This window comes from Cygnus atratus, chromosome 1, assembly GCF_013377495.2.
Source record: "Cygnus atratus isolate AKBS03 ecotype Queensland, Australia chromosome 1, CAtr_DNAZoo_HiC_assembly, whole genome shotgun sequence".
Classification (NCBI taxonomy): Eukaryota; Metazoa; Chordata; class Aves; order Anseriformes; family Anatidae; genus Cygnus; species Cygnus atratus.
In genome coordinates, this window is record NC_066362.1 from 205,495,917 (window position 1) to 205,556,627 (window position 60,711).

Consider the following 60,711-nt stretch of genomic DNA (forward strand, 5'->3'; position numbering starts at 1 on the left):
CATCACCCAATGATTATGGCAGGGAAGATTTTCCCCTGGTGCCTTCCAGGGCCTCATGGAAATGGGGTTTTGTGCATTGATTCCCTTCCCACAAGAAGCAAGAAAAGCATCCCACGTGCTGTGATACAGGGCTCAGCAAGGGGATGGGGGGATGCTTCCTGCAGGGCACTGCCTTCATCATGATGTGATTTTCTTGTTGGAAGGTGGGACGGTTTGTGGGTGTCCCTTTCTGTCCCACTGAAGCTGTCTGCTCCCACGTGAGCACTGGGCAGCTCTGGGGTCCACAGGGAACTACATGCAAACCCTGCCCTTCCTAGCCATGAGCTGGCTGCTCACAGCATCTGTGGCAAGTCCTGGGGGGCCTGTGTGGGACCTGATGCAGAACCGGTAAAAAATCCAGTAAGCTGCCATCATGAAAGCTTTTTCAATGGGAAAGAAAGAGAGCAGGCTTTATTTCCCTCAGCCCTCACAATACTGCTACTAAAGAGATGAGACTGACACCTTATCTCCTCTGAGGCAGCTAAGTGCATGGAGGCAAATATCTCAGAAGAATTGTTTCAAAGATCTCAGGGCACGGACAAGCCTTTGTGAGTGAGGCAGGAGCTCAGGAAGCACTCATCTATGTAAAAAAGCCCACACTGGATCCAGTTTGTGGGCTGGCTCTACTGTGTTTCTCTGATTATGGCCAACAGAGGATGCCCAGGGCAAAAAATAAATAAATAAAATAAAAACAAGGTGTTGATTCACTGGTACTTCTCCCTAATACCCCACCAAACTCTAATAACGCAGCTCAAGAACTTCTGGAGCCAAAGGCGGGTGGCTTTTTTTTTAATATATATTTTGTAGCTTTTGAAAGCCTTCTCATTGATGAATTTGTCCAGCTGCTTTTTAACCCATGAATTCTTTTAGGATACACAACATTTTTTGTTAAGGAGTGTGACAGATGTCGGGTTGGGTGAACTCTTGTTTGCTTTCAGCCTGGTCTCTGCTAGTTCTGTCTGATGCTCCCTTCTATTTGTATTACACAGGAAAACAAGAAAACTTGGGGAAATCCTTCCTTTCTCTGAACCCTCCCTAACCAACCTACATCATTTTTGGAACGGAGGGATGAGAACAGCACTCCGTAGTCCAGTGGACTCATAACGCCAGTTCACTTTCCATTCCTCTCCTCTACCATCTGATTTGCCTTTTTTGTTGTTGTTGTTGTTGTTTTTCTTTTTGTTATTACTAGAAGTGAGATAAGTCAACAGAGGAGTGAAATGTGCTCTCTGGCCAACAACAAGTACCCTGGGCAACATACAACGGCTTGGTCCCATGAGATCAGGCTTGATCCCAAATCTAGCTCAGCCCAGCCCAGGCAGGGCTCAGAGCAGATTTTCCCTGTGCCTCCATGGCTTGGGCAGGTGAGTCCTGCTCAGCATTTGCAAAGCCCTCTGAGATGGAGGGTATTTCACAGCTGTAACCTGCAAGCCTGACAAGACTAAAGCGTAGTATTTCTAAAAGTCTTCACATTTACTGCTTGTCATTGACAGTTACCTTAATCCAGGTGCTGTAGATACCCACTGCTTTCTATTTATTCTCTTTTCCCACTCTTTACCTTGTGCCCGTCCTCTCTCCAAGCATCCTAGCTTCATCCTGCCCTTTCCACAGCCAGGAATGGCTTTGCCTCCTGGTCCACAGCTCCCATCACACAACCTGGTGTCCCATCAAGTTGGGAGAGGACAAGACTTGTGCTTATGGCAAGACCAGGACTCATGGGTCTCAGTTTTGCCAACACTCAAAACAACTCAGGCACATCCTCCTGCAAGCCTTTCTTCCTCCACACACCTTAAATTTGGAGGCCAGGCTGCCTGGGCAGCAGCAACAGCAGTGGGAACCTCCACCCAAGGCAGCCTATAAAGTCTGTAATCAACCTCAAGCATAAATTTTTACTCCGTGCACATGGAAACCGTTTTCAGGTCTTCTGCACCCTGGCCAAGCACCAGGTTAGTACAGCATTTTAAACGTGGGGTAGGGGATGGATGGCAGCTGGGAACAAGAAGTTTCCTGGCGTGGGGACCCAACAGTCCCAAACACACCATCCTGTCCCGTAGCAGGCACTCCTTTGCCAAGCAGAGCATTTCTGAGCAGAAAGCTCCCCTCCCCGCTGTCTGCACATCCTGCCAGCCCCTTGGTACGGTGACACTCGTCCCACTGAGCTTCGGGAGCAAGAAACCCCTGGCAGGTTTTTATTTATTTTATTTTTTTAAGGCGAAGATCAAAAGTCACCATTTCTCCTTCCACCCTCAGAAGGGACCAGCAGGGATGGTCTGGCAGGGAGCCGAGGCAGCAGCTGCTACCTGGCGGCGTGATTTTGGTGGAGAAAACCAAAAACGTGCCTGGAACTGCAGCTTCCTCTCCCTCTGCCCCTTTCTGCCACTCTGCAGCTCCAGGAAAGGCTTTGAAAACAACCTACGAGAGCTGACAATGCCTTCATTAATCACAGCGTAATCCTTTCCATGGCAACCCGAGGATTGCGAAGTCACAAGTTAGCGAGCACAAGAGAGAAACGCTGTGCAGCAGCCCCTGCTCCGCGCAAACTTAATAAGGGGCAAGGTGGATTGGCTGCACGGGGTGGGGTGGGGGAGAAATGGGATAGAAATAACGGTGCTGTGGTAAAGGGGTTTATCTCTTGGCCTCTTTCAGATCTCGTAAATTTTTGTGTCGGTGAGGGGATGCTGTATCTTGATGGAGATACTCCAGCTGTACCCCACAAAGCCCCAGAACAGCCTCTGGCCCTAAATGTTGGTTGTGCAGAAGCACAAAGCTCTCAGTAAAAGAGTCAGGCATGTTAAGCACCATTTGGACAAGTATTATGGCAATCAGCAGGCTCAGAGAGTGCAAAGCAACAGGTTAAAACCACTTGAGCATCAGTCAATGGGATGGAAGAGCTGTCCTGGTTCTGCCCCTGGTTTGTCCCTGCTGTTCCTGCAGGACAGAGCTGAGGAGCAGGGCAGGGGGAGCTTGCAGAGGGTCTCACGGGGAAACAGGTTTGGGCTGAAGCTTTGCCAAAAGCTCCCTCCCATACCTTCACCCCACCACTGCTGGGATCCTGCGGTCCCTCCCCTTATGGGAACACAGATAAGACCCACAGCATCCTACAGAGCTCCTGACATCCTGAAGCAAGGCACAGATTAACCCCATAAGGCTGGTCCTTGCACATCCTTCTCCCTGGACTATGAAAAGAGGCACACACAGCCTGGCGCTGTGGAAAGACCACCCCCAGCTCCTGCAGGACCCTTTAGTACTACAGGGACCACCAGGCAACCTTAAACCCACTGACCTGTTGCCCCTTAAACTCCCCCTCTGTGTTTTTTGGTACCAAACTCAGCTGGTGCAGCGCAGCCCCTGCGTGCAACACTGCACTCCCAAACCAGGCAGCAAAAATGCAAGCTGCTTTGTGGGAATCCCCGTCCCGTGCTGGCTCTCAGTCCCTGCCCAGGGATGGTCCTAATAATTTAAATACCCTGCGAAGGTGCTTAGCAGCACCCGTGTGACCCAGGGGACAAAACACAACCTGGGTGCGAGCCGTGCAATGCTGCAGCCGCGGGGAAATGCCTCTGTGTAGGGCAGCCCCAGCTGCCTGAGCAATTGAAGGGGCTGAGGATGGAAGGGGAGGGTCCTTCGTTCCCCAGCACAGGAGGGAAATAGCCCCCATCCCATGCCCTCGCTCACTGCTAGGTGACCCAAGCTCAATTAAGCAGCAGCTGGAAATTACCGAGGCGCTAATCCGTGCTGCAGGAGCTGAGCTGCCGGCCATTCCGGGCAGGTTTGGGGGTTCCCCCGCTACGCCCAGCCCCTTCCCCGGGTTAGATCCGGGTTATGGGGTGGGCCAGTTGGCAAGCAGACCCCTCTGCAGCCCACCCCATCGCACCCCACCTACCCCATCGCAACCCCACCCGCGGCATCCCCAACCTTCAGCCGGGTTTCTCCCGGCTGCGCACCTACGGGTCCCCTTCTCCTTACCTTAACGGGGCATGGCCGGGGCCGGGGGGTCGGGTTTGGGGCTGGGGGAAGGGGCTCTGGTGCCCTACACCGGGCTGCTCTGCCTGCGGTAGGGAGCGAGGGCAGCGGCCGCCCTGCCCGCTGAGCTTCTTAGCAGGGGAGGAGCCGGCTTACAGCCAGCCCCTGGTGTGTGTGCGTGTGTGTGTGTGTCTACGTGTGTGTGTGGATGTGTATGAGATCCTTCCAGCTTGGGGATAAATCGTTGATCGTGTTCCCAAGCATCCCAAACCCGCACCCCGCTGAGCCCCTGAGGGCTGCCCCCAGCCATGGTAGCCGGGGGGCTGCGAGCCCTGCGTCTTGAAGACCTCGATGTCTGGAGCCCCGCTGGATTTTAGGGCAAACGGGTGGCTGGGAACAGCTCCCAGCCCCGTGGCTGGGGGCTCAGGGGTGTGCAAACAGCATCCAGGTCCCCCAGGACGGGGCCAGGAGCTGGCAGGTGTTCTGGTTTGAATGCACCAGCCTAAATTATAAATGCAGAAATTGGGAGAAACACTTAAGGATTGGGAAACGGTGCTGAGGCTTTGCCTGCAAGCTTAACTCTGCCCCTGCCCAAGTTTGGGGTAGCGTCCTACCGTCCTCCTTCTCAGAAAGGTGGGGTTGACTTTTAATTGTGCCATGAAACATCAGCAGGCTCCCTTGCTTTGATAAGAAGCACGGTGTTTTAGCTGGGGGATGTTGCAAGCCACACCTCGGGGTGTTAACACGAGGTGTTTCTAAGCTTTGCCCACCTGAAGTGTGCTTTGGCTTTGCTTTTCCCAAGGCTTGTGTGGGCTGAAGCACAGCAAGGGCTACGTGAGCCTGGAAATTAATTGGGAAAGGGGTTGATGCCCTTGGAGATCCTTCCTCCCTCCTCAAAAATCTCTTTTTTCAGCCCAAAGTGTGCCGGATAGCACCTGAAACAGCATCTCCTCCTGGAGACAGGGATAGCTGAATTTTTGGTGATGCCACAGAAGTAAAGGATAGTGTGAGGGAGCCTCCATCCCTAAAGGTGCACCAGGAACTCTGCTGAGAACGGGGGAAAAGCCACATCACGGCCACCCCGTCCCTTCCCCAGCCCTTAGGAACTCCCTGCTGCCTCCCGGCCCTCTTGCAGGAGCCAGCTGTGACCAGACGTCGCTGACTTGAAGCCCAGCACCGATGATTTATTTATGGCCACCCACCTGGGTCCATGCCCAGTATCGCTCAAGCCCTGCTCTGGGTGTCTGTGGGGTCTGCCTGTGGGTATTGGGGTGGGAAGCCGCAGGACAGAGGGGAGAAGGGTTCCAGCCCCATCTTGTGGCCATGCTGGGATGTTCCACCTCGGAGATGCTTTTGCAGATGGAAAATAGGCCTAACATGACAGTTTTGGTAGTTTAATGTTAACAAAGAGAAATTCCTAGCAGGTCGCAATGCTGGAGGGGTGAGGAGATGCTGCAGGACCCTTGGGGAGCCTGGGATGGGTCCAGTGAACCAAGCACATTAATAAAGCTCGGCAGGGCCACCTTGCACCCATCCGAAGCTTTCTGGAAGAACTCAGAGGCAGGGATTCTGAATAAAATATACCCAATTTATTTATAGGAGGTTTACAGCTGTACAACATTGGCTTTCTGTTTGGCCTGCTCTCTGATCTTGTGCAGCGTGACACATCAGTGCCTTTGGAGGTGAAGACAAGTCATAGCCTGGTTTAACACACTCACAACACGAAAAATAAAAAGGATTTCACAGAGTGCAATGGCAGGCTACTTGCAATCAATGAAATGATTCATAAAAAAATGGAAGATAAATCAGAGATATGTCCTATGCCATCTCGGGGGGACTGGAAAGTGCTTAGCAGGCTTATCAAGAAACCTTGAATATTTCCATTTGCTTCATTCAAAGAGAAAAGGCATCGAGAATCACAATGGCATTTCAATAACTGCCCTCCTCAGTCCACTCTACAAACAAAAGAAAAAAAAAAAAGATATTTTTTGTCATTCCCTTGGAAATGAAGGGGGAAAGAAGGCTTCTAACTTAATATTTAAAAAAAAAAAAAAAAAGAAAAAAGAAAGAAAAAAAGAAAAAAGAACAGAACTATTACTAATATTAAAAACTTTTGGTCCTGATATGGCAAGATGATGATTTTTTTTTTTTTTGAAGAAGGTATTAAAAAGCTGCCTTTCTTTATGGCTTGATTCTCTGTAGAAGGAAGGAGCCTGGCCATGGATGTCGGGGCATCGCTACCCCCCCAGCAAGCTTCAGCACCGCTCCTTGGGGCTCACAGTGCGGTTTGCCATTTTTGGGGGGACCCCGGCCTAAAGGCTGAAGCGATGGGCAGCCTGATTTCCTGAGAAAACGAGGCTCAAGCAGGCACACTGGCTGTCCCCACCTGCTGCTGATGGTGCAAAGCTCCTGTGACGTTCCTGTGATGTTCTCCTCCAGATCAGTGGCTCTTCTCCCTCCTCTCCTGGGTATTTCCAGGCATCCCAGATCCTCTCCTAAAACCTAAAGCAGACTTTCTGGCCCCACAGTGCTGCTTCCACTTATTTTCGGTGATGAGTCCCATGCACAAACCCAGGACCAAATCGGAATAACCCTCGATCATGCTGCCCAAAATCCAATTCGTACCCTTAGGAGCTTGGCAGCTAACGATGAGGAAAGGAGAACAGCCTACAAACATCCATGAAGTTGTACCGGGTGCTTCAGGAGGCACCAGGATTGGAGCTGGCACCTAACTTGACTTTGGGAAACAATTTACCATGTTACAGACCTAGCAGATCTTTAGGGACTTTAAAAAATTACAGCTTTACAGCACAAACACGGGCATTTAGCAGGATAGACAGAAATCCTACTTGCTGTAGCAGTAGAGGGCTTGCGTGTTCACTTGTCCTTGCAGCCAGAGGACTCTGCTCAGGCCAGGATTTATCATGATTGCCTTCTACCTACTAAAAAAAATCCCATTTACAGGAAGCATTGCATCATGTGTGTTTCCTTCCCCTTGCATCATGTGTGTTCCCTTCCCCTTGCACGGAGGTGACTGCAAAAGATCTACATGTTAGAAAATCATGTCGAGTTCACAGAAAAACCCTTACCTCACACCATTTTGAAAAGGCACATAAAAAACCCTACACCTAAACAACAGAAGAAAAAGTGCTATGCAATGTGCCTTGATGAGATGGGGCAGACGAGGGATTTTTTCCTTCATCTGGGTTGTTTAAATGAAGCTGGATTCTGCCACCCAGTGGAACAGGGAAGATAAACCCAGGGTTCATGGCAAACAGGAGCAGAGCATGATCCTGCACACTGCAGGACCGTGCTCAGTCCCCTGAAAGCGTGTTTGGGTTGCGCTTGTGGGACTGACTTTAGCCCAGTGCAACTCATCCTCCAGGCCAGCAGATGGAAATTGAAGGTGGAAGATGGACACTGGTATGAATTAAATATTTCTAGCATTTCAGGCTGCTCTGGGAGTAGTGCTCCTCTCCTTTAGCACAAGATAAAACCCCACGGCTTTCAAAAAGAACTTGGGAAAGTGAAGCACTGAGAAACGATGCGATGGAGATCTGTATGCAGCAGTAAAGCTGATGCCCGTTGAGCAAAGCTTCTCATCCATCGGACCTGATGCTCTGGACTTTGGAGGAACTGTTCTCCTCTTACCTAAATGTTGAATGTATCCATCAAACAACCCAACCCCACTCAACCAAAAGCCAAATTCAAGCTCTAGAGACAGGGACTGCACGAAGCAATGGAGACAGCAGGCACCACGGCAGTTTGAGAGGCACACACAGGAGGTGAGACCAGACCGGCTCAAAAACCTGGCTCTGGAGATCAGCTGTCCTGCCACGGTCGTTGGCATCTTTGCATCCTTCAGAAACCCGGAAAACATCCCAAAAGCCCCAATCTATTTTTCCACTTCTGCTTTGCTGACGTGGCCTCCTCAGATAAGCGATTAAATGGCAATTCGCGGGGAGAGGACTCCCCGCGCCCTACTCTAAACCCAAGCAGACACATTGGAGATGCATTGAAGCGGCTGGTGGCACCACGGCAGCCACACGTGCACGGTGGCATGTGCGTGCCACCCCTGTGTAAACAAAGAGCACCCGGGCATCGTGCTCTGGCTGTCGGGACACGCAGAGATGCCCCGGGGTGCGTGGCGGTGATGGGGCTGCAGAGGACGCCGGCAGAAGGATCGTTGCGGTTCCCCCAAAAGGCACCATTTTGAACATTGAAAACACAAATTTGGCTCCTTTGAGTGGAATGCATGCATCGTTCATATACACTTGCAGGTGGTAGAGAGGCTGGGTGTATATATATGCGTGTGCACGTCTATATATGTATATATATACATATGTGGCAGCAGAGAAGAGTCCTTGAGGGCTCAGACATTGGTGAGCACGTTGCTGCTGAGCAGCCTCACGGCGATGGTGCCAGGCAGATCATTTGATCTCCTGTTCCCTTTGTCCTGGAGGTGCAGCGTGTGCACTGACTGCAGGTCGCTGGGGTCTCCCGTGAGTGCCACCTGGCCCAAGAACTCGTCGCTTATCAAGTTGTGGTTCCAGATCTGGAGAAACAGAACAGGTAAGGGAGGATCCTCGAGGGACACAAGCAACCTTCCCACATCAGGAAGGAGAAGGGGTTTGCTGGTACCTGAACTATGATGGGTTGTCCTGGCTTCTTGCGGTAGAAGAGGCCTTTCACATCGAATTCTGGAGACACCGTGTCCTTCTTCACTGGGGAGCGAACCTTTTGCCCTTCGCACTTTATGATCACGTAAGGGTCAGCTCCTGGTGAGAGAAAAGGGAATTTATCCTCTTTTTTTTGTATCTCCTGCCATTTCTCAGAGCGCTTTCCCAGGGACTGCATGCAGCAATTTTCCTCCACTCCCCACCAGAGGAGATGGATATCTTTTGGATATCTCCAAAGATGATGTCCATGAAGCTCTGCTGCTGGGCTTGGAGTTACCCCTGTTAGGTGACATGGTCACCCGACGGGGTGGTGACTGACTGCTGCGATGTGGCCACCTCTTCTGTGACCACATATTCTACTTAAGCCCTCCTTCCTCACTCTGAATGCTCCTTGCCTCTGGGATTAACCTTTCATGGAAGACACTGTCATGTTTATGTCTCTCTAACAGGATTTGCTGAAGGTTGGTGGAAATAAAGCCATGGAGAAGAGAGCTGAGCTCACGGACCTTGTTTCATGCAAGGAGACACCAAGAAGAACCAAAAGTGCCTGCAAAAACCCTCTTGCTCCCACTGCAGCTCATATACTCTGGAACCACGCTTGGTGTTAATTTAAGGTGAGGACTAGCTAGCTCAGCAGGGCATATGTTTTTCACCTCTGTGCACAAATCATTGGCACGTCTTAAATTCCTCCCAGATCGAATGAGACTCAAATGCCTTTCAGGATAAGGACTAATGCTGGGGTAAGAAAAATACTGGATGATTAAGGTGATGAGAGACAGCACAAAGCTGGGCCAAAATTACATGCCAAGATGTGCTAAGCTTTGAGATTCAAGAAGGATTTGGGCACTGATGGGGAACCAGTGACAGAATGGGGAGCCTCAGGATGGAAATATATTTAAAAGGTGTTTAAAATAGTGAAGATGGCTCTCGGAGTATTTGTTGTGAGCAAGAATTCAGGGTAAAGATCTAAATGACAAAAAAAGGAAAGATCATTGGTGGTAGCAAGAGACATGGGGAAGAGAAAGATTGGACATTGAGGGGCAAACAAGGGAAATGAGTGGGATCCAGAGGAGATTAATTAAACTGGTGAGTGGGAAGCCAGAAGAGATGTTAATGAAGAATGTGTACCAGGTCAGTGGGAAAGGAAGGTTATAGCAATATCCCATCTGGAACAAGACACTCGTGGGGAACAAGCAGGCACAAAGATGGGGAGATATGGACAGGAGTTACCAAGTTCAGAGACTACCAGCTCACAGCCTGAGCTTCTAGGAGAGAGGAAGAGTCCCTCATTAGACAACACTTTTCCCTTCTGAAACAAGTACAGGTTCTGGGAATTTCAGTAGAGAGTGAGTTACTGCTACGGAAATTTAGCTGCCAGATGCATTTTCTCACCATAGTCTTTAGTGGCTATGATGGAAACAGACCAGGTGAACATGTTTTCTTGTCCAAGGGAAATGTGGAAATGAGGAGAAACAAACCACCCCCTCCTGAGGGCCAGGGATATAAGAGTCACCTCTTCGATTGCCAGACCACCTCTTCACCTTTTTTCTGTTTGTAAGGTCCCGGCTCCCCCAGTAAGACACAGCTGCTTTATTTCACAGCTGTTTTTCCAAACTGACCTTGCTTTTGGGATGTCTCATAAAATCCTTGTATTCCATCATAGCTGGAGCCAAATTCCAGTCTGTAAATCACTGTTTCCAAAGCAGTGTGAAAGGACTGGGCTGGGAGTTGGGAGAGATACCATTGCACTGGAAACCACCAAACCAGCAGGCTGCTGGCGGTGGGAGCTGAGCAGCTGGAACACAGCTGGGAAAAGCCATTCCCAGGAGCATCTTGCTGAAAAAAAATGTTTTATGGCTCCAGAATCCGCTTATACCCCTGTCTGAAGGAATCATGTTTCTCTGAACAGCTCAGGAACTTTTGGCTGCAGATTTCCCTGCATTGCTACAGGCACACTGAGAGTAACCTGAGAAGAAAAAAAAACAACCTACCTAGGGTAAAATTCCCTCCCTGAACACTTTTGTAGGAAGACTTCCTTCATGGCATGTGATAAATAACGTGAAGACTACAGCAAACATTAGCCTGTACCATGGCTTGTCCGTCCTTCCTACTACCAGGCCTTTAAACACGATTCCTGACTTTTACAACTGCTTGCACTCAGGAGAAAAGCCTGGAAGATTATAGAACCACTGCCAAGGGCTTTTTTGGGAGGCTTTCCCAAGAATCCTAGCCAACAGCTTAAATAAAACAGCTCCCATATCATGTCCACTGTAAGAAGTGAGATTGATTCCCCATGGAGATTCTCCATGGACTTTAAGCCAACAGCTTAAATAAAACAGCTCCCATATCATGTCCACTGTAAGAAGTGAGATTGATTCCCCATGGATTGATTCCCATGGATTGATTCCCCATGGAGACTCTCCATGGACTTTCTCCATGGACTTTCTTTTCTCTGGCATCTGAACCGGACACTTTCATTGAAAAATGATGTGAGGATCATTTATCCCAGATGGATATTTACCCATATCATAAATCCCAGCTACCTCCCACCTGGTGAAGCCACCTGTGTCTTCTCCCCCTGAAATGACCACCTCCCAGCTGCTCCAGGACTACATGACAGGCAGAGAAAGGCCATTACCTCCTTGGGAGTCCTGGTTCCTGAGCCCAGCTGCAGCAAGGACGTGGATCTGGGACACCACCTGCGGGTAGCCGCACATCCCACTCCAGCAGGTGTGCGGTGGCTCATCCAGCATCAGCTCTCTGTTGGGGAGAAACATGTAGCCTTTGAGACATGCCCAGCCTCACCTGATGGGCAGGCCAAGGAGTTGTCTCCAGCAGGATGGAAGGACTATGAACCATCCGCTGCCAGACTCTGCTCCCTACTCTGACCTCCCTCTGATCCTGGGGTAGAGAAGCTCTCCCATGTCATGCTTAGAAGCAGAGTGGGAACTTCTCTGTAAAGAGAGCAGTAAAGATGCCCTGTCTGTTGGCCACCATTGGAAAGAAAGCCAAGCAGCAACTCTGGGTAAAGCTACGGCCAATTCCTGCCAGGGTAACCACATATAAAAAGCTCAAGGCTCTCTCCAAATTGCCAGTTCCTCCCCATCACCGCTCCTTACCGGCAATCTGAAGGCACATCTGTGAAAACCCTGAGAAGGAACTCGCCCTCGTGCCCAGGGTCAAATGTGGTGGGGATGATGACGTAGCGGCCTTCCTTCAGGTCCGTCCTCAGGAAGACGCTGCGGGAGTTGATGTAGATGGAGCTGGCCACCTTCTGCTGCAGGGTGTGCATGCGGTAGTTCCTGTTCAGCTCCACCTGGGCACAGACCACAGTGGGACAGTCAGCAGGACAGCACCGAGGGAAAACATCCCGGTGTCCAACTGGGGGGAAGACAGCAAGGGTTGATCCCACAGTGCTGGGAGGGCTGCAATTAAGAGAAACGGCAAAGTGGTGCCAAATAAGCTGGATGGAAAGTGGGCTTTGATGTGGCTCTCACAGCTCTGGTGGCTTGTAAACTCGTTCTTGTTAATTCCAGCTTGACACTGGAGGCCCATCAAGCTACATTTGAGGGTCAGTCTAGCAAATTTCAGCATTCAGAGGTGACAGACTAACCATTGCCTTTAGCATGGAGAACCTTTCTGTGCTGTCACTCCTCACTTCTAAAATCTCTCACCATCACTGGAGGGGGGCAGGCTGTGCTGAGGACACTCATGGGGGCACACAGAGTAATGATTAAACATTATACCAGTGCTCATGCAACACTGGGGTAGCACTCTGCTACTAACAAATTTACTGAGAGGATTCGGGTTGACATGCAGGATCCACTGTCTACCTTATGGATATCAAAGCCTATGGCCAAGTTCTCTCCTTTGCCTTCTTTGCGACTGGTCCTTTTTGGCTTCTGCTGGATGGAGATCAGCACTTCATCTTCCGCCTTCTTCACATCAAACACGTACTGGAATCAAAGAGAGGAAGGTGAGGAAGGACACTAAGACAGGAGCACTGGGCATGGGTGGGGGTAAGCCCATCTTTGAATTGCTCTGCAGAATCCAAGGTGTCATGATGAAGTCTTATACCAGAGCACTTCATCCCTTGCAGTCTGCCACAAGTCCTCATACGAGGCATGGAAGTAAGAATTATGTTCACAGAGACCTAAAAGAAAGGCTAATAAAGAACTGGGAGCTGAAAACAACTCTCCCACATTCTTGATGACAACTCCTGCAATGGACAAGAGCATCCTTTATCTTTATGTTAGATGAAGGACTTAAAAAAATGTGTCTCATGTTACAAAGAATCCCAGTTCAGAGCAGGACAGAAAAACTTGATTAACCACACAGCAGGGCCTTTTCTGAAAGCTCAGCTAGAAGGAAATGGCCCTACAGACTGCATCTGTCCAAGAAAATTTCACAGTGTCAAGGTCTGAAGAAAGAAAATGGGATTTGATCATTCAGGCATCCAAATAGTTGGAAAGGGTTCCTGGCCTTGTTTAACTGGCATCAGCTACCACCAATACCATGTGGCACAGTTTGCTGTTTGCTTGTGCCAAGGTGCTCTACACCAAGCCCTTGGAGGTAATTTCCCTACTAAGAGGCATAAGGTTAGAAGAGTTGGCCTGGATGCTGGTCATGCTGTGCCCAGGGGTCTCAGCCTGAGAAAGGTCACCTTAAATCTACTGGCATTGAGGTCTGACAGCTGTTTTGGCCTTCTAGGTCCCTGTAGGATCTTTCAACCCTTGGAAGCATGTGTGAAGGCTCCAGAAGGTCCTACTCTACGTGACTCACCTGGGGGTTCTGCAAAAAGGTGTTCTTGTGGTTGATACAGCCTCCACTGCGGTTCTTCAAGGGGTCTTCACTTCTGGTCCACGCCCCATGGAGCACGGCCTCTTCCCAGGTCTTATGGATGCTGAGGTAGGATGTGTTGATGAGACGGCACTTGATGATGTCTGTGAAGTATTTGCAGAAGTCTTCAAAGGTCATCCTAAGTCAGAAAGGACAGAGTTGGGTTATGCTGCTTTGTTCCCCTGAGCAGTACGTTGCAGGGAGTTTCCTGATCACCTGTTAGAGACTGTGTGTGGGTAGCCTCTGATGGCTGACACCAACAAAGAGGTGGAAACACCTTTCCCCATGCAGTAAACAGTTCTTTGGTTCATACAGAGGAATTACATGTTTTAGAGTGGTGGAAGGCAGAGCAGTTCTCTTCCTCCATGGATGGGTACACGTGGTATTGAAAAGTGTACCTGGTGAGACTGTTATGTTCAACAAGTTTCCAACTGAAACTGTTTGGAACCGGCGTGATACTGAGCAGCTTGCAATCCTAGGGTCGTGCCCATCCAAAGCTAATACCTGCGGGCTCAGTTAGGAAGCTTCACTAAAGATCCTATGGCTTGGAAGGCTGTTTGCTCTGGATGGTTGCACGGAAATGGAAATTGTGTTCAGCTTTGGGCCTCTCACTACCAGAAGGACACCGAGGCCCTGGAGCGTGTCCAGAGAAGGGCTCCGAAGCTGGTGAAGGGCCTGGGACACAAGTCCTGTGAGGAGCGGCTGAGGGAACTGGGGGGGTTTGGGCTGGAGAAGAGGAGGCTCAGGGCAGACCTTATTGCTCTCTGCAACTGCCTGAAAGGAAGGGGTGGGGAGCTGGGGGTCGGCCTCTTCTACGATTTTATGATTCTATGACTCCCATGCTTCATGGAATGGGAGGACTCTGTGAGCATAGCCCATGGCAGCAACCCCAGGAGGGACTCACCAGAACTCTCCATCGTCTTCCACCGTCATCCCCATCTTCTCTCTTTCACTTTTGCTCACTTTCTGCCACTCCTCAGAGCTGTGGGAAGAGAGCAGAATCATTACTGCGAGGGCAAGGGGCAACAGAATTCAAGGGAGTACTTGGCCTCAGAAGGATCTGAGGGGCATGAAGCATATAAAGCTCCAGCCATGCAACCGGTCCCCACACTGCTCTGGTTAGCTTGTCTCCCAGACATGGGGGGAGTGCAGGATGGCTCGGAGAAGCAGAGAATCACAGAATCATTAGGGTTGGAAAAGACCTCCAAGATCATCACCCGACTGCCAATGTCACCCACTAAACCATGGCCCTAAACTTTTACTTCCTTCCTGACCAGTGGAGCTGAATCCACCCTATTAGTAAGGATAACAAAATGGACACCAGCCACAGCCTCTGGTTACACCAACCCTTGGTTATCCATCCCATCCCATCCCATCCCATCCCATCCCATCCCATCCCATCCCATCCCATCCCATCCCATCCCATCCCCGGACAATGTAGCAGCCAGCAGTGGTAGAGGCTGACTCTGCTGGGTGTTAGTTTGGCTGGAACAAGACTTGGAGTGGAAAGGTGAGGTAAAACCATCCTTCACAAGAGTGAAAATGCCAATGATTTCACCACAACACCCATCAGAGCCTCAATGAGAAGGTCTGCCAAGCTCATCCACCCTCGTCTTGTGCTCTTCAGGGACCCCAGGACAAAAAATAGCACCACCCAACTGAAATAGTAGGTTTAGGACATTGGTTGAAGCAGCATCTCACAACTGCTTGTACAATGTTATCTTATGGGTGTAGATATAGCCAAATTGTTTCATGCCTCAGGGCCTGCTCTACTCCAGCTTTTACCAACAAAAAAGGTGCTACTGCTGCCTGTCCCACTCACGTGTCACTCCAAGGTCCGTTCCACTCTCGTTCACCCCACGGGTTCCGCATGCGGATCATATCCAGCTTCTCCGACTTGAAGAAGGAGAGCAGGCCGTGACCCAGGCGGACCTTCCTCACGTCTGTCACTGCGTACGCGTGGCCCTTCACCAGCCCACAAGCCAGGCGGGCCTCCATGTCAGCCGCCGATGTGGCCTGGGCAGGGGACACAAGGAGAAGACACCGATGCTCAGGGAGAGAGATAGTTGCCTCCGCAGAAGTATCAGATGTTGTATTAGGTACTAGATCCTTTCTTATCTTCACCCGTAGTGTGAGGTTTCTGAGCTCCCTTAATGTCAACCGATAAAGCTCATCTTACTGGTTATATTGGGACAACTGGCACCCAATGTTTGTGGAGAACTCTGCATGCAGACACCAAAATGCTTTTTTCTGGAAGTGAATCTTAAATTTAAAGCATTTAAATGGTAATTTGATAGTAAGTGTTTAAATGGTAATGGGATAAACTTGGGCTTTTGGACATAGCAATGAGGACTACATACGGTTGGATCCAGGCTTGAGTCTCTTTGTCATCTACAGTAAAGAAGTAGGATTCCTTGGCCACAATTTTTCTGATCTAACTTAATGTCTCCAACAGGGTAAGACAAACAGCACCCTAAAATGCCTATTCCCATGAGATCACAACCACACAGGCAATGTTGCTTACTTTGATGGAGCAGCTGATGAGGCCTCCCCGGTTGTGCACCTTCAACACACGCTCAAACAGGAGGTTTCGCTTGGCTTCATCGGTGATGTAGTCCCCTTCAGTCAGGTCAATTGGTTCAGAGACCCCACCAGTAAAGTCTACCAGTGCATCTGCTGTGTTGCCTCCATCAAGGGCCTCGTAACAGCCTGACAGCCTGAAAGAGGGTGAGAGGAATGGCACAACAGCACTAGCTTGGATTTTGAGAGACCTGGGACAATTCTTGAGGCAGTATGGAGAACAGACATTTGTAGGAAGTCTTTCAGTAGGTGGAGACAGCAAAAAAAAATTGATGAAAAAAATAGGATCTGTGCTGTCTGCAGTGCTTTTGAAATCCCGGGGATAGGCGTTATTTAAATCGAAGTGGAGTTGGAGGATATTTTGCTCTGAAGGTAAATCAAGACTAGTGAAGGGTTTTTCTTCCAATTTCTGTATACCTGAGATATGTCCCACTCCTCCCCAGGAAAGATGCTGTTTTGACAAGACATCTGTTCCATTAGAGGCTAAAGCAACCTCAAATTGTTAAGTTCCAGTTTTTGACTAGGCCTTATACACAGAAGGGGAAAGGGATGAGGCTGGATGTGGAGACCATGATCACAAATATGCCCTAACAGACTTTGGTCTGCTTCTGATCTAAAAACTGATGCATCCCCTTGAAGAAAGGATTATCCTCAGCTCATACAGAAGCAGGAAAAATCACATTGCCTTCCCATACCAGTGCCACCTCTGACACTTTGTTAAGTAATAAAAACAAACTCTGAAATAATCACCTACAATTCCTACTTGGCATCAGACACCTGTGGAGCCCACAGCATTTTGTCACTACAACCATTTTCCACCAGTATAAGCCAACTGATGAATGAACAGAGAGGAAAACCATAGTGTGCAGGTCCCACTTTGCTCTGCAACTGCCCAGGTACCTACTTGGCATAAGCTTTCTCCACCAAGGCGCACCAGAACTCATTCCTGGAGTTGGAGTGGCAGTAGATGAGCTGGTTGTGGAGTGTGGGCAGGCGGTCATCTATGACCACATCCAGCCACTGCCCGAAGCGCCAGAACTGGAAGTGGAAGATCCCTGCGTAGCTCTCCGGTTTCTCGGGGTTCCACTCCTGCTCCTTCCAGTCCGGGATGACCTGCGTTCAGCACGGGGAGGAGACAGAGGGGAGACGTGCACCCAGGTTATTCCCTTTTTTGTTAGGTTTAGTTCCCATACCAGACCTAATGAAGACAATATCAAAGATAAGGAAGAATGTGAGGGAGGTGGGCTTGCTTACAGCCCATCCGGGCAATATTCTGGGCCTGGCTCTTCCAAGGCAGACTAGATTTGCAGCTAAGGATCTCTCACAGCTCTGTTTCTGTTATACCTCTCCTAGGCCTTGTTCTTATCATTTTACCCTGGAAATCTGCTGCCATCTGCTGCAGACAGGCTTTTGGAACAGCAACCTTTTTTTTGTCCTTGATCTGACTAGGGATGGCTATTCTTGGGAAAGTGTTTACAATAGAATTGAACAGTTGGAAGGGACCTACAAAGATCATCAAGTCCAACCGCCTGACCACTTTAGGGCTACCCAAAAGTTAAAGCTTATTACTGAGGGCATTATCCAAATGCCTCTAGAACATTGACAGGCATGATCTCATTGATGGCTATTCTTATGACCAAATTTTTGTGAATTTTAGTGTCAGAAGGGTACCGTTAAAATCTTTCTTTGGTCCTCTTTCTTGATTCTGGTGTGATTGGACTGTCCCAAAAGCAAGTATTGTACTCAGCTACTGGGTGGTAATGAACAGGGAGCATCACTCTGTGTACATCTGCTCTACTAAAGAAAAGTGGGAGAAAGCAAGATCCCATCACTGTAGGGTCCTCATTCATCCCTGGTAAGAGCTGCCATAGTCATCCAAGCAAGCACAGGGAGATCATAGAATTATTAAGACTGGAAAAGACCTCCAAGATCATCTGGTCCAACCGTCCCCCTACCACCAATGTCACCCACCAAACCATGTCCCTAAGCACCACGTCCAACCTTGCCTTGAACACCCCCAGGGACGGTGACTCCACCACCTCCCTGGGCAACCCGTCCCAATGCCTGACCGCTCTTTCTGAGAAGAAATGTCTCCTCATTTCCAACCTGAACCTCCCCTGGCACAACTTGAGGCCATTCCCTCTGGTCCTATCACTGGTTACCTGTGAGAAGAGGCCGGCCCCCAGCTCCCCACCCCTTCCTTTCAGGCGGTTGCAGAGAGCAATAAGGTCTGCCCTGAGCCTCCCCTTCTCCAGCCCAAACCCCCCCAGTTCCCTCAGCCGCTCCTCACAGGACTTGTGTCCCAGGCCCCTCACCAGCTTCATAGCCCTTCTCTGGACACGTTCCAGGGAAAAGAAGGACTGAGGTGACAGAAACACTAAAGCAGTTGAGGGGTAGAGGTAGTGCAGGTTTGGTGTCATGGCCATCGGCACTGTCAGTGGGACAAGGCAAAAGCGATGGGTAATTGCCACAGTCCGTAGTCTTTCATGTCTGTGAGCACCATCAGACAGAAAATCCACCCAACAGCTGAGCCAGAAATGGATACAGCCATGCACAGCTGCTCCTTTTCAGAGGAACTGCATTTTGTTTAGAAACAGGACAGAGGCACACAACAAAGAGTTTTCGGTGAGGGTGAAGATAACATGGTCCTACATCATGACCAGGGTGGGCTGTGAGGCCCTGTGCAATTAATGGGGTCGACAGTTAACAAGTACTGACCGATGCAGCTGTGACTGACCGTCGACTCCTTCACTTCTTGACTTAACTGCTTCCCAAGTGTCACGACCTAAGAGATGAAAGGCCCTAGTGTGCCCATGGGGACAATAATTACCAGAGCATGCTCCAGCACACCTAGATAATCACTGCCTGTCCTGTGGGGACAAGCTGTAAGTGTTGGGGTGGGACAGGACAGGATACAGCTATGGGAAGAGGCTCTTTAGGAAGTCCCAGGCCATGGTGAGACCCCAGCACCAGGCCTTGGCCCTGGTTCAGCTGCTGGAGCCTTGTGCTTTTTGGTGGTTGCAGCTACAACTGCAGAGAGCCCTCCCTCTGGACAACCCCCCCAGCTCCTTAAATACCAGAAATGATCCAGCCCAGGACTTTTATTGCTTCTCGGAATTAAAGACAATTGAAATATTAATGACGCCATCAGCTCCCTGAGCTCACTGGCACTCTTGAGTTGTCTGGATCAATAGAAGCAGAGCAGACAGAGCCATGAACAAGAGCCACTTTTGGAGGGTTTGGTGTTTTCCAGGAGTGCTAATAAAAGATATGCCCCAGACTCCCTCTGGGACGCTGCCAGGGAAGGTCAGACCATCACTCCCCATCGATTCCCTCCTGACTGGCGCTCATGCTAATGAATTGTCATAGAGGGCCATTGTGCTAATCAACTCGCTATTAATGTGGGCTTAGAAATGATTACAGCATTGACTAAAGGCAGCTACCGAGCCAAAGTTGGTAGCTGCCACTTCCAGCTGGCTGGTTCTGAGGGCTGGCACTGCCATCAGCGGTGGCAGGAGATACTGGTCCCCCACCGCCCTCCTCCACCTTCATATGGGGACAGTGCTGAGAGCATCCTCTGCTGCTGGTGGCATCAGGAGCTGTGGTTGCACTGTGGTTGCAGTTTTTACACTGACCAGAGGGAAGATGAGGGTCCCTCCATCTCCTCCACCCACTGCCACGGGTGTCTGTGGCCATGGACTGGCATGGTAGGGCAGATATCTCCCCAGATATCACAGAATCACAGAATTGCAGGGGTTGGAAGGGACCTTGAAAGATCATCGGGTCCAACCCCCCTGCCAAAGCAGGTTCCTATCTCCATCCTTTCTCAGAGGACTCTGGAGAACATGGCCTGGACCAGGGGTCCTGCTGAGTCCTGGTCTCAACTTGGTTGTGTTGAGGCACTGAAGGTGACATCTCTTCATTCACACAACTGTGCTGCTTTTTGCTTAGGGGCTCCCAAAATCTGGAGCTGTAACACTTTTGTAGGATAAATTTACAGGGAAAGGGCACAGAAACAGGTAAATTGGGAGCCCAAAAATACCAGGTTCCAGATCTAATCTGTAACGTTTCCCTAGGCCAGTTTAGGGTTTTTCTTATTTTTCTTAGGAATGGCTAATTAAAAGAGAAGGCACCTGTGACCCTGGAGAAACATCTGTGCCTCGAAGAGGAATTGGTAGAAGTTCTGCTGCGAACTTGCCAGCTGAGGAAGGGGAGGGAGGGACCCTGCTGTGCTGAACAAACCAAGATGAAATTCACCTAGGAGATGGGACAGAGTGGTGTACCTGAAAGCCCTTATGGGCTGCTGAAACTGTGTGGGGTGAGTTTCAGTGAGTGTTATAACGTGGCTCATCTGCCCTATGGGAGAGAGAAATCAGAGTGACCCACTCACCTCCCACCCCCAGCTCTGGCAGAAAGGTGAGATCCACCTGAGGAGCATTTTTCCTCCTCTGCCCAGTTTCAAACCCCTCCACAGACCGACCACAAAATGCTCCATTAATGCTCCAAGAGAGGAAAAGGTTAAAGTTCATTTTACTTTTCACAAGAGAAGAAGGTGCTCAGAAATACCAACAGTGACTTGGAAATTAGTGGGTTCTGCTTTGCTGCATGCAGGACTGGGGCAGCTACCAAGAAGGGCATGAAGAAAACACACACAGCCTCAGTCCTTACGGGGAACCCTGTTGACTAGGCTTTTATTCACTCTGGTACATCAATACCAAGCAAGGGACCTACTGCAGGAACTCTACCCAAGCAACCAGCAACGTAGCGATGGCGTGTTGTGAGACCTGGCGTGCAAAAACCCTTTTGGAGGTTGACAGTGAGTCCTGTTATTGGGTCTGATGTGGTTTGCAGTCAGGAGCTCTGCTCTGGGATGTACAAGGACAGGTCTCCTGTAAGAAGGTCTTCTGGGACCCTAGAAGTGGGTTTGGCCCACAGTAAGTCCATGCTATCGCCAAGCAGAGATGGATCCCCTTTTACCTCTCGTCTTTGGGTCCAGCATTTTGGGGTCTAAAAAGCAACAACAGCTTCTCCAGCAGAGCCCATGGCATGGCTGTGGGATCCAGTGGCTGCTGAACTCAAAGTTCCCACCATTTCTCCAGCACATAGCTTGCTGAAATCTTCCCATTTGTCTTCCCCTCTCTGTCTGACAGAGGTGGTGTTTATCATTGTATAAGCTATCATTGGCCTGGGGAGGACATGGACTCCAGCGTCTCTGAAGGCTCAGAAGAAGAGCTTGGACTCTTTTTGGGATGGCCCCCACAAATCAGTAGAGCATGGATATGAAGCCGTCTCATCCTGGCTTTCCCATCACCGCCCTCTCCTCATATACATCAGGAAAATCACCGTCCATACCCTAAGGAGTGCTCGCTCACATTTGGGTGCAATCCTAGCAAAACCTGCAGGACCAATCATAATAATACTTGACTCTTTCAAAGCACATTTCCATCTGTGGGTCTCAAGAAACTCCACCAAAGTATCCTTCGCTTTCTGGTGGAAGGAAAAGAGCATGTCCAAACTTAGCAGTTTATCCACAGTCATGGGACAAGCCAGACACATCTCCTGCTCCTAAACTTCCAGAGGTACTCTCTACCCGCTCTGCTCCCACAACCACCCAGGCACCAGTCCCTGCCTTGGCATTCAGAGAGAGGAGGAGATAACTGCCTTTGGAGGACAGCAGCAGCCTCCTTATTTGTGGTCTGTGAAGTGCTCTGCGATCTCACTGCTCTCCATAGATGCTCGAGGATAAATATATTCCTGGGTGTTTTGAGGCCACAACAATGCACAAATTGGCTTTGCTGCAGGGGACTCCCTGCTGGCTCAGAGCTACAGCCTGCTCTGAGCTTCTGGCTCGCTTGCTCGGCTCTGCACACACATGCCTGCTCCAACCCTTCCCAGTACCAAAAATCCCCAGGCAGCACAAGGTGGGCAACAAGCTGAATCCCACCTCCCCAGCTGGGCTTCACGGCACGGTGAACCTCCACAGGACCAGTCTTCAGAGACATTGAGCAGCCACAGTCACTGCCAGCACTCAGCATCCTTGCAAGAAGTGCTCCATCTCCAACAAGCCCCCTCTTTTGGATGGTTAGGGTGGAAACTGGAAGCCAGGGCTCTCCCCAGGTTCGTAGCGTGGCAGGTTCTTATTCTTACATCAGACTTTTTGTATCCAGGTGCCACGGTTGGAGGGGTTAGGGAGACAAATATTTCCAAGCCAGCTAAACCCTGCCAGTCAGGCTTGGTGAATCCCAGCTGAATTCACTTATACTTAGGTAAACACAGCATGGCTCATCGTCCCTCTTTCCCATCACTCAGACAGGCAAGAGCATGTTTTGGGAATGTTTCTCGGGGTGAGGAGCTCCCCAAGCACCAAGCTGTTCTCCACTTTTTTTGTGACGCCATCCTTCATTGAAGAACCCCATAAAAGCAACAAAGAACTGAACGAAAGAAAGGAAAAAAAAAAAAAAAAAGAAGCATAGCTGGAGCAAGAAGGGCCAGGCAAAAGGGAGTCAGGCTTTAAAAACGATGGAGCCCTTCAGCTGAGCAGGTTCAAGGCCGTCGGTGAAAGCGAGGAGGAAATACATCACCTTGCGGATCCTGGCCAACTCCACTAGCCGCTCCCCAAACTCCTGGGCATCGGCCTCATTGCACTCCACTTCCTTGGCCCCTGGCTTCTTCCAGAAGATGCCCACGGGCTCCAGCAGCTGCCGGTTCATGAGGTGGGTGAGATCGGGAGTCCAGTGCTGGGAGGTGCCTGTCACCGTCACCTTCCCACATTTCTCCAGCTGGATGTCCCAGCGGAGGAAGCGCAGGTTGTGCTGCCGGAGGAAATCCACCCGGTAGACGTGCTCGTTGGGCTGCAGCAGCTTCTCGCCGTCCTGTGGCCTGCCTTTTTTCTGCTGCAGGCTCTGAACCCTCAGTCGCATGCAGCGCGTGAGCTGGTCATCGTGGACGAAGGGCAGCTTGAGCTCGCCTGCCTCGGCTGCCATCTCCTCTGCGGCTCCTCTGCTCCGTCCCCGGCACCGTTTGGCTCCCAGATAGGACACGCAGGGGGGAAAAATTCTGGTGGCCCTTCTCCACGGTCCCAGCGGTGCTAGGCAACCCGGGCCAGTGACGCAAAACGCCCTCGGGGGCTTCCTCTGGGTGCCCTCCCGTCTCCTTTGCAGAGCAGGAACCGATGGTGCCGCTGTGCACGATAATCTATAGGGAAGGGATGTCTGATGTCAGCCTCCCTGGCAACCTCCCTGACAACCGCTCCGGCAAGCTGGAGCAGGGCTCGTTAGCCCTAAACGAAGGTGCACAGCCAGGGCAACCATCCTGCAGGTTTTGGCAGCGGTGGTTTTCTCAGCACATGGATTTGTGGGATAATCCGAGTTGTAGAGCCTCTGGAGGGGTCTGGTCCAAACCTCCACGCAAAGCAAGACTTCACGGTTAAATCAGTGTCAGACCGTGACATGCTGGAGATATTTCCTTTTTCCCTTTATTTCTAATAAAGGGAAAATAATAAATATTTCTATTTCCCGTGTTACAGCTCGTGCTGTTGAGTTTTGCTCTGTGATTGTGCTCTAATTTGGCTCTGTCTGGTCTGCATCCTCCCTTTTGGAAGCTGCAGACAGCAAAAAGCTTCTCCTTCATCTTCCCTTCTCCCACCTCTCTCAGCGTTTCCTTGCTTGCCCTGTGCTCCAGCCCTGACCATCTTGGTGGTCTCCTTCAGGTGGTCTCACTCCCATCTTCCAGTCTTCTGGAGACCCCCAAACTGGACACCGTGCCCAGATGGGGATTCACAAGTGCCAGATGGAAGGGAAGAATTTCTCCTGCCCCGCTGGCTGTGCTCATGCCAGTTTGTCCCCATGTGTGGTTGTCCTTCATCTCTGCAGGAGCTCAACTTTGACTCATGGTCAAGCTTCAGGACTCCGTGTCTTCTTCTGGATGGTGCAGGTGTCCCCACATGCTGCAGCAGGAAGCCTTGGGGGACACCAGCACCTCAGCATAAGTCTGCCTGCCCTCAAATGGACTGGACTGATGCTGGAGAGGGTGCTCATGTGTGGACCTCACCTTGGTGCTCCCGGGAACTGGACTCGGACACAGTCTGGGTGTTGCAAGACCACTGTGCCTAACCTGGGATCCCTCATTCCCTAAAAACTGCTGGGCAAGGTTATATGGGGCCCACCGGTGCTCTGCTGGTGGGTCCTCCAGGCAGAGGAAGGGGGGTTCTGGGTAACGTGTTCCTCGTTGCAGGGTGCTGGGTGCCTCCAAGAGGCTGTGGATCCCAAGGAGAGGTGCCACGTCGAGCCATGCCCCTCTGCCAAGATGTACCATGAGACGATGGCTAACCCACCATCATGGTTTTAGGAGCACCATGGAAAAGGCCTGACTCCTGCAAGTGTGACCTGGTATCTTTTGGGTAAAGTCACTGGTTTGGACTCTCAGAGAGTCCGGGGTTTCATCACAAAGCTTCAGAGGGAACAACTTATGGTGCCGTGTCCTTTGGTTCTCCCCATCCTATTTGTGACTCGTGTTGGCTCCTGCCACAGGATGTGTTTGCAGGGCCCTTTGGGAGCTCAAGCTGTGTTAAACAAACTCCAGGAAAGTGCTTTTCTAAACTATTTTTACAAAAGGCACTACCATCACTTGCACTATGTCACACAATTCAACTTCCAGAAGAAGTCCCCAAAAAAGGCCACCAGAAGCTGCCCTTGACCAGACAAGTCCCAGGCACCAGGAGCCCAAGGTGGGACATTTTCCTGGGATTTGTCCTGTACTCACCAGTCCCCTATCGCTCCTTAAGACCCTGAGAACAGAGGCAAAGAAGCTAAGGGTTACTATTTGAAGGGGCAAAGAGAGGTCTGAGGAAACCAGCCCCTTCTTGCTGTCCTCTGAGCTTTTGCCTCACTTGTTTATGAGCTTTAAAACACCTTCAGCACCAGCTATTGAACCAACCCTTGGGTTTTACAAGTTAAAAATGCCTTCAGGTAACCCTGGAGGCCTTTCTGAGCTGAGATGCGTGTGGCAGTGCTTTGTGGTCCTCGGTTTGTTGGATCTTTTACCCTCAGATCCAACACTGCCCTGGAAATATACGGGAAGGGAGCAGGAGAGCAGGCTAGCTGGTGATGTAGAGGGGTCCAAATCACTTGGTCTCCTGGTTCCGGTCCCTCTGCTTTGATTTCTTTTCAGAAGAGCTAGATGTATCTGAAAGACCACAGCTGACATCTAAAACCATGTAGAGGCAGACAAGGCTCAGGAAATTAGAAAACTGCTCTCAATTCACTTCCAGCCCCTAAGTCCCACCCAGTGACTCAAACAGCATGGGCTTGATGAGGAGGAGGGACACGGAGGGAGCCTTGGGGTGACGTGGGTGAAAGTGTGAATAAAATCATCTCTTGGTAAACATCAGGATGTGTTGGCTTGTCCTGTTCCCTGGAAGAAATCCTCCTTCCCATCACTTGCTCATGTTGGGAGGAAGAGTTTTACTGCATGCAGTGGAGCAAGGGACACATGGAGCAAGTTACATCCTGGTGTAAATCAGGATTACATTTTCTAGGAGCAGTGGGAAACCTGGACTGATACTTCAGTGATATTAACACCTGCATCCGCATCTTTCAACTCCTCATGAACTCTGAACCAGAAATATTTTGGTGTCTAATGACAGCTGAAGAATTTAGTGTTTGGCTAAAGGGGTTAATCTGTGCGCTTGACTTCTCCCATTGTGCTCTAAAAGTTGCTGCTGCTGCAGTTTATAGCCACAGTCACTCCTTGCAGGGCAATGTTCATCATGAGCTCTTAAAGGAAATGGTGAGCAAGGGTCCTAGCTAATTCAGAAGTCTCCAAAACCAGAGCCCTGCAGTGAATGCCACAGCAAAGTGAACATCACTGGGCTCGGGGAGAGGATCACAGCTTTTGGTTTCGTTGGAAAACAAACCTTTCTGACAGAGAGCAGGATGCAAGGAGGCAGGTAAAGAAGAGCCTCTGAGGGTTAAGGGCATGGAAAATGAGAAGTCACAAACACCCACAGCAAAATCGCCAAGGGAGGAAGAGCAGTGCTGCCGGCAAACCGAAATAATGAGGCGTCCAAAGGGACCTGCCTCCTGTTTGGTTGGCACCTCCCAGGGCAGGGCTGGAGGTGAATGGTGAGCGGGGAGGACAACTCACCGTGGGGAGGAACAACCCAAACAACGACTTGCACCACACCAGTAACAACAGCCACGGCTGGCACAACGGCCACGAACAGGGGGAAACCTCACTGCTTATCCAGGAGCCAAAAACAGCCGTCCTCTTCCCATATAGGAAATATATATAGGAATACATAGGAAAGACTTGAATTTAACAGAAAACAAGGTTGCTGCAACAAATTCCCAAGGTGGAGCTCAGTGTTTATGACCACAAAAGCCACCCGCAGCAGCAGAGCTGATGCACAAGGTGGAGGCAAAACCTTTGGGTCTGCTGCAGTAGGAGGCTGTGGGTGACCCTGCCAACCCTACAAGGCTTTGGTGGCTGCCTTTTTGCAGTAAAAGCTAGAAAAAGGGGCTTGCAACTTGCTGGTCTCTTGTGCTAGGATGAGACTCACCTGTACCAGGGACTGAGGGCTACGTTTGCTTTGCCTTTCATAGGATTTACTTCTTCTGCCACAGAGGACGTGGTAGAAATGAGCGCAGGCTGGCCAAGACATGACATTGAGCACCTCCTGCCCCCCATGGTCTGTCCCATTTTGCAGCCCCTGGCACTGCTGCAGCTCCTCGGTGGCTTCCTGCCCCGTGACAGAGCAGCAGTGCTCCCTTCCATCCATGGGACATGCCAGGGACACATGCTTTGGAGAATAATACCCCTAAATCACCCTACCTGCCCCAGTGCAAGGTGGCTCATCACCAAGGTGGGCACACGCTGAGCATGCAAAGGGGAAGCACCGTGGGATGAGGGACTTCCAACACTGCAGCTGAGCAACCTCATTTATTTATTTATTTATTTTATTTTTTAGGTTATTCTGGAGTGGAGAGGGTCAGATTTGGGATCTGGAAGGACAGGATGGGGCATGATTCTCTTGGTTATGGAGAAACTGGCCAAGAGTTCGGCTCAAGTGTGACGTGGCTGCAGTCACGACCACTGAATTCCCCTTGAAAAATACTCCTTTCAGAGAGTTTTTTCACCTGATCAGTTTTTCAGGGCCTGAGGCATTCCTGAAGATGCAGTTTTTGAGCCAGACAAACACAACACGAGGGTGTTGCAGACAAGACTTCCCCCGGTGTGGGGCACCGCTTACCTTCTGCCACAGAGACTCGCGGGACGCCAGGGAGGAACAGGCAGCCACGAACCAGCAGTTTCCGACCTGGCCCTGGTGTAAGTCATGGGAGCTGATCCCGTCCACAAAGAGACGGGGATCGTCGCAGATTTCCTGCGAGACAGGAGAAAAACACCGGGTAAGTGAGGAGACGGGGGAATATGGAGCAAGGCTTCCTGGCAGAGGGCCTCGTGCTCTCCACAGGACACGGGCACAGCACCAGACCCCCTCCCCGGGATGGTTGTTCTGTTCCAGCATCAGCACAGCTCTGCTATAATTATCCCGGCAGATAATGGTACATTTTCACATCATTGCAGCCCCAGTGACCCATCTCCTTTTGTAAGACAGCTTGTTGTTCCTGCAAGCCCTTCAGCAGCTGATGTCCAGGCTTTCCTCCCTCTCACTTTGCTCCAGGGACTTTCTGGTGGAAGGCACTGGGAGCTGAGAGCATCACCCACAGCCATGGTCTCAAACACTGGGGCTTGGGGATCCACCCAAAAATGAACCCCTGCAGGACTAGGGAAGAGCCAAGCATTTAGAGGAAGAATTACAATGCCCGACCCAAGCAGTTCACCCAGAGAAGCTCAGCGCAGACAGTGGGCTCAGCCACAGGCCCCAGAAACCACCCCCAGGAGGTCTGCCCTCCTGCAGATGGAGAAAACATGGTGATCCGAAAGCTTTGTGGCTGGAACAGGAGGATTAAATCCTCGTCCTGCCACCAAAACCGGTGTGGTGCCACTTGACCAACCCGGTTTGGAAAGCGATGTCCAGCCGGGGGAGTGTGAGCAGATGGCGCAAAGAAAACTGGCAGAAACTTTCCCACTTTGTTACTCTATTTAATTTGATGGGTGGAGAGGAAAAACTCGTTTTCCTTCTTTCTCATTTGTTTTCAGGTTAGCTACATCCGAAGTAACACCAGTTCCCCCAGCCTTTGCACATGAGGACTCGCATTGCCCCTGTCCCTCAGAGGGAGGATCTGGTGCTTTGTAAGCACCTCCTGCTATCCCCACCTAACCCAGCCAGCACCGCACACCTTAAAAATAATTCAAGCTTCATCCGGACACAAACTGGACAGGATCACACCCAAGGGCTGGTTCCCTCCAGGCTGCAGAGTTGCAGGAGGTTGGGATAAGCACTAGAGGGAGGCAATCTGACAGCTGCCTCAGCCAAGAGGCACCTGCACTTTATTTTTCAGCATCTCTGAATGCAGAGAGGGGTGGGAGAGGAGTGGTGGTGTTTAATATCAGGATTAACAGGAGTTACCCTGTTTTGTACCAGCGAGGAGGCATCCAGCAGCAGGGGATGCCTCTGCCCTGCCTGATGGTGGTGGGGATGTCTGAGATCAGCTCTCAGAGGTCCTTAGGGGGCAGAGGCACCAGGTCTGAGGACCCTCAGAGATATTTAGGCACATTGAGAAGGTCTCCCTGAGCCTTCTCTTCTCCAGGATGGAGAGTCCCACCTGTCTCAGCCTCTCCTCTTGCCTCAGGTGCTCCAGACCCCTCATCATCAGCTTGCTCTAATGCTGTGGAGCTGCCCCCACCAGGATAAGACTCATCCATGGGTCAGCCTCCCCCAAAAAAACTCCTGAGGTTTCCCAAATCCCTCAAACCGGAGCTTCCCAGCATTAAATTACCTGGGTTTTTCAGTTCCCAGAGAAGCTGCTGAGGTCCCACTCACAACACACGGCCCTGGTCATGACCATGTAGCCCGTGACTCATGGGGACCAGCAGGAACTGGGTCAAAAAAAAAAAAAACAGGGCAGGCATTGAACTTTGCTTCCCTTTTCCTACCGATGGAGTGGAAAGAGATAAAGGGCTTGTCCTGCAGATAGGCGGAATTACAGGGCCTGGCGTTTGTGTGTGCAGAGGGAGGAGAGGGGCAGGGATGCTCTGACCACAGAAGGTCACCACCTTGCTTTCATCCCCTCCCTTCCTCGCAGGAGACAGAAACCAGGTGAGCAATAACATTTACGCAGGCGGGGGCTTCTCCCAAAAGCAAACACGGGGTCATGTCACCCTCCCAGCACCAGGACCCTGAAAAAAACAGGGCAGCACACCCCTCACACAATCAAGACCTGATCATTGCACTTATCTTGCATTTGGTGGTGTAATTTTGCCTCCCACCAAAAAGCATGTGGCTTTTTCCTCCGCTCTCCCTTTAAGTACTATTTCCCCCAAAACAGACGTTTTCTTTCTGACTGCAATTAAACCAGAAAATATCATTCCTGTCTCCAGCTAGTCCAATCCCACAAAAAGGGCAGCAGTGAGCAAATCGCCCTCTAATTGGTTTTATAATTGGCGACTGTCTTATTATAAATGCTTCCTGGTGCAGATTTCTGAGCTTTAGGCTCACTGGGGATCTGGAGCATGTCAAGCCAGCTGCAGGGAGGAAAAAAAGCCGGGGGGGGGGGGGGGGGGGGGGGCGGGGAATGACAACCACATGAGATGCAACATCTGCTGCGCGCCAGGATGGGTTTTTGCTAACGAGATTTTGCAAGGAGCAGCCTAGCCTAATTGCATTGCAGGGCCTGGGCGCAAGCGGCTGGCTGTGTCGGGAACAATGCTTTCACTCAGACTTGCAAAATCAGCAGGATAATCTATTAACGCGGCTGTGCTTCCCCCTCCCGGGTGATGGGGAACCAAAGGGACCTTGTGCCACGAGTGTTGCTCCCGCAGCCGTCCCAGCACAGCCGGCAGCTGACACAGAGGTCCTTTTGGTTCCCTTCGGGCACCTACCCTGGGATGCGATTTGGCAAGAGGGCAGTGACACTGTTTAACAAGACTGGCACCAGGAAAGGGAATGGGGTGAGTTTAGAGCCCCACGAGTCTTTGTTTTCGTAGGGATTATCTTTTTCTCAATGGTTCAGCTTCACGCGCACCACAGTTGGCGATATTTACACCCTGTAAAACTGCTCGGGGGCGGGGGGGGGCGGTTTGTACTGCTTCAGTCAGACATCCCTAGTGCTGATCCCCTGGGAGTGCCCCAACCTGTATGTGTTTGCAGCTGTTATCAGCTCCCACCCCACACGAAGGGAGCACCCTCAGCAAACAGGGACGTGCTTGCGAAGGGAGGCACCAAAACACCGCGCTCCCCGCCAGCCCCACGACTCTGCCCGTGCACCTCTGCTCCAAGCCTTCCGTTTTGGCAACAGAAAGGGTTTCAAACAGGAGCTAAAGGTCAGTTTGCAGGCTTAACAGCCCTGGTGGGGCTCGCTGGTGTTTGTTTCTCCCAGGATCCAAAGTACAAACGCAGCAAGGAGATCTCTGTTGAAGCAAGGAGATGCAGAGAGACGCGATGTGCCGTGAGAGCTCTGCACCTCCCCAGAGCAGCTGGAGATGGAGAAGGAGCTCAGTGATGGGAAGGAGTCTGAAACAAGTGCTGCATGCTCTGATCCTATTCCTGATCCTGCTCCTATTCCTGCCACCCGTGCTCTCCAGGGACGTGCTCTTGGGAAGCCTCACCATTACTCAGTCCAGGGCTTCTTTGGTCTCCACCCAGCCACGACTGAGGCGAAGGCCACCCCAGCCCTGCTTTTGGCATTTCCACGCCCTCAGACACAGTCCTCCCCAGACTGCCTGTCTAACAGCGAGCTGTTCCCATGTGTCTGGTGGTGGAGACACCAAGAAGATCTGCAGGTCTCTGCTCCAAAGCAGGAAAGTCCCCACGCGCCTCCCTGGGGAGTGGGATGCTCAGAGCAGTGAGATGATGTGGCCTGGGTTTCTCTGGCCAGAGGCAGAAGAGATCCCCCTTCGTCCCTCTTGGTCCCTCTGGGTCCCTCTTGGTCCTTCTTGGTTTCAAGTCCCAGAGCAGCATCGGTTCCCACCATGAAGGACACAGCGGTGGGACATGCTGGTGGCAGGGAGGAAGCAATTCAAGCAAGCTTTGCTGTGAGAAAACACAAGATTTGGGGAAGAACGATCCAAAAAGGCCCACTTGTTCCAAAGCTGTTGTGAAATCCTGGGGCGAGCTGGTGTGGCCATGAGCTCAGCTGCAGCGTTTCTGCCTCCAAGGGACATAATTCTTGTTCGGCACATGTGTCTGCCCAACCCTGTCCTGCCTGAATCCCAGCTGTAGGGGCTCACAGAAAGCCAATCTTCTAAAACACGATTTAGAAATCGAAATCACGCAGTTGTTTTTTTTTTTTTTTTAATTTTAATTATCTTAAGAGCCAAGACATGGAAAAAGAGAGAACCCAAAGCTGCAAAGGAAAATTACCTCCGCCCTCCGCCGTGCGTATCTCAGATCAAAACCTCTTAGCTACATTTCAGCAGGGACATCTCCCACGCCTGCTTGGGCCACACCGTCCCAGGGCTAGGAACTGTCCTGTGGTTTGTGGCTGTGTCATTTTTACAACACCTTGATTCAAGAGCAGGACTTGATCCCACCACAGTCCAAATTAATCACAAATCAAGGCGATGACGACGAAGAGGTTATCGCGAGTTTAAGCTATTTAAAGAAGTGATTTCTAGCCCACACCTATTCTGGTTATTCATCCTCTGGGTGTAGCTCTGCAAACACAAAAACCTGCTTTATGTGAAAGCCATCCTCCAGAAACACAGGCTGTGTTTAACAACCCAAGTGACTCAGCAGAGACCTTCCTGTGAGGCCACAGCCAGGTCATGAAACTAGGAGAGTTCACAGGGCTGCCAAACCCCAGCAAACCTCATCTCTACTCAGCAACATAAGGGTTTTCCGCCCGAGCTGCTCGATATTCCCAGTGCAGACAATCCAAAGCATTTCCAGATGAGACTTTGAAGCGATACGAGTACACCATCAGCAGCTCCAAGACAAGATCTTGGCCAAGCTCTCCTGGTGATGGATGAGCCTCCACCCAGCCTCACGCCAAGGTTTACGCAGGCTGTAAACAAGCTGATCATGCCTGTGGTTAGACTTTTAGCTAGTTTCTCCCATCACGAAGCACTCTGTTTACATTTTCCATCAGTAATTCTGGTGTAACTCCATCGGTCTTGCCAAAGACCCAGAAATATGGAGATATGAGACGCTTTGTTTGGCAGAGATAAGGCACCAAGCCCCAAAACTGCATGTGGTGGTGCGCCAGAATGCAGGTGGGGAAGGATGGGCATGGGAATGGGTGGGCAGCTCCATCCCAAGCAGTCCACCCCCCCGTGACAGTGTTTCATACAGGTCTAAAGGATTGCCTTGTGCTTGGTACCTTCACTTAGGACAAAAATTCCACCCAACCAAGCTTCCCTGCACTAGACATTTCACTGTTTTAATCCTTGCAGGGCTCTGGGGCAGCATTTGCAGAGTCTCTGTGATAAATAATGTATATCAGAGCAGAAACGGTGCCGTGCCACTTACTGTCAAATTGCGTTGGGGTTTTATTTTAAAAAGGGATGACTTGAAGACCTCAATCCTCTGCACAAATCAGTCAGACGGCGTCAGTCCTTTGGCAGCAAGGAAAGGACAAGCCCTTGCCCTGGGGTGTTGACAGAGACAGATGCTAGACGCTTTTTTTCATCCCTGGTCAACCCCTCGATGCTCCTGGATCCAAGAGTCCAGGGTACACTGAGCAAGGCAAGAAGGAGAGATGATGGAGAGAGGGTTTGTACCTGCTTCTTCACAGGCTTATGTATCCCTCTGCACCAACCACAGATGCATTACTGGGTTTCCACGAATTAGAACAGAACAGAAATGCAGAAGCATGATTTTCTCAGCACACACAAGACCCAGGGGGTGTCTGATGAAGCCAACCCACTTCTCACACTCACAGATTGAAACCCAGAGGTGGGGACTGGTCTTTACACCAAGCGACCCCGAGCTGTGGTGTATTTTCCTCTCCTGGAAGTGCTTTAAATAAAACTGGCTGGTGCTCAGAGGAAGCGGCTCTGCTTTAGTTCAATGGGAAGTTAATTCGAGGAAGTCCCGTGACCTCTCGCTGTGCAGAAATTCAGCCAGCACATTGCCTGCAGGTCCCTCTGGCTTCTGCCAGACCAAGGAAACGGCTCCTTCTCTGCTCCAGCTGCGGGGTTTCATCCTCCCTCCCATGCTTCCTTTTATTTGTTTCTTTCTTTAATCACTTACGGCAGCAGCTGATGTCAGTTTTGCCGCGCCCAGTGTTTTATTTTCCTTCTGCAAGAGGCAGCACCGTGCTGGACCAAGCTACTTTGCAAGGGCTTCAGCGAAAGGCCCTTGGGTCAGCAGGACCTGGAGACAGAGCCCCCTGAAGCCCCATTCCCTCTGAGGATGCTCAGAGGAGCATCAGTAGCTTGTGGAGAGGCTGTGAGCACCGAATTACCCTCGAGGAGGACAGCAATGGGGCAAGGGTTGTCCTCAGAGCACAGCATCAGTGCCGAGTGGCTTTGCTTTCCCTTAGCATCTGCCTGGCTTTGGAAACACACAATCGAGATGAACTCTGGCATCCAGCTCTGAAGCTGCCTTATCAGCCGCCAGCAAGGCACCGAGCGCTGTTAATTTGAGGTGTTTCATGCATGGATGGAAGCTGGGAGGAGGACGAAGGGGAGATGAATTGGCATCTGCACTGAAGCTATCGCCTAGAAGAGCTCGTGATGCTGGCGGAGGCAGGCTGGGTGGGAACAGTCATGCTCCTCCACACCCTGGTGCTCCAGGACGATGTTTAGCTACAAAACCTCCCCAGAAAATCTCCCTGTCCTCTTGCAAGGAGAGCCACCTGCCTTAGCTGCCTCAAACCACCAGAAACCAGGCTGGATGAGGCCTCGAGAGCTCAGCAAACAAGGTCCCCTTCTCCCATGGCTCACCAGCGGGGCAGCACCTCCGAGCTTGCACCGAGATAAAAAGCTTGGGATCACCCAGGGCACAGCCAGCTCTGTACCTGCTCCACAGACCGAGCATGCCTTTCGTGCTCCCCAGAACCAAACCTGTGAGGATTTGCACCATTCCCTCCCGGGGAGCTCAGAGAGGGCAGCAGATCCCCAGGGCTCCTTTCCGTGCCACCTTCTGCTACCATCCTCTTCTCCATCACAGCTACGACAACGTCTAGCTTCTGCAGACATGCAATTGCATTAAAATGCAGGCGATGAATCTAATCTACTTATTTTACCATCGTTTTTGCATTTATGACTGCGTCCTTCTGAGGCCGAGGAAGGAGCAGACTCGCTGGCTGCTGTCTTATCGAGCGCTGCCCATGCCGGGCAGCTTAGCACGGGGGCAGAGAGGGGGAGCGTGTTTGTGCAGAGCCCGGCACCGCGGGAGGATGTGGTGAGATCTGCTGGAACGGGTCCAGGGTCAGCATCGAGTTCGGTGAGAACTGAGAGCTCTTCATCATAAATAACAGCGAAAATGATCTCAGCCTGCCTCGGCGGAATCAGTGAACGGTGCTGACTTAAAGCTTAAAAAAAGGAGGTAAGTGCAGAGATTGCATTAAAAGGTGACCAAACCTTTTGCTGGCGAGGAGCAACCAGACTGGCAAGCAGCTCCTGGCTTTACAACATGCAGCAGATAAATGAACAGGCGAGCAGCTCATAAATCCCTAAGCTGAGAAACGCAAAGATCTGGAAGGACTCCGGCTCCCCTGATGGACTGCAGACAGATGACAGACTCCCAGTGAGAGGAGACGGTCCCTTCATCTGTCCAGTGGCAATGAGCATCCCCACCATCCTTCAGGCAGGACCGAAACCGAATGAGACAGACCATAAAGCTGCAGAAAGCTGAGCAGAGACGTCCTTTGAGCACTGGTGCCTGGGGTTAGTATTTCTGGCCGGAGAGGGACCGAGAGGGATACAGGGGGCCAGAGGGTTCGTGCTCTGAGCATTGCCTTTTAGTGGCCTCCATGCACCCCAAGCCACCACTTCGGGTGAGCTCTTGGAGTGAAGCCCTGCAAGAGCTTAACCCCTGCCTTCCCCCTTATCGCCACCCTTGTGCTTTTGCCAGCTTCCCAGCCTGTGCTGTACGCTGGGGGAAAGACCTTTTAATGCAGAAACTTGCGGGCAGGCAAGTGCCTCTCCTGCTTTTAGTGAATTAGTTCATTGACTCCTTTCCCATTTCATGAAAAGCCCGCAGGGACGGATTGTGTAACCCTCACTCAGCAGCAGAAAGGAGCTAAGTACTTAATAACGCAGGGAAGAAGGGGATCTGAGCGATGCTCTTCCCTCCTGCAGCATCTCCTCTTCATCCAAACGCAGTAGCATTGAATTCAGGAGACAATGGAAAAAACAGACAAAAGCCCTATGCACAAGTCAGGCAAGATATACGCCAGACTGACTCAGAAGTAGCTACTGAAAAAATGGTTATTTCCTAATTTATAAAACAAGATTTCTCTTGTCTGGCTGGAAACAAAACGTAAGAATAAAAAAGGACTGTGAATGAGAGCATCTCTCCCCAGTGCCAAAGCAGGACTGAAAATGCCACGGCCCTGCTGCTGTCCAAGCTCCAGCTGCATGCAACCCTTCCCAAAACACCTGAACCCCCCCAAACTAACCTGACTCTCAGCTTTTCCCCTCCAAATGATATTGCCTGTGCTCAATAATATTGCAGTTTAGCAAGAGCCTGTGCCAGTGTCTGAGCACCCTCATGCCTGATGTCCAGGCTGAGCCTCCCCTGGCGCAGCTCTGCGCCATTCCCACGTATCCCGATGTCAGTGCCCAGGGAGCAGAGGCTGGCAGTTTCCCTGGCTCCCAAAAACCTGAGTTATCTCACTGGATGCACAGACAAACTGCTGCTCCTGTTCTGCACTGCAGCATCCATGTCTCAAACGAGGAGTGCAAAACTCAGATCAGGCACCACATGCCCGAATTACAGACATCTCCCTCGCCTTCAGAGCAGGGGGAGGAGGAGCTGTAAGCACTGCGATCTGTGCTCAGCCCAAACCAGGGAGTTAGATTTCTAATGCAACAGCCAAGTTTTCTGCCAAAAAAATAAAAATAAAAATAAAAAAGGAACCCCTGATGCTGCCCTAGCCAGCTCCAACATCAGCTTTGGCTCAGCGACGAGCAGCCAGTCCCATTTTTAAATGGCTGCACAAAATCAGGGCTCTGTGGGATCCCCTTCCCGGTACACCTTCCCTTTCCCCTCCACACTCGAGCAATTAGCTTTCTGGCTAATTTCTGTGCTGGACGACAAAGATGTCTGAAGCCAAAGCCTGACTCGAGGCTCGCCCAGCTGCGCACAGAGCTGGCGTCCTGAGCAGGGCTGGAGGCCAGGGGGAGCAGGGAGGGAGGGAGGATGCCCCGCTGGGGAGAGGCAGGCTGAGCCCCTTCCAGGAAACTCTGCAAGGCCAGATGTGGGAGGAAATGGAAGCAAATCTCAGCCCGATCTGGACAGGCTATTCACCAGCTGCTCCAGCAAAACCTCCCCATTTCCCCCTGCCCACGAGAGCCCCACGCGAGCAGAAGAGCAGTGCAGGGACTGCTTTTTTTTGGCCAAAGCAGCCCCAGGCTTTGGGAGCAGACGGAGGAGCAGAAAGGATGAGGGCGGGTCTGGGTGCTGGGAAGGAAGGCACATGCACACACAATGGGCTGTTGAGATCCCTACGAGTGCCGTGTAAGTACATGGGAATGAGATCCTGCCTCTGTCAAAGCTGATTCCCAGCGAGTTCAGTAGTTACTTTTCACACAGGAGTGAAAACCGTGGCTCCTGTGTATCGCTTTTCTGCACGGATTGTAAGTACCACCCTTTCTGCGAAAGCAAACAGTTTTTTTTAACAGCTGATGCTTTTTGTTCCCACTCTCCACCCACTCTGCTTTCACAGCAGAGCCCGGGGCATGGTGAGCTCTTGCGCTTTGTCGTACAGCTGTAGCTGAAACTCTCCAAAACAAACCATGGCCACGGCCCTGGGAGATAACAGAGGTGCACACAAAGCATCCCCTGCCTGCAGGCAGCGTCCCAGCGACTGCTGGACTCCATTTCTGGGTCAGGAAGTCTCCAAAGTACTCTGCTTGTTTTCTAAATAAGAATAAAAAAAGGATTGCCCAAGGAAGGATTTGCTGGTTGCAATAGAAAGAGGATACTGGAAGGACTTTTTGGTGCTTAACAACCATTCTGTGCAATCACTGCACAAGCAGGGCAGTCGATTTGAGCTTCATGGACATTTTGGACCCTACTAAATGCTGCACTGAATTGGAGAAACCCATGGGTTTCTTTGTGAGGGCTCTACCCAGTCTCTTCCAACTCTCCCTTCATGCTGGGCAGGCAGCAAGACCCATTACAGTGGGTGTCAAGTTGTTTCAGAGCAAAGTGGGATTTTTTGCTGTGGCGTTTGTGCAGTTTCTTACACCTTCTCCCAGCTGTCCCGCAAAGCAGCAAGATCAGTATCAGGATCCCTGACACCCAGACACATTGAGTTTGCCTTCATGCAGAAGATGATGGTCCCTTTTGCTGGGCTGTCTCCTTTACAAAGCAGTATGAATTCAGGCAGAATTGGGACCAGTAATTAGGAACGTCACTTTGCATTGCTTGGCATAAAGCAGTTCTTCTCCCCACAAAACTCAGTCACTTTTCCCTACATGGACAACTGCAAGGAAAAAACTGGAGAAGTGCTTTAGAGAAAGAGGCTTCTGGAAACTTCAGCAGTAGCCAGAGCAGATGTGAGCCCAAATTCTTTATTTTTTAATGCCAACTTTGTGGTCAGGGCAGCTAGTCTGTTCTGATCCTGCCAGACAAAGACATCAAGGAGACATTGAGATTTCTCAGTGTGGGCTTCAAACTTTTTTTGTGAAATTCCCTTCATCTGGTGCAAAGGCAATGAAGGAGGTACCACTGCCTCATACCTTGCTGGCTGAGCTCATGTCTCCCTCACCAAGGGTGCTACGAGCCTGGCCACCAAGAGCTGCAAGTAAGCCAATAGCCAGAAAACCAGGGGGAGAAGAGTTGGGCCACCCATTCAGAAAAGGTCTCCATTCTCCCTGAAAAGAAGCACCAGCAAGTCTGAGCATGATAAATCCTGAATATCCACAGACATCCATGGCTCCAGCAGAAAGCTCTGAGACACAGATGCTCGGCAGAAGATGAGCAAACGTCCTTTGGCCACCTACACCAGCACCCACCCCTCTGCCATCAGATGTGGGGTGGAATTAACGTGTGAGAAGATGTGGGGCTGAATTAACAGTTGTGAATGCAAGCCAGCAAGGGTGAGTGTCAAATATTTCCCTACCCTTTAGTCCCAAAGAAAGTTGTTTAGAAAGTCTTGGGCATCACCCATCTGCTATCTCTTGTTACCTGCAAGACAATTTCCTGATTCATTCCGAGTCACCATCCCTGGAGTCAAGAAACGTGTAGGTGTAGAACTTAGTAGCATGGCTTAGAGGTGGACTTCAGGACTAGGTTAAAGGCTGGATGAGATGGTCTTAGAGATCTTTTCCAACCCGAATGCTTCTGTGATTCCATGTTGTCTCCATGAGACCAAATCATGGTGGCCCTATCTTCAGAAGGCAGCTGTGCACAGAGCATCTTTCCAGGGGAATAAGCTAAAATGCACACAGAACTTTGCAGAAACCCCATGTCCAGGCAGAGCTGGAGTGGAAGAGCCCAGGGCAGAGCAGAGGGAAGCAAGATCTCCTACAAGGAGCCTGCCTGGGGGCTCAGCCTGGCCTGCCACACAAAAGAAGACAGCTCCTCCCGTCACACAAAGCCTTTTTGTCCCCCCGCCATGTGACTGCCCTCACTCAGACGGACACGGCCCTGTCTCGTGAAAGGCCAGCTGATATTTCGGGCTGCTGCGGGGGCCAGGAGGTCAACAGCTCATCGGGCGGCCCTGCCACAATGAGATGTCTGCAAGCAAAAATGAGCAGCGAGGCCACAGGCAAGGAAGGGGATCCCAGGTATGTCAGGTGCTGCAATATGGCCTCTCCTCGGACCCAGTTGTAGCAACTCCTGGGTCCCCTACTTCATGGTAGTTGGAGAAGTGGCCTCATGGTCACCTCTCATGGACCTCACATGTCTGGTGGTGTCGGGCAGCTGCGGGTCCCTGTGGTGCCAGCCCTGCTCCAGCAGGGCCACCCCGAGCAGGGGGCCCAGCCCCACGTCCAGGCGGCTGCTGGAGATCCCCAAGGAGGAGCCCCCAGCCCCTCTCTGGGCAGCCTGTGCCAGGGCTCCGGCACCCACCCAGCCCAGCAGCGCTTCCTGAGGGGCAGAGGGCACCTCCTGGGCTCCAGGCTGGGCCCGGGGCCTCTGGGCCTGGCCCTGGGCACCCCTGAGCAGAGCCTGGCTCCGGCCTTTCAGATATTTATACACACTGATAACATCCCTTCCCTTCTCTTCTCTAGGCCATAGGGTCCCAGCTCTCCTCCTAGGATTGCTGCTCCAGTCCTTCTTCATTTTTGTGGCCCTTCGTTGGCCTGCCTCCAGCAGTGAGGACACATGGAGGACCTTTTGCAGAGGACACACAGATGGACGTGGGCTCCACATGAGCAGCGGTGGCACGGTTTTGCTCAGGAGAGGAGGGATAGATTAGGACCGTGCCCCTACAATTGTCAGGATGGGTCCAGACCTGCACATCCCTTTCCCCTCCAGAATTTTGGCACTGCCAGACGAAGAGTTAAGGGGAAGGAGGAGAGCAGTGCCCAACACTGGTGAAACCTCTGTGGGTGCAGACAGGGGCAGGGGCTGCTCCAGCTGCTGAGCAGCTCACCAGTAGGTCAAGGCTGCAGTGAGGACTCATCATCATTACACTCAGCCCCCAAACCCCACCTCCCAAAGACCCCTAAAACACCTCTCTTACCCATAGACTATTTTCTTTCCCCTTTATTGGCTGAGGAAAAATATTCAAAGATACTTCATTGCTCTGCCAGAGCCACCAGCCTTCACAGCATCATCCAGCAGTCAGGCTGCAAAGCATCTCTCTGTTTTATGCATGGGGAAACTGAGTCACGGAGAAGCCAACGGACTCCTTTGCTCCTGGGACTCACTGGGGGCAGAACAGACTGGTGCTGGGTGCTACAGGTCTGCTCAAAGACGCTCATGCTGCTGAGCCTGGGCAAATAAACCTTGCTGGGGATAGGACATCACGGCTGGGGCTTAGCACTGTGCTTGGTGGGGAACCCTTGGTGAAGGTTGAGTTTTGGGGAGTCCCTGAGAGCAGGGGTGGCGGAAGGCAGCATTATGGGACAAGGGGACAGGCACACTTACTTTTGGCCGCTTCCACTGGATGCCCTGGATCCTTGACTTGTAGAAGAGCGAGTCATCGTTGGCGGGGAAGAGAGGGTCCTCAAAGAGCTGCTTCCGCCGCAGGCACTCCTTCTTCAGGGAGGCATAGCGCTGGTTCTCGTACGGCTTCACTGAGGAAAACATCCTTCCGCACCGGCCCTGGGAGGACAAGCGGAGTGGGAGTGAGATGTGTAGGGTCTGGCCAGGGACACACACTCCTACTCCACAACACCTGGACCAAAAAGTCGTGGCTGGAGACCAAAAAGTGATGGCTAAGACCAAGTGTACCTTACTGGATATGGGACTCCCACTTCCCCCAGAGCTGGCCAAACACCACCAAAACACCACCACCGCCAAAGGAGATGACAACCTGCCTTTTAGTTAATTGATAACCTATTTTGGAAAAATGCATCCTGTGGGGCTGTTGAAGGAGATGTCCCCAGCGAGCTGGATATGAGCATGTTTTATGGTGGCTGAACACCTACCCTGGACTTTGCCAACATGGATCACATTCTCAGCCCACTGTTATGCGGAGGGAACTTCAATGTTAATATCAAACTTTTAGAATCCTGGTTGTACCCTTCAAAGACTTCAGGAAACATCCCTCTGTTGCCATCAAGCAATGGTCATGTATCTGCTCGAAAAGCAGCAATGAGTGCAGAGCCAGTGCTTCAAGAATCACCTTCTGCCCCCGCCATGTAGCCCCAAATTACACACACACACAATTCACGGTTCCATCAGAGACGCCAGTTTCGCAGTAAATTTGATCGGGTCTGTTTTTAATTAAAAACAGCCTCTTGGCAGCGTACCATGTGTTTTTGGATTAATTATTCTGTCTTGACAAGCGTCTAGCTTCTAGGGCAGAGCAATGAATTTAGCAACACAGAAGACAGCAGGAAACCATGGCCCAAATGCCTCTGAGAGAAAGCAGCTCCTCTCCATCATCACCCCAACATCCCTGTGGCTTAGTCATTGGGTACCAACCCCTTTGCTCCTGTTTTCATCCCTCCACCCCACAGGTCGAGTCACCTTGGCCCCACAGCAGGCCCAAGGGAAGGGGGACCTCTCCGTTGCTCCCCTCTGCTAAATCACAGACCTCCTTCCAAAGCTACTTCCCTATCGGTACCCTGTATTTATCCATGAATGAGCTGTCTTTCTCCTCAAAATGGGATGTCCTGTTGAAACCGTGACAATTAGTGAGCCTAAACCAATGCCCTTGCTGATCAGAGAAATCCTCTGAGAGCATCCCTCACCCAGCCTGCCTCCTCTTGCCTGGGCAAGACAAAACCACTTCACCTCTGTGAAGCCAAAGAGCAAAGCATAGGTTTTAATTATTTATCAGCCTAATTAGCAGCACAAGTGCTCATCACCCATGGCCTAAGTGAACCCCAAATATCCCCCTTAGTGGTGGTTCCATGCTACTGAGGAGTGGTTGCTAGAGCAGCTTGTGGTGCTTTCCCACCCATATTTCCCACCCAGCCAACGGCCCACCTATCCTGATGCAGACATAGCGAGCATTTAGTGATGATCCTACAGGACTATGGATTTGGGATTTTGTAGTTTATAACATCTTATTTTATGGGCCAAAGACAGGGAGAGGAGTCCCAGCTCTGCCTCTGGTGCACTGTGTGACCTGCTGTATTTGGAGACCAAGGCTAGGACTTGGCTGCATGGGGTTGGTTAAAAAAAGCATTAATTCACACAAAAGCCTTTGATTGCAGCCCAGCAAAGCAGTGGGGTGCTGTGGTTAAAGGGCTCCTAGTGATGCTGATGGGAGTTTCTCCTTGCTTTCAGGACAGGTTCCCAGGTGCTACAAAGAGACCCAGATGCATCACCTGCCCTTAGAAAAGCCTTAAAATAAATGGCCCAGTATCAAGAGCTCAATAGTACACCAGATTTACTCTTTCAGAAGAGCAGACAGCCTCACTGAGCAGCCAGGGAATGCACGCAGAAGACAAAACCTACACCCAGGCTGCTAAGAGGGCCAGGACATGAGTTAGTCTCCAGGTCTCCAGCAGAAGAAGGGGATGAGATGGGAGAAAACATGACCTCCCTGGGGACATCCCAACAATGAAAGAGCTCCTTCTGAGTGACAACCAGGCAGGACTTTGGCAGTGACAGCACTCACCGCTGCAGAAAGACACAAGCAAAGCAGCAGCCCCAGGAGGGGATGGTTGGCAGCCACCTTCTGCACGAAAACTTCGGGCTGGGAGGGAAGGATGCTGGCCATGGAAAGGACATTTCCATGAGATGCTGTGCAGGAAGAACTTGTGAGATTTAGAAAGAGAGCCTGGAGGGAAGTCTGGTGGCTTTCGGAGAGCTACGCTCGAGTTACGGTAGGAGCTGCGGGTTTGATGCAGGCGATGCTGGATGCCGCTCCGCAGCCTGTCCCGTGGCCAAGGGCTGGCACTTGGCTGCTCTTCCATAAAATTGCTCTGCAACCGCAGCTTGGAGCTACGTTTTCCAAGGACCCTTGCAGTGCTGACTTCCGTGAGAAGCCCTGGGAGATGTCCATCCCCATATCCTAGCCCTCGTGGCCAAGGATCCCCAGCTTTCCTGCCACCCAAATTCACTTGGGAGAAGAGGGCTGACTCCTTGCCCTGCTGTCCCGCCTCAGGGTGACTGCCCCCCTTGGCTGACAGGGTGGAAACAGATTTGAGTTGCAAAGGAAAAGCCAAGCTACATGATAAAAGATACTGGTCAGGATCTTTTACAAACCCTGCAGAATAATCAAAAGCAAGGGGGGAGGGAGAAGGATGTTCTCGGGGCAGTGTTAAAATTCATTACTGTTTTTAATTTGCAGCATTTCATGCTTACCAGACTGAACCTCAGATCTGCGACATTAACATGCTCAAGGGCTGCCTAATTACCTTTTGCTTTTTGCACGAAGCTGGGATGCTCCAGGAGCAGGGGAACCGGGTGTTTTCATGCCTGAATTCGCAAACCTACAAGCGCACGCATTTGTGTGTTTGGTTAGGGAGCGAAATCTGCACTCCTGACCTTCTTTGCAGAGCTGAAATTTTGGAAACTGGTCTGAGCCCAACCTCGGTTCAGTCACGAAGCAGTTAAGCAGGAAATTATGTGATTCGAGGAAGGAGCCAAAGGCATGACTCAGGGCTGCTCTGGACTCCCCCTTCCACCCCCAGCATCGCCCAGGCGTGGAGCTCCGGCCAGCTGGTAGCGATCACTGCGAGGGGGATAAGTAATGACAGTGCCAGTGCTGGCCAGGACCAAATACTTGCTGAAAGGCTCTTCCTTCCTCTCTCTGAAACCAATTTCTCTCCTTCCCTTCCAGCCCGGAGCCTCCGTGCCACAAGCAGCTGACATGGGCTCGCTGCATCCATGTTATCACAAGGCTGCGCCCCGGCCAGGAGCAAAGGGCTCCTTGCTTGCAGATCCTACAGCTTTTATTTGTCTGCCTCCGAGTCAGACTAAACAATTTGCTCTCAGGGGACGGGATCTGCGTCCTCACTGAGCAGGAGATATTTCTGATATCACATTGCAAAGGTGTGGGATCAGTCAAGGAGAAGATGAGGTGGGGACCAGGCTTTTGGCTGCCCAAGTCCCAACCAGGTGAAGTTATGGGCAGCCAGGCTCTGGCTAAAACGTTTATTTAAATGTTTATTTTGCCTCCTGGGGTGTTTCTATTGACACGAAACATTGGGATGGGACAGCACTGAGGTTGCTCACTCTCCTGCCAACAAAAAAGCCCAGTCCTGCAGAAGAAACGCTGCCGACGCAAGGACAGCTTTATGCACACGTTTCCTACAACCCGCAAAAGAAACAATCAAACCACGGATCCTTTTCTATGTTAAAGGTGAGATAAGCACTGCACACCTCCTAGCCAATGCTTCTACAACCAAAAAAGCCTCAAGCTTCAGGCTACAAAGTCTCAGTCCCATTTAAGGGCCATCGGGACTGGCAGCGGGGCTGGCAGCAGGTCCGAGCCGCGATCCCAAAGCCCTTTCCCATTCCCACGGGGCCGCCTGCCGTCGCTCTGCTGGACTCCAAGCGGCGTGGCCCAGAGCCAGCAGGACCGCAGAGCATCCTGCCTGCACCCGCCGTGCCCGCAGGGACTGGGAGGTGAAGCCACACCGGCGAAAATCAGAAAGCATCAGACATCATCTCTTCGCAAACTGACAGCGGTTAGCCAGGGAGCTAATAATTCCCATGGGAAGCCAACGGTTCTTCATCTCCAGATGTTCCTGAGCAGTTGGGCATCTTTTTTAAGTAGGTGCTTTAGCTAAAATGCAAATTACTGAGAATTTACAGCTGTTACTCGTTGAAACAAAGCTGTTGAAGAACGGAAGGTTGGATGTCCCTTTCTGGCCTTTATCTAGGGGTAAAAAAGTTTCTCTGTTCTTATCTAACAGCTAAAAGCTCCCCCAGGCTAAAGCTAAAGCAACCCTTTTTACTCTTAATGATATTTTATCCAGTTCTGGCTTTTGTCAGCAGCACAGCTGGGGTCTGTATCCACACCCCCGAGCAAAGCACCTTTTGGCCAGAGGGTTAGTTGTATGTGCCCACACAGGGACAAGCTACCCCCAAAAACTTGGTGTGGACAGAGTGAATTTAGTCTCTCCAAAAAATCCTGATGGGATTCAGGGCTGTCCTTTTGGAGTGAATAAACCCAGCTTTTTGCAAGCACATAAATAAGGCAAATGGTCCCTGATGAAACCTCCAGGTGGGAGTGGGAAGAAGCATCCCATTGTGCTAGGATGGGTGGCCCCGGCACCTTCCCTGCCTTTGCTGCAAATGTTCTTTTTAATGAAAGATTACATTTTCCTTGAGGTTTTTATGGTTATATCCAGCTGTTAGGCAGTAAGCTCTGCGGGTCTCGGAGAGCTTTGCAGAAGGGGAGCACACAGGGCAATGCCAGGCGCTGGCAGGAGCGGGGCAGGGACCCAGCTCCATCACCCGTGCACCTCGCTGAGAACCCACCGATGTGTTTACACGGAGCTGCAGCTTCCAGGTCTGGTTTTAATAGGAAAACCTGGGGTTAACGGGTCAGGGCAGCCACCCACAAACACGTGTTTTTCCACCCCGGTGCCAGCAGGTCATTAGGGTGCTCAGCAGTGCAGGGCTGCCCTCTCTTCCTGCAGCGCCGCTTTGCAAGCGGTGACTCACCTGGAAAGGAATGAGGAAAGGCAGTCCCATTGTGAGTTATCCCAGCTCCTGGCCGTCACACCCTGCCCGGTTCCTACAAATAACCATCCGGGGATGCCCCGACCCGTTAACCCGTTGCTGGAGCTCCTACCTCAGCCCCAGCTCGCTGAGCTGCCACGGATGAGCTCTGCCTCTGGCCAGAGACGCTTCTGTGGCCCCGGCCAGCCCAACGCTTCTGCTCATCGCAGACTTTAAGGGCAGATGGGATCAGGACGTCTGTCTGAAGGCATCCTGGCACAAAGCAAAGCCGGTGGCAGCATCCCCTGCTGGGCTGCAAGTGCAAGGGCCTGGAGAGAGGCAGGACTAGCAGAGAGGGCGGTGGAAGGAAAGCAAGAGATGGCAGAAGGACAGACCCAAAAGCACTGGGCAGAGGGAGGCCAACGTGCCCAGGCTGCCAGCCCTGGCTGAGGGATGGAGAAAGGAGCAGGAGACATTCACTGCTCATCCCGACCCATTTGTGGGCTGGGGAGGAGAAAGGAGCTCAGTTTTGGGTGCCCCACCAAGACCACATGTCCCCAGCAGCCAGCCTTACCACTGCCGACACGTCAGGGTTGTGTCCTGTGCCACAGCGGTGTCAAAAACCCTTGTAGACCAGGTAAGGCTGTGGGACAAGCACTGAAAGATGAATTCATGAGCTTTGCCAGTGCCCAGCCCGTGGAGATAGCGATCACCTCGCTAAACCCCAGCACCGAGCTGTGACCCGGGTTAATGATTACAAGCAGCACCGCGAGGAAGGGAAAGGTCACATCTGAGCTCGCCCACGAGCCCTGGCACTTCCCAACAAAACCCTGCCGAGGGCAGGGAGCTCCTCCGGGGCCATGTGGAGCATCCTCAGCCCAAGAAGACACAGTGGCCATCACCCCATACGCATAGTGCTGGCCACACACTGCCCACTCCATGAGGTTATAGGAGCATCCCTTTTCCGCATCCCTTTTGATCACCACTCATTCAAAAAAAAGTCAATAAAAGGATGTTGCCTTTGTAGGGCCGGACTGAACACGAATTTCTATTATTTATTCAGGGCTTCTAATTGAACGTCTGGACCAGGCTCTTGGAAATCTGGTCACACTGACTCCCCTGGACGCCGTGCACCGCTACAATACACTCACACCGATTTTCTTGCCAGCTGGACAAAACCGTGGTCCAAGGGCAGACCTGTGCCCCCGTTATATCTCCGCAGAGGGAAGGACAGAGGAGTCACGGGGCATTGCCTGAGGCAGCGCAGACAGCCTCGTGCTTGGGCGTTCTGGGTCGCAGAGAGGCTTCTTGAAGAGGTTTCGGGAAATTCATTCAGAACACCCATCATTAAGCACAGATAAAATGCGGCACGTCTCCATGCAAATGCTCAGCCTTCAATTGCTTCTGCAGCCTCTGGGATAATTAAAGCAATTGAACTCCGAGAGATGCAGAGACGCGTGCCCGAGAAGCAGGAGAGATAACGGGACTGCAGCTGCTCCACCGGAGCTGGAGGGAGGCAGGCGGGTGCTATGGGATCAGCCCCGGCACAGAAGCACCGAGGCACTCTGCTCCTTGCCTTCCACCCTCTTGGTGCCCCTCTTTTTGTTTTTCCCCTTCCATTGGGTCTTAATCCTCTCAGGAGACCCTTCCTGAGCCCCATCCTACAAATCCCCAAACCCCAGAGCACAGCTGGGCACTGTCTGACTGCAGAAGGGCATTCCCCTTGGTTGCAAAAACCTTAGGCCGGGCCAGCAAATCTGCCTCGGATTTAGCCCCATCGTTTTGATTTCACCTCTGTTTTCCTTCCTGTTTTTAGTGAGCTCTTCTCTCTGTGGCTCTTCTTGGGGCAAGGACAAGATTTCTCCTGCTGTGGAGGTGCCCTCAGCTCTTTGTGCACAGCAGAAATACTCAGGGAAGGACCAACCCTTTTTACAAGGCACAGAGACCTCCCCAAAATGCAGGACATCTCCATACACCAAGAGGACACAGCCTTTTGTAGGGTCTCCTGCCCATGTGCAGCACTCATCCTCAGTCGCTTTGGCTTCTCAGCAGAAGCCACGAGCACAAAGGGGGAGCCCGAGCCCCTGCTCCTCAAGTTGCGAGTCCCACCTCCTGCGTGGAGGTGAAATCCCAAATCCTCACCCCTCTGAGAGCGTCCACCCCCACGGACATCCCCCAGAGCTGTCACCATCAACAGCATCACCAGGAGAGACCCTACACAGACCAGATAGAAAGGAGCCATCCGCCCAGCTCCTTCTGGAGAAGGATTTCTCCTCCCCTGAAGCCCCCCGACTCTTCAGCCGCTGGGAAGGGGACGAAGCCCCTGCCTCCTCCCCCAGAGCCAGCAGGGAAATGCCACGGGAGCACTGATGGGCTGAGCCCAGGGGCAAATCCAGGGGAAATGCCACTTTTATGGGGCACTGCGGCACCAAATGTGGGACATCAGGCACAGGGGCTAGAAAAGGAGGCTGCGGGGACACGGCGCTTGGCTCCCCTGGCCATGGGCCACCAACAGAGCACTGATATCCATCTGGGCGGAGTAAAACCTAGATCTCCCAACCAACGAACCCTCCCAGAGTCCCTTTATGCTGCTGGAAGTCCTTGAAATCCTTGGAAGAGCTTCGCTTCCCAGCAAGAAACCCGCTGTTGGCTGCAGATGCAATAACTCATCCCGCGCAAAGAGCTGTGGGGTTGGCCCCATCCGATGCAACAGCGGGCACCTGGCGGCTTGCACAAGGAGGGTTGGCGGCTTCGTCTTTTATCCGTGCGAGATTTCCCTTTGTTTTCACCCCAGGAACCACCCTGGAGCGATCCTTGCAGTGTTTGGGCAAGCTCGGCCAGGTGGCAGGACCGGCTCTGCAGGGCTTCGGGAGCTGCCAGCCTGCCAATACTCGGTGGGAAGCTCTCGCTTACCAAGGTGTGGCTTGCAATAAATAAATAAATAAATAAATAAAAACCCAACCAAACAGGCACGCTTCCTTCTTTTCTATGTGAGTAGGGGAAATGGAGCAGCTCGGACAGCTCAGAAGGACTGACACCCGTCCGTCCCCCTCCAAGGGCAAACCGAGGGGCAAGGAGCGTTTTGCCGTGCCGGAGAGTATTTTAAGGTAAAATACGTCAAAGCACTGCTGAACTGGGCCATACCCCGTCGAGAACATGAAAGACGCCCCCGGGATGTGCGAGCAGGTCCAGCCCCCTTGGAAGGGCTGGATAAGGCTCAGAGGAGCCAGATCCCTGCCCTACAAGCCCCAAAACCCTGGGCTCCCAGCAAGGATCTGCATCTGCCACATCGCCAGCGCAGCCCCAAAGCACGAAGCTCCACAATCACAGTGCTGAGCACGGAGAAGAAAGGTTTTATCTTCCTAGAGAAGGTAAAAAGCTCGATGGCACCATTTCCACTGGACCCTCAAGGAGCTACCCCTACGCTGAGGCACCAAAGCGGGGTCTCTCCCACCCCGCGAGCCCATTTAGCACAAGCATCCCATGGATGGAAATGCTCCAGGGTGCTGTGGGGAGACCCGAGAGCAGGGGAAGGGTTAACGTTGCAGCCAGCCAGCCACCCCGCTGGTGCAAATCAGAGCAGGCCTGATGAAGGCAATGGGTTTGTGTCCATTTTATGGGCCGAGCTCGGCCCTTTCTCCCTGGGTAATCAGCTGGAAGCGAGCAGAGCCGGAGCAATGCGCCGGGCCCCATCCGTGCTGCTGCCTCTGGGGACGCAGGAGGTGGAGGGGCATCACCTGGTCCCACACAGGAAGCATGTCAAGGAAAACCCATTACTGAGGTTCTGTGCTCCACAGGAGGCTCAGAAGAGCGGGTGAAGGCTCAGCCCTGAAGATATCAGCAAATAAATGGTGCCCAAATGTGTCCCACCTGCACTGCATGGGCAAAGGAGCAGCAGACACCTCCCCAGGGGCCAAGGAGCTGCCATCTCTAGGGACTTGCGAGGAGGAGGAGGGAAGGGGCCTGATCCCAGAACCCCAGGATCCCAAATCCCCGCATGGCTGGTGGTGTCGGGCAGCTGCGGGTCCCTGTGGTGCCAGCCCTGCTCCAGCGGGGCCACCCCGAGCAGGGGGCCCAGCCCCATGACCCCAGCCTTCAAGTCACAGCTGCAGCCTTCTCATACGATCCTGCTTGGACTAAGTCAGGAAAGGGTTTTTTGGCACCTCTGGACCAGCCAGAAACGTCTGGTGATGAGTTCACAAGCATGAGCAGCTTTAGAGGATGCACCCATTCTTAGCATCACCGTCCTCGAGCACAAACACTGTCTAAATCTGCTCTCGGGATCAGATCCAAAGCCTTCTTAAAGCATCGATGCTTTGTTATTAATCTGTGCAGCAAGCGGGCAAAGGAGAGCTGGATTTTTTTCCTCTTTTTTTCTTTTTTTTCTTTTTTTTCTTTTATTTTTTGAGGCATAATCGAGTAGGCTGCCCTGGCCATCCTCAAATCCCCAGTACCACGACCAAGCAGCAGCAAGCCCTGGTTCACTGGTTCTCGCTCTCCAGCCTGTCCCCGACTGGAAGCCACCACCAAGCCTCTGGAGAAGTCTCCCAGTCTCAGCTGCCCAGGGATGAATTCACCCCCATTTTTCTCAGTTCCAACTCCATCCTCCAGATCAAATAGCTCCCCGTTTTCACCCCTTGGATGTCCTTAGCAGCAATCACATCCCTTCTCTGCCTTTGCTGGGCTTTTACAGCCTCCATACAACATCTCGGCCAGCCTCGCAGCCCTGCTCCAGGCTGAGTTAACCCCGACCCCAGCACCTGGCCCCACCACGTTTGCTCTTCCCACCCTTGTCCCACCAGCACCTCACTCCCCTCCTTGCACTGGAGCAGCCCCAAGCCCCCATTTCTGCTGTGTCCACATAATTCATCCCCCAAATATCTGCCCTGTACCACCTCCCCTAACCCCCCAGCAGAGCCACCTCCCCAAACACTACATGGGGCCAGATGGAGGAGACCTGTAGCGTCTCCTCTCCCTAAAACCCTCCAGTCCCTGCTGGGGAGGGACCAGCAAGGGATGAGCTCAGTTTGGGAAGGGGAAAGCCTCGATCCTCAGCGATGCTGCCACCAGGCTGAGCTCAGGAGGGGGAACCAGCACCCTGGGCAAGACGTGGGAGTGGACAGAGGGGAAAAACTGCAGCATGGTCCTTGCTGGATGCAGCAACCAAAGCAGCCGGAGGATTTAAGAGCATCCCCCTTCCCTCCGCGCTCACCGCCCTGCGCTTGCCATCTGCCTGCTCCCCACCAAATTTGGAGCTAGCGCAGCATCCGCATCCAGTGACATGACGGGGACTGGTAATAAATGATCAGTAATAAGTATCCGGCAATAAATTATCGGCAATAAATGCAAGCGCGAGTGGATCTGCGGGGCAGCGAGCGGGGCAGGTGGCACGGGACCAGAGCCTGAGCCCTGATGGGATGCTCGCCGCCTGCAAGCACCAGGCTGGCTCCTCAGCTCCCAGACAGCATTTTCAGGGCAGGGAGAAAGGGATTGTGCCTCCTGCCAATGGGATACGGGAAACCCAGGCTCAAATCCCTGCTCGGAAAGCCGGGGAACATCAGTTCCCTCCATCCCAGCAGCCTGGGCTGCCCGAGCTCTCTCGCCCTAACTTTCCAAGCGACTTCCTAAAAGCCTTTGGGTTTGTCCCAAAAAACGGAACAAAGCACAATACTGAAACCTCCATTTTTTAATTTTTTTTTTTTTTTCCCAGCGCAGAAATCCTGCTCTCCAGCCAGCGGCGAGGCCTCGCTGCTCAAAGTTTGTGTCGGCAGCAGGCAGCGAGGGGAGCAGCTGCGGGGCTTCGCCCGCCCGCTCCCCAACTTTCGGGCACCCCAAAACTTGCAGCACCCCCCCCAAAATCTCAGCCTCCCCCAGCGCTTTACCAACACCGCTTGCTACCGGCACGGACAGCGGGATGCTCCTCTCAAAGAGGGGGTGCGTGGCTTAATTCCAACCTCCCCCCCCCCAAAAAAAAATCCCTCCCTCACCCCCCAGCACCGCACCACCCCCCCCAGCACCCTTCCCAAAGCCACAGGTGCCCGGAGCATCCCCCGAGGGGGCGGCAGCTCCCCGGGGCTGGGCTCCGAGCTGCGGCCCCAAGGTGGGGGTGACAGCTGGGGGGGGGCAAGGAGAAGCCCCCCCGGTTGTCCCGGGGTTCATCTTTACCTGCTCGGTGCCCGGTGCCCGGTGCACGATCGCGCTCCGCCGCCCGCAGCGCTCCGCGTCCCCAAGCGCCGCCCCGACGGGGCGGGCAGCGGCCGCGCCTGCGCTGGGGCCCCGGGATCGGGCAGCGAGGAACTGGGAAAGGAGCCTTCCCTTTACTGGGATGGACTGGTCGGGAGCTGGGCTTGCCGGCTGGTAGCTGGTGGCTGGGGGAATCGGGTGAGGGTGAAGCTGGAGATGGGAAAGGGGAGCGGGGATGGGTGCTGGGGGCGCGCTGGGTGCTGGGGTGGGGGTCCCGAGGGGCTGGGTCACCCACACCAGGGTCACCCAGGCACAGGGCGGTGTGGGATTAGGGTACATGTCCCCCCCAACTCAGGGATCATGCTGAAGGAGCTGCGTTTTCCAGCCCCGGAGCCCCTGCTTGGTTTTGCAGGAGGGAAACTGAGGCACCGAGGAGGGGGCTCGGAGCCTGGTGGTGGCGCTTGGTGACCCCTCTGTGCCATGGGGACCAGGCAGCCCCCCCGGCTGTGACCCCGTAGTGGAAAACGTGCATGTGGCTACACCACAAAATGGGGAAAATAAATACGTCCCATCCCAAATCACGTCCCCACGGGGGAAAGGAGCTGGGGGGGGGCTTTATGGGTTTGTCCTGGGGGCTCCGAGGTGGCACGGAGGCGCTTGTGGGGTGAGCTGTAACTTGGGGCAAAAAGGGGAGACCCATTCAAGACAAGAGTTGTAAACACAGGGAATTCTGGCCTTCCCATATTTGGGTTCTTTTTATTTTCCTGTTAATTTCACAATAATTGCATTATGAATTCAAACCGTGCAGCATTCGTGTTACAGCTACCTCATTTGTTTGCCAGAGCCTCTGGTTCCACGCGTGTGGTGTTTTCTCCTTCAGCAAAAGCCATTTGCTCCTGTTCCCCTCCCCATTTGTTCATGTTCTCCTCCTCCTCCTTTCCCTTTCTGCCCTGCAGGCCTGGGGGCTGCCATCGTCTGGCTGTGCTCAGAACCAGGTCAGCGCAATGACCCCGTTCCGTGCCATTTCCTTCCCTCACCCCAACAAAAATTGCACAGGGAAAAAATGGGGGGGAAAAAAAAAATCATATTTAGGATCCCATATTAGGTCCAGAGCCCGAGCTGTGCACAGCACTGAACCATCACCCCCAGCGTGGTGGAAAACTCAGCAGCAAAAGGATTAAAAAAAAAATAATAATAAAGAATGGTGAAAGCTATTTCTGAAGGTTTGTAAGGGACCCTTACATGGAGTAGACCCTATGTACGCCTCCAACCCCAAGCCCCAAATCTTCAGTAATGGCCCTAAAAACAGGGCAGGGAGATCACGGAGCCCATCCTGATTTGCGATGTGCTTTAATTGGCACCCATCGGTGTTAATTGGTGAAGGACACTCCAATATTAATTAACTGTGGGGCTAGGTTAAGGGGTTATAGGGTTGGGGATAAGTAGAGGCATGGGGATATGGGGACCAGGGGATATTGTACAGCACCGAACGAAGGGAAGGAATGAAGGAACAGCAACAGAAGAGCAAGGAAAAAAAAAAAAGAGAGAACAGGGACTCTCCTTGGACAAGTCAGCAACAGGAGACGGGTTTTTATTCTGTTAACAGGCTGGAAAGCTTTAGGGAAAAGCTCCTGCGCTGAATTAGGGTCCCCAAGCGCTCCCTTCTCCCCCCAAGGACGAGGAGCCCGAGCCCGCTCTCGTCGCCACCCCGAGCTCGCTGGGGGTTCGGCTGCGTTTTCAATTTCAGCCTCAGCAGGGGAAGGAAAATGATGTAAATACAATTAACGCCAATGCACGAGGCCGTGGCGAAAGGGGCAAGGTGACGGATGCAGGAGGGGGAAGAAATAAATGCCCAGGCTTTAAAATCGTGGCCTGTAATTAAAGGAGGAATAAGGAAAAGGCAAATTGCAGCCGGTGGTTCCTTCAACATGCGAAGGCATCGTGTTGTCCCCTGTGGGATCCCAAAGCAGGCTGATTAATGAGGTTTTCTGCCCTCCTGGGAACAGGTTGTCGCACACCCTGTGGTCCTGGGGTGGGTGAGGGCAAGGGTCTGCCCACCCCGGGGTGGGTCAGGGCTCCTGCTCCCCCCTGCCCCAGGGGCACATCTGGGGGAGAAAAAGGAGAAAACAGTCGCAGGGGCAGGCGGCTGGCACCCTTATCCTCATTTTCACCCTACAAAAAAGCAGGGAGAGGCTTCTGCGGGCCCTATCACCAGTGCAGGAGCTGCTGGTGAGGGCGAGCCGAGCATCTTCTCCTCTCTGAAGGCACCAACACGACTCCTCCAACGGCCCAGGAGCACTTGGATTAAGCAGCATCCTTCCGAATTTGACAACGCCGCTCGCAGCCTCTGGAATGTATTCTCTCCTTTTTCCTCTCCACATGATTGCAGCATAATCTCCTCCTCACTTGATTTATTTAAGCAGGCCTTCAGATGCTCCAGTAATGGGAGTCATTTAGGTCCCTCTGCAGATATGTATTTATTTACTGCTGTTGGTTGACGCTGCAGAGCCAGTTGGCAGGAGAGAGACAAGGCCAGGGTCACAAGAACGTTAAATTATTCGCTGTCGAAAATAGCTGGTCAAGAAAGTTGGATTAAGCAAGGTCGTTCAAGGTCACAGTCAATCCCTGGTGGGAGGAGAAGGGCGTTAATTAGCTGCTTTATTTATGGGGGTCATCGGGACCGAAGGGTTGGTAGCAAAAAAGGGGAACGACGGCAGCTCCTCTCGCTTTTTGGCACAGGCAGCTCTGGGGTTTGAAGCCAGATTGCTGTCCTTGCCCATGATGGAGAAGTGAAGCCTAAATCAAGTCTGGTTTGGGACTGAATCTGGCGATGCTGCTTCCATGAAGATGCTGCTGTGGTGGCTGGGGAGGTGCTCAGCAGGGGTAGGAAAAGCAGTAAGCCTGGCACGTACGACCTGGAGGGAGTGGGAGCCAACAAACCTCGTACTCACTGCGTGGCCCTCCACGGGAAAGCAGAACCACGACGGCCAGGTCTTCAGTGCCAGGCCAGAAGAGACCTTTCCATCCAAGGATCCGTGTCAAAAAGATGATTTTTTCCCTATTCTTTCTGCAAAAATTGAAAGGTAGAAGCCATAATACACAGAAAACCCTAACAAAACCCACCCCCTGCCCCGCTGCCTCATCGAACGCATCGGCCGTGAGTCCTGGTGGCACTGGCTGGCAACGAGCTGGTGCTAACTGGGATCTCCGCCAGGAAATCCACACCACTGTGCCCAGCTCTTAATTGTCCATATCGGTGCTTACCTCGACACGGTCACAAATCAAGGGAGCTTTGTAACGGGCTGCCTGCTATTAAGCAAAAGTCGAGCAGCAAGAAGCTGTTGGAGAGCGATGAAGACGCGAACTTGTGCTGGGTATTGGAGGGGAGAATTGGTGGTGCAGGTGAGAGGGAGGTGCTAAGAGACTGAAAACACTGACCAGGTAAAGAGAGGGAAGGTTATCTGCCTGGGAAACAACCCCAAGGGAAAGGAGCGTGTGGGTATATGTACAGAGGGCGACTCGGGTAACACAAATCCAGCATGGGGCTGCTGGAGCATTTACTCTCACCCTAAATCTCGAATCCTCGGGGGTGAAACCATGTCACGCAAGCGTGGGGAACCAGGCTCAGGTCCCCAGCCCCGTGCCCTGGCCGTCTGAGCAGCCTTTTGCCCAGCAGGGTGTGATTAGAGGAGAGCTGGGCTTGCTCTAACAGCTTTCCTACCCGGCATCGATCTGATCTCCCGAGCAAGCGCTCGCCTGCGTACGAATAAGCCACCTCAGGAGGAAAAAGTCCAAGTGCTGAAAAAAAAGGTGGCGTTGCAAAGCCCCATTTAGGGATGTGCTGCAATATTAAGCTCAAACGTGCCAGCCCAGCCCAGCCCTTTATGCCTGGGCTTTCAAACAGCCATCTTCCTAAAAGGGGAGAGAACCCCCCACATCTCCGAGGTTTTCTCCCAGACATAAGTTGATGGATTTCGAAGTAGCAGGGGGCTGAGTGACAGCCATGGCAAATCTCCATCTTCCTGCCGTGGTCAGCAGTGGTGATGGGGTGCTGCCCTCTGCCACAGCCTCAGGGTATCAGCAGATAACAGCTGATAAACCACCTTGCTGGGGTTTCTCACGGCATAAGCAGCAGGGTTGGGCTTGCCGGGAAGCCAATGCCATCTCCTAGCCACAAACCCTCCAGGACTTTGGCAGGGATGGACCTCTGCAGGGGAGCAGACGGCGTTAGAGGAGGGCTCCAGGCAATGACCTTCCTTGATTTTTCCATGGGGTTTTCCACGCTGAGAAACAAGACAGTCTGGAAAACAAGCGGCTTGCCAGCAAGCCCACGTTCCTTGGAGCAGAGGAAGGAAAGGAGCAAATGGCACCACTGCTCTTTTTATGGCAGGTCAGAAGCAGCCCCAGCAAACGCTGACTCCAAACAGTCCTGCCAAGAGCTTTTTAGGCAATTTTCCTGCTGAGTCTCTTCACCCCAGAGCCAAAAAACATACAGTTGTGATTTTTTTTTTCCGCTTGCCATCTCTGCCTTCAGCTCTGAGCAGACAGATGTCTGAGGATGCCATTTCCAGCAGCTCCCAAAAGCATGCGGAGAGCTGACGAAGGCAGAGCTGTTGGCATCAGCGGATGCCAACTGTGGATGTATGCTGGCATAACTGAGTCCAAACTCTTGCTTGATAGCAGCATCCTTCTGCTTCAAATCATTTGGAGATACATCGAGCACTACCTGGTATCAGAGACTTTGTTCTTCCACGTGGTGACCCTCAGGTAGCACTCGTGGGTTGTCCTCCTTGCCCAAATCCCTGCTGTCGTGCACGTAGAGCAAAGCTCCTGGAAGAAGACGGGGCTGAAGATGACCCAGAGGATCCCCTGCAACACAAGACAGTGAGCTGAGCAGCCAGTGGCTCCAAAAGGATGTATTTCCCCAGGGGTTTACTCATTTTCTTCAATATATTTCTGACCGAGCCACCTCCAACACCCACCAGGAGGTTGGCCACTCGCATCCGTTGCATTTCAAGGGAAGAAAGAGGTTGCAGAAGGGCTGAGGACCATTTGCCACGTTGGCCACGTGGCCCAACAGTCCCTTCACCCCCCTGCTCCAGGAGCCACGACTCCAACACGCTCACCCCACGAGAACTCATCATTTGGGATTTTCCTCCCCATTTCCAACGGGGATGTTTTTATAGAACGAGTTATTCTGCAAGAAACGCTTCTAGGACATGTCCTGGAGGCTCCTAGGGCATCTCCTTGTACCCCGTCAGCCCAACATCAGCACGTATGGCTCCAGCACTCGTGCTGACTCCTGCACTCGGTGAGGAAGCCAGCTCCAACCTCTTCCCCGGGGCCTGTCTAGGATTACAGAGCTCAGGGCAGGTTGCCTGGGTGTTAATTAGAGAGGTCACCTCCACATCTCGGCTTCATCAGCTTAGCTGCAAACAGGAGGGGAGCATAAAAGCGTTAGTGCAATTGAGATTGATGTGCTGCAGCCAGACTGGCTGGGAAGGTGGAGCCCAGGGTGTGGGGAAAACGGCAGCGACGTGATTCTTCACGTAACCCTCAGCTCGGCACCCTCGTCTGACCCCTCAGCTGGGATTGTAAGGACCTGGGAGGCCTCCCGAGCCCTGCGTTGGGTACAGCCCCCAAATGCATGCTCAGAAATCCTGCTCCTCTCTGGCAGTGTCTACAGATTGGCTTCTGCCCTGTTCTCCTCCACGAGTCTTACCTTTTAGGGGAAAATACTGCACTGTAGCCAAAATGAATTACCCAGACCCGCTGATAAGTGCTGCTTGCCACCTGGGTCGTGCAGATTCTCCCCTTACTCACCGGTAATACAGACAACAACGACACAGATGGCATCTCACCTTGATCCTCGTCTTTTTCAAACTTTTAGAGAACGGGGATGTGTCAGTCAGAAATCCGGAGGAGAACGTGAGGCTTACTTCAAACGCCTTCCTGCTCGGGGTGGCCCTGCTGGAGCAGGGTGGCACCAGAGGGACCCAGAGCTGCCCACCACCAGCAGCCACTCGGGGGTCCTCTGATGTGGTCCATGCAACCAGGGCAGACTCAAAACATTGAAAGCGTGGAGATGAGGCCCCTAAACCTTCAGAAGGTTCCTGGGAAGGCTTCTCCACCAACCTCCAAACTAAGACATGCTCGATGCCTAAGCTCCAGCAGACCCTGCTGATCTAGCCCTGTTTTTCAGAAGCCTTCTCATGTACTCTGCACTTCAGACAGCTTTCCCCTCTCTTTTTCACAACACGACTGCATTAGTCAAGTAAATGAATAATGATACAGCTTCTAAGCAGCCTGTGGCGCTGCCAGGAAGCTGTTGCCTCATTAAATCTGTGTCATATCCACTTTCACTCGCGCAAGGACGCATGTCTTGGCTGCCGGGCAGTGGACACGAGGTGAGAATTTGGCCTTTGGGGGGTTTCAGTTTCTTTAAAGGAGGCTGGTTCGCAGCTTGCTGGCAGAGCAACAGGCAAGGAACCCTCTGATCCTGTAAAAAAAAAAAAAAAAAGATAAAAATTGTTAATTGGCATTTAAGAGAAAAATATCACCTACTTGCAGATAGCATTTCCTGCTTTGCAATGTGGAAGAGCAGTTACTCGAACTCTCTCCTGACTCTCCAACCCTCCCTGGCTCGTGCTGCAATTAAGCCTGATCTCATTAACGAGACGCTGCCAGACCTGGCTGGGATTTGGAGAGGAGATCTAGGGAAAAGGCAGGTGTTGCAAGAAGTGGCAGGGCTGATTCAGAGCTTGGCTACCTTCCCTCTGAATCAGCATGAAAATAATTAATATCCCAGGCTAGCGGTAGGGGACGGCAGCCAGCTAGCTAATTATATGGTCCTCCTTATAATCCCAAATCCTCCCCACTTTTAATAATTCAAATGATCTCGCTCATTTGCCAGCCGAAAAGAAAGGGCTGGATTAATTAGCAAACAAGTGCGTAGTGCAGAGCACTTGGTAAGGGAAAGCTAAGACAAAATGATTAGCTTTGCCTTAAATTCTCGGGAAAAAAAAAAAAAAAAGAAAAAAAGAGAGAAAAAACAGACGCAGCAGTGCTCCCATAGCACAGAAAGTCCCATTGCTGTGTCTGATGCTGGGAAATCATCCTGCCCAAGGATATAAATCCACCCCAAGGATGTAATCCATCCCAATGCATCCAAATCGTTTCCTCCCTGCACACGGTGTTTTATTAGGGCTAATAATGGACTCGGCCAATGAAATGTCTTTTCATCGCTATCTGCCTGTGCCAGCAAGAAGGCACGGATGCCAAAAAGAGAGAGTCAAAAGGGTTTCAGAAGTGCAGAGCTTGTTTCATTTCTGAAGACAGGAGAAAAAAAAACCAATCCAGTTCAGTGACACTGATAGTTTAGGAAAAAATAAAGAGAAAATCTCTTAGCGCTCGGCTTCTTACAAGGAAAGAAGCCTCAAGACTCGCAATTAACTCAGATATTGGGGACAACTTCCCAAATCTAGCTTTGGAGCATGCAGCTGGCAGAGACTGTGGCATCCTGGAGGTTTCAGGCCCCATCCTGGGAAGGCTGTGTCGTGCTAAGGCATGACAGCTCGGGGGCTGCAGCTGGGGAACGGGGCATCGTGCTGGCCCAAAGAGGCTCACCCTGGTATGGCTGAGGGGACACACAGCCCGCGTCCCCCTCGTTAGCAAGGGGAACAAGCAGGGCCCTGTTATCACCCCGTTATCACCTCATTTTTGGGTACAGCTCCTGCTGTACGCCCGAGATCTTCCCATGCAATACCAGCTCTGAAAGCACCCCTGTGTGGTGGCAGCTCATGGAAGAAGAGGGATTCCCATGCTCGCTGCCATTACCAGTCCAACTTCTACCCCTGCCCCAAAAGCAAAGCAGCCCAGGCTCTACCTTTCAGCCAAATCACAGGCAACCTTTGCAGAACGAATCCCAAAGGCTCACATTTGCCTGCTGCAGTTGTGCCGATACGCAGGAGGTGGCAGCATCCTTCCAAAACGCAGCACTGCAGCTGAAAGAGCCTGGTGGCAGCCAGAGCCCAGTTTTTACCTGGAGGGTGAGTTAATTGTGAAATCACACGGTCTGAGACACAGGGCTTGAACTGACGAGGTGTTGCTCCAGTTGTAGACGAGGATTTGATGTCAAACCAGGCTCTGCTGGGGGGAATCCTGCAGCCCAATATCTGGAGCAGGGCAGGCGACCGCAGAAATTGCATCTCATCAGCCAAGAAAACGAGAAGCCGGGCCTTAAATGCAAATGCAGCAGGGTTACACGCTTCGTATTGACACGGACCAGAGCCTCACAGCCCATACAGATGCACATTTCTTTCTGAGAGCAACATATGAGAATTACAACCACTGTCACACCTCTGATGGATAACACTCGAGGTTCCTTCTGCTCTCCCTAATTTGCTGACTCCTGATTTCAAGCTGCTCGCAACAGGAGCAGTCCCTGATCTTATCAGGCTCTTTATATACATGTATTTAAGATACAGCTTGGTTGTCAGCGAGTGTTTTCCTGCATTGCTCTCTTTTTCCCTGAGCCCAGATCTCTAAGCACAAACAGCCAGGCTGGGCATGGATTCAGGCAGGAGAACCCCATTTGAAATCACGCTGTAAAGGGATGCTCTCCTCCACCTCCAGCCTTCCCACCTGACGATGTTTCTGCTCCAGATACTCATCACCACCACTGCACGAAGTTATTGCTTCCACCACTCTGTCTAGGACTGGTAAATCTGCTCAAGGCAAGAATGACCAGGTTTGTTTGCTCCGATGGTCAAATTAGCCAGACCTTGAGCTGGCAGAGCAGAGTAGCTCTGCAAAGGGGCCACCACAAGCAGCAGTTTGCTCTGGGAACACCTCTCTGCAGCCTCACAAGTCCTTGTTCTGAATCCCAGGTCCCTCAGGAGACCCCAGGCATAAAATCTTCACAGAATCACAGAATGGCTTGGGTTGGAAGGGACCTTA

At 52.0% G+C, this 60,711-nt stretch overlaps 2 protein-coding genes across 2 annotated transcripts; both read right to left on the reverse strand.

Annotated features, from left to right (window-relative positions):
* Window positions 1–5,576: 5,576 nt before the first annotated feature.
* Window positions 5,577–51,848, reverse strand: CAPN5 (calpain 5). The gene is made up of 13 exons (XM_035560502.1): window positions 51,736–51,848; window positions 40,429–40,605; window positions 27,349–27,480; window positions 17,005–17,213; window positions 16,045–16,237; window positions 15,343–15,536; window positions 14,425–14,502; window positions 13,464–13,659; window positions 12,515–12,637; window positions 11,801–11,997; window positions 11,320–11,441; window positions 8,644–8,780; window positions 5,577–8,557 (listed from the first exon to the last, which is right to left on the reverse strand). The coding sequence occupies exons 2-13, from the start codon at window positions 40,588–40,590 to the stop codon at window positions 8,375–8,377; spliced, it is 1,926 nt and encodes a 641-aa protein (XP_035416395.1). The 5' UTR covers window positions 40,591–40,605; window positions 51,736–51,848; the 3' UTR covers window positions 5,577–8,374.
* On the reverse strand, window positions 22,604–23,083 carry OMP (olfactory marker protein). The gene has a single exon (XM_035560503.1). The coding sequence runs from the start codon at window positions 23,081–23,083 to the stop codon at window positions 22,604–22,606; it is 480 nt and encodes a 159-aa protein (XP_035416396.1).
* Window positions 51,849–60,711: the final 8,863 nt, after the last annotated feature.

Bases quoted from the DNA above. Each gene is read 5' to 3' on its own strand.
- OMP (XM_035560503.1), bottom strand. From the start codon at position 23,083: ATGGCAGCCGAGGCAGGCGAGCTCAAGCTGCCCTTCGTCCACGATGAC.
- CAPN5 (XM_035560502.1), bottom strand. From the start codon at position 40,590: ATGTTTTCCTCAGTGAAGCCGTACGAGAACCAGCGCTATGCCTCCCTG. The intron at 8,781-11,319 runs GTAATGGCCTTT...TTCTCTCACCAG, and splicing joins GAACCAGGACTCCCAAGGAG to GAGCTGACCCTTACGTGATC. The intron at 8,558-8,643 runs GTACCAGCAAAC...CTGTTTCTCCAG, and splicing joins GACAACCCATCATAGTTCAG to ATCTGGAACCACAACTTGAT.